At 28.6% G+C, this 69,138-nt stretch overlaps 3 protein-coding genes across 3 annotated transcripts; 2 read left to right on the top strand and 1 right to left on the bottom strand.

Annotated features, from left to right (window-relative positions):
- Positions 1-14,252: 14,252 nt before the first annotated feature.
- On the bottom strand, positions 14,253-31,098 carry unc-119 (unc-119 lipid binding chaperone). The gene is made up of 5 exons (XM_016049065.4): positions 30,651-31,098; positions 29,275-29,391; positions 18,657-18,774; positions 16,832-17,004; positions 14,253-15,286 (listed from the first exon to the last, which is right to left on the bottom strand). Exons 1-5 carry the CDS (start codon positions 30,835-30,837, stop codon positions 15,168-15,170), a joined length of 714 nt encoding a protein of 237 aa, XP_015904551.1. The 5' UTR covers positions 30,838-31,098; the 3' UTR covers positions 14,253-15,167.
- Positions 31,099-31,217: 119 nt separating this feature from the next.
- Fcp1 (RNA polymerase II subunit A C-terminal domain phosphatase Fcp1) lies at positions 31,218-43,670 on the top strand. Its single transcript, XM_016049063.4, has 6 exons — positions 31,218-31,447; positions 33,832-33,915; positions 35,239-35,326; positions 35,417-35,542; positions 39,843-40,087; positions 41,260-43,670. Exons 1-6 carry the CDS (start codon positions 31,218-31,220, stop codon positions 42,863-42,865), a joined length of 2,379 nt encoding a protein of 792 aa, XP_015904549.2. The 3' UTR covers positions 42,866-43,670.
- A 4,439-nt stretch (positions 43,671-48,109) lies between these two features.
- On the top strand, positions 48,110-68,106 carry Vps60 (vacuolar protein sorting 60). The gene is made up of 8 exons (XM_016049067.4): positions 48,110-48,523; positions 51,204-51,308; positions 53,685-53,731; positions 53,822-53,915; positions 55,442-55,513; positions 59,792-59,900; positions 63,429-63,547; positions 65,971-68,106. The coding sequence occupies exons 1-8, from the start codon at positions 48,455-48,457 to the stop codon at positions 66,016-66,018; spliced, it is 663 nt and encodes a 220-aa protein (XP_015904553.2). The 5' UTR covers positions 48,110-48,454; the 3' UTR covers positions 66,019-68,106.
- The last annotated feature ends 1,032 nt before the right edge of the window (positions 68,107-69,138 follow it).

Genomic DNA, 69,138 nt, shown 5'->3' with positions numbered 1-69,138 from the left:
TAAGCTAAATACCAAATATTTATATATTGCATCGCTAATTTAGTAGCTGCAATTGCTGTTTATTTTTTAAAATTAAATTTTTTTAATTATAATTTTACAGTGTTGAACATAATCTTGTATGTCTTTACAATTTAAAAACTCCTTGAAAGAGTTTTTTTGCAATAACGAACCCTATTTGCACAAATTCACAAAACGGACCCTGGTTGAAATAATGTGACTTAACGTTTATTTGATATTCACAAATTACGAATAATTTTTTCTCAATTTTACAAAAACGGACCTTTCACAAAATGTCTGGACAGACCCCTGATTGCATTTCAAATGTGGTAAGTGTAAACAATGTTTCAATTTAAGTTCCTTTTTTTTAATTTTCGAACCTTTTTTTTTTAATTAAAATGAAATGAATGATTATAAATACCCGAATGTCTCTTCCTTGTGTTCATTTCATATTATAATTTTTAAAAAAATTGTGTTAAGTTTAAGAAATCGCCCATTTTTAACGCTTGCAAGGGGCGCACCTAAGTCTTTGTACGCCACTGGTTATTACGTAAAATCTAAAAAACCAACAATTATATGAAAAGATGCCTTTTCCTCTGTTAATTAAATTGTTGGCATTGAATTTGATAATTTTAATCCCAATTCTAATACTATTGTTACTATTTATAGTTATGTATAAGATGAAAAGCCATTGTTTTCTCTTGTTAATTGAATTAATCACTTTAACTCTCTTTTATTATGCTATTGTTACTATGATGTTTACCTAAATTTTGAATAGGCAGCTGACATGTATGATGCCTTCCTATGTTAACTGATTAGGCCACTTGATTCCTATGTTACTTGTCTAATTCTAGCTAAAATGCCATTGTTAATGTTAATGTAGTTACATTTTATTGCATATAGTCTATTTAGTAATCCCTCTAATTGAATATTTTAATAATTATAAAATTAATTCTGTGTAATATTTGTATTCTAATATTTTGTGTATCCTAATATATTTGATCATTATTATATTTTGCACTAATACAATTTAATGCTAACTAATTTTTTGTTGTATGTTTTAAAAAATTTATTGTAAGTCTCAAATAACTCATATTTCAAAATATTATGTTATTACTAATTTATTTAATTAATAGTTTATTATTTAATTAATAATTAATCAAGTATCATATTTGAGAGAAAGTATTATTGTACTATTGATTTTAAATTCATGCGGGTAGAGGTCAATTATTTCTATAAAATTCACACATTTTATTCACTCCTTTATTTTTTTATATAAGATTGCAATTAAATTGTTTTCTAATAGCAATTGTGATCATAATAATGGTAATAATTGCACCTCTATTTAAATACCTCTATTCTCCCATATTCTCAAAGTTATGTGCTTGAATTTTGTAAGGACATTTATTGCATTGCTTCAATTTCAATCAAAATTTAGAATAAAATTTCACCTCAACCGTATGCAAAACATGTAAGGTAGCTACGTAGTGAAGCAGAAAATATGCTGTTAAACGAGAAGCAATTCTCATCTGTTCTTTTCTAGTCCACTTTTATCATTCCTGGTGAGAGTTCGTAAACATCAACTTTTTTTACTGTTCAAATGCCATATTGGTTATACAATTCGAGGACGCATATTATCAACTATGTTAATGCTTTTTGGTGAAAAAGTAGAGGGTTTACGAACTCTTGCTATATTTATCGATATTCTCTGCTTGTGTGTGGTGCTCTGCTGCCGATTGTATTAGCTTTGTAGAATGGAGCCGCCTTCAAAAAATGACCGCTGCTGAGAAGTATGCCAAAAGAAAGAAATGTTTGTATCGAGTCTTTTTTTTTTCAAAACTGGGTCTTTTAAGGCCATAATAAATAATTATTCTATAATATTGTCTCTTTTTATTTCAATTTGCCCGGACACCTTTTTAGGTCAATGTAAACTAAGTCATCGCTTGCATGTTTATTTTATTTTATTACCGCCGTTGAACAGCCGATCCAATTTTTGGATTTACCACTACCAGTGTTCAACTTCGTAGCTTTGCAATTTTGAACCCAATCCAGAAGACAAGGAAACTCCTGGATCGAGTAATGGAAGAAATCTGCCATCATGGAGGACTTTTTAATGAAACTAATCCGCATGTGCGTTACATGGTGAAGAAAACCTCTCACGGCTAGCCCGATCGCAAAGAGACTCTAACCCATGATCCATCTACCACTAATGATATTTTGCGTCAGCAATATGGTCGGTGCAAGCCGGGTGCTGTATTTCTATCAAGCTGCCATCGCTGGGATTCGAACCCGGTTCACCTCATTGAAAGGCGAGCGCTCAATCCCCTGAGCCACCATGGCTCCTGGGATGTTTATTGACAATTATTAAGACACCATATACTAAATAAAAACCAGTACAAGCTTCGAAAGAAGAATGAAGTCTACTTAATGAAGAACGGTCCGTTCTTCCAGGAACGGGTAGTTGTGCAAATAGTGTCTAAAATGCCAATAAATATTCACGTGTTTCCAGTGGCGTACGCAAGGGAGGGGTTTAGGGGTTTAAACACCCCCCTTGAGCTCAGAAAAAAAGGGTAAAAATAAAAAAATTTGCAGAAATTATGCGTGCTATTATTTCTTAAGACTATATATTTTTATATGCCTTTTTTTCTCACGGTATTTCTCAGAATACTGAAAAAACATTTACTATGATAGGGTTGTACTTTTGAAACCAAATTCACGTGATACTGTTACGGACTGGTTCCTTTCTGTCCTGCCAGTATAGTTTTCGAGACTAGCTGTCATTCGCGAGGTCTTTACGCGATGATTCTGGAATCCTAGACGTTCTGTCAATTCGAGAAGTTTGAAGATGTGGTGAAAAATTATATAAAAGGGGGAACGGAGTACAGTGGAGTTAATTAGTCAGACTAAGAGTTATCTCTGCCGCTTGTCTTTCAGAGCTCGTCGCTAAATCTGTTTTGTTTTGTCTTAACAAAAAGTTCATTCAATCGCCGAATCCCGTCGTCGCCAGTATTTCGACTAGTAAAGAAATCGGTAACAATACCATTGGAGATACTGTGCTCCTTGAAGTTATTCATTCCAGCTCGAAGCTTTGAGATCCTAGCATAGCGGATATTTCTGTGCCAATATATGTATAGATATTTGCTGGTCTTGGATCTTTAGGATGTCAAAACGCAAGACCTGAAATTAGTGAGGTGACAGTATCTAGTACCATTGTAAGTTTTTCTGTTGTACAGAAATGTGATACTTCCGTTGAAGAAAACGTTTCTAGCATAACAAAATCTGATAAATGTGAAAGTGGTCCTCAAAGTGTTACTTCCCACCCATATGACATTGGACTTTTTTCAGAAGATATTTTCATTATGTTCCTAAACTTAAAAAAATCAAATCAAAATTTAACTAAACAATATTGTCTAAATAAAAAGTCAAAATTGTCTAGCTGTCTAAATTAGGGAAATAATAGTGCTTTATTACAGACTCGAATTTCTTTTAGTAGTTTCAGAAAATTATGAACACCTCCCTTGAAAAAATTCTGCTTACGCCACTGCGTGTTTCACACACGTTTTTTTTTATCTCATATAAATAATTAAACTTTAGATTTTGAAACAAAGTAAAAGAAATCTTTCTTTTAAAGACTATTTAAATTTATTTTTTCGGGAATAGAGCAAAAGCCTTGATAATTTAAAAAACCATTTAACTTATCGGCCGATATAGCGTGGTCTGTCTATTTAGGCTTGGCTTACAACTTCGTGTTTTTTAACTATTTCTGCTATTAAATCAAATTTTGCAAAATTATTCTGCCTATTAAGGAATTTGATTGCTCACTAGAAGATCAAACTGAAATTTTATGACAGCTAATTGAAGAAAAAAAATATAGGAAATCGAAATTAAATAATTAAAAAAAGTTAATCATAATGACATTTTTTAATTTTGGTAATGACTACATCTAGTTTCATTTCAGCTCAATAATTAGTCGGCAAGTGATCAAAATTTTGATTGACTATAAAATATATTTGGCCATAAAATGACGATGAATTTTATTAGTAACGGTCAGGAAGCGATTGAAACATGCATCACCATCACGGAGTTCCAACAGAGATATGATTGCCCTAGTTTTTTGGAAATTGATCGAATTTTCGATTGCAAGATTCCAACTTCTCGGACACGAAGGGAAGTTCATAAAAACGTGATAAAAGTATAAACAATGTTTGGAATGATGTTAATAAATGCAAAACTAATTTTAATTTTCATGCATCCACTGCGTGATCAATAAAATGCTTCTATCCGATTTCATCAAAAGAATTATTTTATGATCTTAAAGGACGCAGGTAGAAGCAGTAAAATTATTTATTAAAAATAAGTTTTAAAGTTTCGAGGGCAAATTTTTTTACACTCGAGCTTATTTATTTCGAGAAAAAAAAAGATTTATAGTTTTTGTTAGTACCGATAGAGGGCAGAAAAATATTTAAGATTTCCGATAAGTTCCGACCCATTTTTTTTTTTTTTTTTTAAATAATTTTATTAAAATTTCGGTTTCATCTGTCAGCATAGGAAAAAAATTGAAACTTCATTTCGGAGATCGAAATTTTTTAAGGTTTTAGAAAGCTAATCGACTAAATAAAAAAAAAGTCGAAATTACCGATTTTCACCCAGTCGGGATACCTCAAGTTTTAAAAATACGATGTAAAATACATTGTAGTATAAAAGGCAACTTTACTGCACTATTTTTAATCCAATTACAATTAAGTATAATATAGCATCGAGCACATTCTGTGTTTCTTATATAGAAACAAGATATTTCAAGGAGGTAGGTACTTCAATTACGTCGCTCTAGAGCTGCACAGTGGGTTATTAGAGGAAATTTTCACTATAAAAAATAGAAATTCCGTTGATGCTGTTGTTGTTAATTTTACGTCGCACTAGAGCTGCACAATGGGCTATTGGCGACGGTCTGGGAAACATCCCGGAGGATGATCCGAAGACATGCCATCACAATTCTGATCCTCTGCGGAGGGGATGGCACCCCCTCCGTTGATGCATGCGATATAGAGTTTACATTAATTCAAATGCAAGCCTTATTTTCAAAGAAGAAAAAACAATAGGTTACAGTTTTATGTAGAAAATTATTGTGAAAAAACATTACAAAAATTGGTTCTGGCAAAAGACTTATTTCTAGCTTTAAATGCAATGCATTGGCGGCATCAATTTTCTATACTGCCCGTTAAGCTGTCGGACACAGAGTAACCCTTTTCCCACCTCGTGTAACGTAAGTGAAGTAGGACTCCCATCAGCAACTTAGTAGTCCTAAACATTTCTATTAGGTTTCAGGGCAGTGGCGTAATGAGGGGTGGGCAAGGGAGGGCATCATGCCCCGGGCGCTACTCACAAAGGGGCGCCAAATGGTCCGCAAAGCAAAAAATTGCTATATAATTTTTATTTTTATTATAATTGATTTCTGGAAAGCATATTTTAATTTTAGTGCCAGTGTAATATAATAAATGTTAATTTGTTAATAAAAAGGAATATTAATAGTCTAAATCAAACTGTAATAATATATTCATAATAGAAATGGCACGTTTTTCCTACTGGCAGGGCTGACTCAACCTGTATCTGTCAGCACTTTCTTACGGCATCTACGCTGTGTAGTAACATAAATTATCTCCTTTCTTGATTTGTCTGATAAAATAATATGTAATAATAAATATTTGAAGTGTACAAAGTACAAACATTCTTTCTTTCAGGACAATATATATTTTTATTTCCATAAACGCAATGTATCTTACACTTGTTAAAACGATAACAATAACACTTTTATGTACAGTCTAATGCACTTATATGTACACGGAAAAAAAAAGTAGCTGAAAAATAACAACAAAAGGATCGAAAAGAGACACACAACAAATACATCGTTTTGCCGTTTCTAGGAAAGGACACAAACGCCGTATTTGTTGTGTGCCTGAGAAATATCAGTATTAAAAAATAAACGATTCCTTTTTTGTTACCTTCCGGATACTTTTTTCCGTGACTGTACGTATCTTAGACACTTACGACAGGTTGTGGAAGTCGGCAACAAATTAGGGAAATACCCGAAATATTAACGTTTAAGTTATTTTGTGCGTGTATTTTTCAGTTTTGCGTCCTTGTCATCGCGCTCTGCTTAGAATAAAAATGAAATGTTATTAAGTATTATATATTATAAGTTTAATGTTAGCATAAATTCTAATGTATATTTCACTGTGTTACTACCTTTCAAGTTCAAGGCATTCTTGGTAAGTAATAAAACAAATAATGAAGCCATGTTTAAAAGCTAGCACTTCAAGTTGGTACAAAAGTAGGAAACCTATTATCTTTACTTAGACTTGTAGCTCAGTTTGATCCGCTACTAGCAAACCATCTTAAACATGCCATAGAAACTCTAAAAACTGTCTCATATTTGTCAACACAGATCCAAAATAAATTCATTCATCTTCTGGCATCTACAGTTCAAAATCAACTAATAAACGATATCAAAAGAAATAAATATTATGGACTTTTGTTTGATTCAACTCCTGATATCTCTCACCGAGAACAAATGTCCCAAGTCGTTAGGTATGTAGATGTTGATTTTATGAATAAAAAAGTTTCCATCAAAGAATCTTTTTTAGGTTTTATTGAAATACATACTAAATATGCAGTCTCGATCGAAAATACAATTTTAGAGAAATTAAATTCCGATGAAATTTCATTAACAAACTGCAGACCACAATGTTACGATAATACTGCCGTGATGGCGGGTCACACATCTGGCTTTCAACAAAGAATAGTGGGAAAAAAATCATAAAGCATTATCTGTAAATTGTGATAACCATTCATTGAATTTAGTAGGAGTTACTGCAGCTAAACAAGATCAAATCGTTTTGACATGTTTTGGAATAATTGAAAACATTATCTGTTTTTCTCACGTTCAACATTACGATGGGAATTATTAAAAAGTGCTTTAACAAGAAGTGTCAAACGTGAATCTGAAACACGATGGATCGGCGGAATACAAGCTGTTAGCGTTGTCGTCGATGGGCTAGAGAATAGAGTAGAACAATTAGAAAAATTAGCAGAGGCCATTACCACTACAAGTGACACCAGAAGTGAAGCTACAATTCTGTTGCAAAATATACTAACTTTTAGTTTCATAACTTAAGTTCATTTCTGGTATGAAATCCTAAGGAGGATTGATCGTGTGCAGCTCAGATTACAAGATCCTAGAATGAATTTTAGAGAAGTTTTCAATAATCTTGAATCATTAGCAACTGAACTACCCGAAATTTGAAATAAGCTCCGTGAAGAGGCAATAGAAAAAGCGAAGTCTCTTTGTGAAAAATGGGATATTGATACAACAATACGTGTAAGAAGAAGACGCCGCAAAATGCTCGGAGAATTGGCTAGAGATGTTGGTCTTTACACTGAAAATGAAATTTCTCGCGTCATGAAAAGCGTTCTCGATCGCCTCCAACAAGAATTATGTATACGATTAAGTGACCTTAAATTCAGATTTGGAATTCTACTAGACATTGAAAATTTATTAAACAAGGATAATGTTGATAACGACCTTGAAAAAAATTGTACAAATTTGGGTGAATTTTACTATGCAGATTTCAATGGAATAGAACTCTTTATCGAAATATGTGACTGCAAAATGTTACTCCGCAGTAGATAAGAAATTGAACCTAAAACTCCATTAGAATTTCGTACTTTTATAATCTCGTATGGAGAAGATGTTTTTCCAAACCTGAGAGTGGCACTTCAAATACTCCTGACTATCTCAGTATCAACTGCTAGCTGCGAACGTTCATTCAGCAAATTAAAATTAATTTTAACATATCTGCGATAAACGATGGGTCAAGATCGCCTAAGTGGCCTAGCATTAAGTGTAGAAAGAGAAAAATTTGAAATAATCAACTTTGATGATATTATTGATAAAGTTGCTTCATGAAAAGCAAAGGAAAATTTATACATAGTAATTAGTCTTATTAATGTATTATAATCATATTATTAACAAATATATGTATCCCCTTAGAGATAATAAATATTTACTTTTTTATTGTTTTAAAACTGCGTGTTTTTAAAATATTTCTTTATAAATATGTGACATAAATAATAGGTATCTTTTGAACTAGTTCTAGATGATTATATACAATTCAGAATCTAGTCTTGTTTTCTCAACTGCATTTTTTTCTCAAATTAAAAGCCTAGTTTGAGCCTATGACTTTATTTATTTTACTTTACTTATTTATTAATTTGGGAGTATATTTTACATATAATATTATATGGTTTTCGAATGGGGGGGGGACGCTGAAATGGTATTGTGCCCCGGGGGTGAGTTAAGCTCGCTACGCCACTGTTTCAGGGTTGCACATCTGGCTAACGAATCATCCGTCAAATATCTTCAACATTTCAGAAAATCCTCGTCATGATGAGGTCCATGTAGATGCTTGCTGCCGTTCACTAAAATGAAATGAAAACCAACGAATTCCCGAAAAAAAGATAAATAGGGCTCAAAAAATACATATACATTTATAACAATAACAGTGCCTTTTTTCATCATTGAGTTCATGCGGCAATGATTACGCATTGCCTTCACATCGATTTCTCCAATAGTGGAAAGTAAAGTATACAATGTCTTTCCATGCAAGCTTCTCAGACGCTATCTGCACTTCAGTGTTCAAGAAAAACCGGCCGTTATTAAAGATAATTTGATGGTCTGGGAAGCTATTATAGGGAATGGCATCAAGATTCCTTGTATTAAAAAGAGGCCTTGTTACTAGTCTGAGTATAGACAAGCGTTCTTGAAGAACTGTTTTTTTTTTTCTTTTCTATAGGGAGATTCAGTTTTTTCTGATGTCACTTAAAAGATGACAGCACGTGGCATAATGAACCTCACCACGTCGAAGTTTTTCTATAAGGTGAAGATATTTGCTGAACTGATTAGTCAACCAGATCTTCAGACATGAATCCGATCTAGAACGTTTGGAATTACCTATGCAGACAAATTGCTGCTTTGAGTTCTCCACAGGGTCGTTACATAAAGGATTATATTGTGTCAAATCTTTGCTCTTATGTGTCCGATTGGCGGCATGAAACATAGTTACTATCAATCCATGGAAGAATTAATTTATTTGCAATTGGGGCTAGATACATTCCTCCCATTTTGTAATGTCTCCACTAAAGTTGCTAGATAAGTTTGTGATGAAAAAAGGGACTTTCGTTTTAAAATAATGTTTGCATTTGACTTAATGTAAATTTCTAAGTCGCGTTTATCAAAAAGCAACAATTGGTGCAGATTTTCCCCGAATTTCATGTTGCTGTGTTTAGTAACACTGGGGAACAATTTATTTTCTGTCGTATAAGATTTTTTTTAACAGTTCTTAGATACTTCAACTTTGCTTATTTCCAATCTGCAATCATTTTTTCTCTACAAGCTACAGATTTTATACTACAGTAGGGAACTGATTATCCGGAACGATCGGGACCATCGCTATTCCGGATAACTGATTTTTCCGGTTTTCTGAATCGCTACAAAAAGCCGGTATGTTCTAACAGTTGCCTCCTAAGAATATAAAGTATAAGATCACTTTTATCAATATTATTCTACACCAATTAATAAGATGCCAAACTAAAAGCTTTTTATCAAAATTTTTCATTGAAATAGAGTACACGAACACGAGTTAGTACAAAGTGCAAAAAATTAGATAGAAATTTTTTTTAAAATGTCCACAAGAAAACGGCTATCGTTTAAAAAATTTTTAGCCAATCCATGGGATGGGGAAACTTTTTTTCCTCTCTCCCTGTTTATTATTTTGAAATTTTTTCACCAGGTGGCGCTGTAGTCAATGAACCTGTAAATCTAAGAAAAAATAATTAATTGTAATTGTAGTTCAGTTACGTCGCACTAGAGCTATACAATGGGCTATTGGCGACGGTCTGGGAAACATCCCTGAGGATGATCCAGAGACACAACTTAAAAATGACTTTACAAAATCTTTGAAATCTTCAATATCAGCAGAAATAGCATGTTTTATGCAGATGGCGAAATTTGCAGACATTGAAATGCAAAAGGGAAACACGAGAGAAGAGATTTTCAGCGCAATCCTTTGGAAAAACCTAAGAGCTAAAATCTGGAACAGAAGGAGGCAAAACTTAAGTTTTGTTACCTGGACTTGCTGCCACTTTATTATTTGTTTAACATTAACGGTTTTAGTAATCATTTTTGAAAACTGTCTAATTTGGGTCACCCTGAATACTCTTAAACAATAATTGCAAACACCAAAACTATTCAGAAATAAAGTTTTTGTAGTAAAATCATTTGCCTTTAAGGCAATAATAATAAATCAGGTCACAATAAGTCCAAGATCTAATATCACAATTTTTATTCAGATATTAACAACAAGCACAACAACAATATGCAACATTTTTTCCTTTGTTCTACACAAGTAAATTACACTCACTAATGTAATAATATAAAGATTTTGATGAAAAAAAAATTGCATAAATATAAATGTAATAAAAACAGATCTATAAGTTTATAACATTTAGTGAGCAGTATATCTGTGCAAATATTTTGTTCAGAGGTGAACAGTTAGTTACAAGATGACATCTAAACATATGCTTCTTAAACAACATAAAATACATCTTATAAATTATACAAAGTGTTCAGAAATCGCCGCCCTTAATAAATACTTTTAGTATCCTTATCAAAAATGAAGACTAAAAAAGTATACTTTTTAGGGGTCATAACTAATTTATTAATATTTAAGGGAGTTAATCATTAATATTTACAGAAGAAAAACAAAACTGTCTAGTCACTAGCATGGAAGGCGGAATGAAAAACATCAAAATTCTTTTGATAACCCAATGCAACTTACAGGCTTTTCAACTCCTCTTTGTTTCCTGTGGCAAATAAATAGGTTTTGATGTTGTTAGTCATCTCTTCTTCCCTAGAGATACGTTTGATTTTGATAAGTATTTCTGTTCCTTTTTTATTTAGATACCAATTTGCAATACCTACTTCATTTTTGACAAGAATTATTAAAAAAGGGTAGAGGTTATAGAACATTTTATATAATAATCAATTAAGAAAATGAAAAACAACTTCTAAAAAATGTATAATAAAATCCAATTTTATAAATAAATATAACTAGGCAAAATAAACAAAATTAAAAAAAACAAACAATTTGCAAGTTGCCTTTTTTAAATCCTCAACACAAAGTAAAGACATAAAAAGATAAAAATATAAAAAATTAAAATTAATTAATTAATCAATTTAAATTATAGCTTATAATTTTTCTTAAAACTAAAATCAGGATTCTGTATTCAGCATTTTAATTCACAATTATATTTACAAGTTGTTTTACTTACATTTTTAAAAATTTCTTTTATAATAAAAAACTAACAAGAAAATGATTGAACTAACAGAAAAATAACAGTTAATTTTGAGAAGATATAATCTAATTAAACGTAGATGATTAATAAAACATAATTTACAATTGATCACAATAATTTTCATTGCACTAAACATTTTAAAATAAATTTAACGCATCAAAAATAATTTTATTTCCTTTTTCAAATTTTTAAACACATTTAAAAGCTTAAAAACAGAAAATTTAGAATGAGTCTATGTAGTTAGCAACCATATTCAACTATCACAGTTAATTAGAAACAGAAAAGTTAAAAAAAAAACAATAAAAAAACAACATATGGAAAATTAAATAATTAGCATTTATTGTTACAGTTCTGCTTCAAAATTTTATCATCATGCATATGCTATAATATTAATAAAAAAAAGTATTTAATCAAAAACCACCTCAATTATTTTACTTCTAAAAGAGTGCACAAATGGTCCCTGTTAACCAAAAATAAAGAATCAGCACCTTTTACAACTCAAACTTTAATTTATTAACTTACATGGGCATTATAGTTGAAAAAAATTGAAGGTATTAAACTTGGCTTATTGCTATCAAAGGAAATTTTCTTCAACTATTAATGAAAAAAAAAAATCAGTTTTTAAAACATTCCAAACCACCAGCTTCCTTATTTTTAAATTATGAATTAACACTTTAAATTAAGCACAAACAATTAAAAAAAAAATTTCGTACAAATAATACTTTCGAATAATAACTACTGACAAATCTTATAACTTTTATTTTAAGAAAAAAAGAAATTTAATGTACTAGTAAGCATGCATATACATAGTACAGTGGCATACCCAGGAAAAGAGGCTCAACAGAATTTGTACAAAAAATTTAGGTAATAAATACATTTTCGATTGACATTAATTATTATCGTTGTTAATCAAAATTATCAATTATGTATAAATATGAACATATAAAATCCATAAAAAAATCTATGCTGATATAAGAAAATTCTGCAGGCACCAGTGAAACTTAGTACCAAGAGAAGAAATATAAATGCAACGTTAATGAAATAATAAAACTGGAATATAAGATAAATATATTACATTCAACTACTTTAGTTACCCACAAAAGCTTTCTTTAAGAACTATTTGCGATTAATTTCACACAAAATGTTAAGTTTTTTTCATTTATTTATTTAATTCCTCTCAAATAGCTCACACAAAAACTATTTTTACCTAAAAATAATAAATTTTTTGATTGATACATCACTAAAAAGGATATACAGTACACTCTCGATATCTCGAAAACCTTGTGGTGTCAAAAAAATATTTTCCCCCTTGACATTATATATCCACATTATGTTAATTTGAATTCCTATGTCAAAGAGTTTCTTCTAAAAACCTTGTTATGTCAAATTTTTTTCAAAATAAAAATTGAATTTTTTCAAAAAATCATAAAGTAAATTTATTGTAAACCAATTCTTTTCTATTTAATGCATAATTATTTTTGTCTTACTTTTAAAAATAAAATAATCATTGTTGTATTTAGACTTATAGTCAACTATCATTATATACATATTTAATAGTAGTTAGTCTTATGTTTCATGATTCTACTTTTCAGAGCAATATTTTAGAATATATATATTTTTATTTTTAGTGCATATTTAGTTCTGAACTTCTTATTTTGAAAACTCGCTATCCCGAAATTCTTTTAGAGTCCCTTCAACTTTAAGATATCCAAAGTCTACCGTAAATTAAAAAAATTTATAAACTATTTAACAACAAAACAAACACTTCCCAAAACTAGATATCAACCACAATCAAGAAATAGAATTTCACTCAAAACTAATAAAAACAAAATTTAAAAAAGCATTTTATAAAATAAAACTTGAACACTTAATTTGATTGCACTGCTTTTGATACAGATGTGAAGAAAAAAAAATGCAAACCAATAACAACAGATCTTTAAATTCAAATTAAGTATTTTCTATATCTTTTCACGGTTTAATTGCATAAATGCAAACCTCTTCATTTTTATCACACGACTAGAAAATTATGCATACAAAAGTCTTTGAGTCACAAGCCTATAACTTTCACATTTTCAGAGAATTTACTGCACCATGTAATTAAAACCTCGCCAAAAAGCCAGTTGTCATCCTTCTTAATTTAGAAGATACATAATGACTAGTTTAAAACGTTAAATATATATTGGGGAAACACCACAACAATTAAGAAACAATTACGCAAGAAAGGCAACTAATGCAAAGCAATGACCAGTGGTTAAATCAAGATATTTTGTGCACAGCATAACTGTCAATTATGTTGCCTTTTCAAAATACCATCATTTAAATTCTTTTTTTTTCCCATAAATAAATAGAGTGATATGCTAGAACATTGAACATTTTCTCAATACAGTTCAAATTTCTGAAGAAAAAAAATTTCTGACAACAGTGGCTAGAGTAAATAGCGCTTTTTTGTTCACAAGGTTCAAGGTAACAAAATAATTGTTATAGAACATTAATTATAAATAGTAGGTTTATTCCAAACATCTAAAAATAGTCTTAATTAAAATCATCAACACTCATTATGCTAAGACTTACCATCAGACCATAGCATAATTTTTTTTTTCAGACTAAGGCAAATTTAAAGTAGAACAAATTTAGAATTAAAAGACATCTTTGCCTTTTTTCTTAAATAATTGGACTCAGAGTAAGTACAATAGTTGAATTAGCATTGTAGATAGAATTAAAATATAAGTTCACCAAAATCAAATTACACTTATTCAAGAATTATAATATGTTTTCAATAATAAAAAGATGTTTATTACTTTTTTAACAACAAGTTTAGAACATAAGAATTTTAAAGTTGCACTGCATTTTATATTTTTTTGGACAAAAATTTTCCTACACAATTAATAAAAACCGCACAAGGCAGTTTATACTCTTGTAAAAAAGGAATATAATATAAAAAATGAAAAGAATTTGAATAAAAATAGCATTGGCTTTTATAAGAATCATAAAAAAATGTAGATTTAACTAACATAAAAAATAAAATAAAATTATACAATTAAATCAATTAGGCAACAGAAATAATTTTAATAATCGTAATGCCAAGAAAAAAAATTATAATAAGTTTTTATCTTCAAATTTTTAATATAAACTGTTCACACCAAATGAAAGAGGATTGACATTGAGATAGAGAAAATTGTCCGCTTTTTATGAACAAGATTTGAAAAATGCACTATTTTTTCTAGCCACTGTAGTTATATGCTCAAGTCGAATTTAATGTTTGTCAAATGTTAATTCACGAGTTAAAAATCCGTGTCTGTCTAAGCAATTAGTTAAAAAAAAAATTTTTTTTCCACACACAATCTTATTTTTTAAATCAAGTTAGTTGCCTAAGTACAAAAAAATCTCAGTTTCACCAAACTATGAATATTTGATACACCTGTTTCACATCTTGCTACTACGGCAACCACAACACGAACATTCCAAGTTTGTCCCTTACATATCCACAATGACTTCTACAATTAGATTGTGTTTCTTGCAGTTTTTCAATTTAACCTGAAAACAACATAAGTATAAAATAGATAGCATTTTTCAATTAGTTTGCTACCATGAAAACCAAAAATTGTGTACTCTAAAACTAGTATGTTTTATAAATAGAAAGAAAGGCAAATATTTCTGACACTCTTATTCAACCACTGGTTCGGGCAGATGCCCGTAGTGCTGCATGTGATGCTCTTTCCTCGAGGTGTGCCGTGTGCAATAATAGGCCCAAATGTGTTCTCTCATTGCTGCAGTCCACCGTTGTAGGCATAATCGGCTTTATTGTGCATTATTAGCCTATCATCCACAAAATAAAAGCTGTCTGATCTCGTATCAAAGGGGTGTGCAATCATTTCAGCACCTGAAATGCACAATTTAACAATAAAAGAAAATAACTGAGAGGCATTTTAATAGAGAATTGAAAGCATAATAGTTTTAATTTTAAACCCAATTTTATTGAACAACTTTTCTTCTTAAATATATACAGGGGGTCCTGAAACGACCGCATAAATTCTGCACAGCTAGATTCCTCGTTGGGAGTACATAAAAACTGCCCAAAGAAGCATTCCTGTACGATCCATAGTTTACGAGAAAAATATGAAAAACAAAGTATGACGTCACTGCCGGTGCAAGAAAAAAACACTTTATTGGACATATCCACGGCATGCTCAAACCTGCCTCGACATGCACAGCGGACACTTTGAACATCTGCTTTAAATTGTGCATAATGTACTGCTGTTGATAATTTCAATAAAGTGTTTTTCTTGCACGCAATTGACGAAAGCTTACTGCTAACTAATGCTCTTGCGCGGGTCCTCTTGAAATGAAATTATAATTTTATTAAACTTTTATAACGTTTATACAAAAATTGTAAAGCAGTTTGAAGCAAAGGAAACAAGAACTAGAGCAGACGCAAATCGCAAAGCTTTTTGGTTGTGATTGGTCAATTCATTATCATGTGACGTCACAGTACCCTCCTCTTTGGATATTCATGGGCAAAATTCTGCATTCATGAAATTAAAATAGTTCTTCAATATTTTGATAACTGTCAATTAATGGCCGATTATATTTTGGAGAACTTCGTGAATTTATATTTCCCACGCAAGATTGAATTATATTTTGGAAGATTAAAATTGCCACTCGAGTGTAGGAACGAAAATCAGTTCAGAACTGCTCTTGAGTCTTCGGCCCACGGACTATTGAGGCAGTGGGAGTTTCGGGGATTACACAAACCATTACTCGAGTCGCAGCGGGTCGTTGCAGATGACTGACTAAGTCGCTAACTAACTGATCTTCGGGCGGCCTCGCTTGTAATTATACCTACCTGCAAGGATTGTTCGGGAATTGGATTTTTCCGGTTCTTTCGAGAAAACAGAATAATGAATCGAAAATGCGAGAGTGTCTGGAAGTTTCGAGCGAAGATGAGTAATCTGTTTAGGTCGCATGGATTTGTCCAGAATACTATTGTGTTTTGAATATCGCCGCAGGTAGTTTTTATGCGGGTCGTCACATTACGAACTAAGAACGTGTTCAAACATTCTCACGACGCCACTCTTAAACGGGCCGGATTAAACCTCTCCGCAGGCCAGACTTGGCCTGCGGGCCGTAATTTCCCCATCACTGATTTAAACCTTGGTTAAGTATACAAACATAATAGTACACCATCATGTCATGCTTACATATTACGTGCATTAAATAACTATTATGTTATAATGTATAGAAATATAGAAGTATTTATCTAATAGGTAAAAAATAAAATGTCCATAAAAAAATATATAAGCTTATAGTGATTAAACAATTTGCCATCAATTTTCTAGAATAATATAAAATGAAAGTTTCAAAGTTTTAAGCTATTTTAAGGGAAAGATTTATAAATAAGAAGTAAAACTAAAAAGTTGTTACTTACAAGTATCGGTGTCTAATACAGGGAATTCATAAATATGTTCACAAGTATTTTTACTGTTGGGAATGCAGAAACCAAATTCAAAGTCAAAGGTCTTCAGCAACTTTTCACGAAAATAATGACGTTCTATCATTCGGAATTTGTTTACCGCCTTTTCACCAACAGTGAATTCAACCCTGCAATAAAAAATTGAACACTACAGTTCATCAAGTAAAAAAGCTAGAAAACAGAGAACTAGCATAAAATAATAAAAAAAAAACTTATATGTTTAATGATACTATTGATTGTATAAAAAATAATTCAATTTAGTTACTTTCATACAAACATTATACTTTATTAGAAACTATTTAAAATCCCATTAAATAATCATTGCCAGCTGTTGAAATCTGAACACCTCATAATGCATGTTTAAGAAATGGACAAAGCTCAAAATGCGAATTTACAAAAATAAACACAGTTTAAAATGAGTGTTTTTTTTAAAAAAAAAAAAGAAAAAGGATAGAGCTTGTAATGCGCCTCTTCTGTTTTCGATTCAAATTTAACTACTAAACAAGAAATTACATTCCTTAATTATTTAAACACTATGCATAATCATTACATTACAGGTCAAAGTTCAGAGCTTCAGGGTCAGGATGGCTATATATTGTCGCTTTAAAACTAAACCGTTGTAACTCAAAAAAGTCGAAAAATGAGATTTTTGGGTCATTTTGTGTAAAAAAAGTCACCCTTTTAGAAAAACAACCTGTTATCTTTATAGTTCCATAAAATTAATTTAGAGAGCAGATAAATCGTCATCGCATTGCCGCGATTAGCATTAGCGGGGAAAGTTTGAAATCGCTCTCCTGAAGAACTTGCTTTTTTGAGTTACCACGGTTTAGTTTCAAAGCGACGATATAATAAAGATGTAACTTTTCAGGCCATGTCTTCTCTTAAAACTCTAAATATTAAAGTGAGTTTTAAAACTCTAAATTCAGGCAACAAAAATTTACTACCATTATTAAAATTTTATACAACCGGTAGTAACCTTTTAAAAACAACTGTTATAAACAAATGTTTAAAAACAACTGCTAAAAACAATAAAATGTACCAAGACAAAGTGACATTTGCAAATGGCCGTTATCGCATTATAAATTTATTTGAATTCATTAGTTTATTCATTAAAAAAGAACAATATTCATAGAAAAAAGCTTATAAAATTGAATAAAATGCTATCAGGGTTGCCCCTCAAGACTAGAAAATAAATTCCCTGTTAATCCTTATATGCAGTATATAAGGATTAACAAGCAACCACTATGGTTACAGATTGCTCTTAAAATTACAATAATCCCTTAGTTTAAATCACTGAAAAAAACAAGGGGCAGTAACAATTCAAGAATATTTGGAAGGAAAAAAATATGATAACAGATTGGCGTTTATATTTAGATACTGTAATACAGCTAGGCCTGAAAATGCACAACATAAGTTAAGAGAGAATGAAAATATTTTTAAGTTCTAAAAAAAAAAAATTGAATATAGTCTATATTCATTTTCTTTTAAATAGCTATGTCCATTTTCGTAAACACAATTTAAGCAATGGCTATTTCAAGCATGCATTTCGAACCTAGTCAATATTAAAAAACTCATTCTTATCTTTTGTATACCAATTTGTTTGACAGTTATTATAATACTTTTGGAACATTCTGTAATACTTTTTTTCCCTTTAAAAAATAACTAAAACATTTGACACTGATTTTCAAAATGTGCAACAAGAATATTTTTCTAATAATTCATTTAAAAAATACATAGGCTATTTAAAATATAAATCCTAAAAAAGTAAATTGATACATACGTAGCTCCTACAGTTTTAAGCTTCAAGAATTGAGGAGTGAATTGGTATCTGACAAAGCGACCAGCATTAGGATCTGAATCTTCCTGATCAGGATCACGATCATCAGAGTCATCATCTTCTATAATGGGAAATAAGAATACACATTAACTTTACTTATAAAAATTCATAAATGCTTTGTTAAGTATACTAATTTTAAAAGCATGTGTTTCTTGTTTATTCAGAGTGCATTTTGAGTATAAATTAAATTAATGATCTGAAAGGGAATATTATTACCTTTTAGAAAGAAAAAAAACGAACATTAAAGATAAAAAAAAATCTTTGAAATAAAAGATTTAGAATTTATTTCTTTACAGTATTATTACATGAAATCTCAGCATATTCATCAATTATTGATATTGCTGTAAAATTCTAATTTAACTTACTGATCTGGAAAATTAATTTAACATACCTAAAAATGCATATTATAGATCAGGGGTTTCCAACTTACATTAGGCCGGGGGCCGCAATTAAAAACAACAGTCAAATGGCGGGCCACAATTTTATCAAAATTTTATATAGGTCTCTTTTATGTTTGAAGGAACATTAAATATTGCTGTCAGATTTTTATAAAAGTTTTTTTAATATTAAAAGAAAAAAAAAACAAGCATTACAAATAATGCTTGTTACATATCATTTTGAATCTTCTCTTAATCTGGAACTTAGTGACAAGATTTTTTTCGACTTATTAGGAATTATAGCAACAACTAAAAAATTCTCGAGCATCTGAAATAAAATTTTTTTTTCCTTTCCGCTCATGCGATATTCAATTCAAGGAATTTAGATAAAACATGATATTCATTCCCTCTTTTATGCACTTTAAAATTTACAAATGTAAATAATTTCATCCAAAATAAGTGGTTTCAAAAAGCTAAATTGGAGAATTTCTGATACGCACATGCTAAATTATATTCACAAAATAAAAATATAAAAAGAGAGCAACATACACGATTATTTTTGTATTTGAATAAATATTTTCTTGGATGCAAAAATCGAGAAATAAATTTTTTGCACCGTTGGTATGTTAAATTTCACAGATAACAAAAAAAATTAAGTTTTTTTTTTTTCACGAGAAAAGTATTTTAAGCCCTTATAGATTTTTTACGAAAATTGTCCTTTATGAAAACATATATTTTTAAGTTCGCGGGCCACAAAAAAAGGCTTCGCGGGCCGGATGCGGCCCGCCAGTTGGAAACCCCTGTTATAGATGATCAGTGATACAGCTGAATTGATAATTAGAAAAAAAAAAAAAATTTCCCATATAGAGTGTTCTGTAATTATTGCTAAAACTGAAGACAAAAGAGGTCTCAAGTTAATATTAAATCTGTTAAATCCCTAGTTTCAAAAAGGGATGAAAAATATCAAAATTTGTTTCATTGCTTGTGGAAACTTGGGGATGTATCTAATAACAACCTTTTAAATAGACAATGTTTCACTGTGTAATGCTCAGCAAACAAGCACTTGTAATCCCTCAACAAAAGATTATTATATTTCAATAAAATTTTTGTTTTTCATTGGATAAAACCCTAAATTTATAATCCCTAATGCAGTATTTCTCAACCAGATTTAGCTAAAGGACTGGTAAAATATTCTAGCGTTGCATTGCAAACTGGTGAAGTTCTAATATGGGCTAATTTTAGCTGCACATAAACAATTTTTTAAGCAGCTTGTTTCCAATCATTCATATATTCTCTCAAATGAAAGATATTTTAAGCCTGGATCTATTTAAATATAAATAAAATTTAAGTTAATTCTAAAACAAAATTAATCTGCAGATCAGCAACAGTCTGCAGACTGACAGTTGAGAAACAATGCTCTAATGCATATGCTTTATTTTTGAAAAGTGAAAGAACAAACAATGTATTATGATTGAATAATTTCTTTTACAACAATTAATACAATTAAAAAAAGCTATATATGTATGCACAAGGTGTGCTAGAATGCTGCATACAAACTTGGAGACAAGGTAGAGAACATCGTTAGGAGTAATAATTATATAGGAAAGCAGGGCGTCACCCTCATGTAATAAATAGACACAAAGACTACAACACATAATGTAGTGTAAAACACTTTATTACACTACAAAAGAGTTCAGTGTATGACTTAAAAGGATGCACGCACAACACCTACGCGACATGGACTGGCGAATATTTTCGAAAAATACCTGGCATTTCATTGATCATAGAAGCAGCGGTGGAGAATTATGGTACCAGGTCTACCTTACAATTTACAAGCGTGTCAGACACATGAAAAGGTTGCTTTATTGCTAAACAAAAGAGAGCTGGAAAATTGCACATTTGCCATACATTGGTGTAGAAATAACTTAGCGAACACAACATAAAGTGGGTGATCATCCAGCCATAATAACTGAACTCTCTGAATATGAAAGAGATGCAAGGCTCTGCTCTGCAGTTCGTGAGGGACAGTCGATCGAGATGCTCCGATGAAAACGGCAAGTGCCCATACACTACTACCATAATTTCGGTCCACAGCATGTAAGAGATTTTCTTCGAATTTGAATGTTCCTGTTTTTCGCCTGAGCCCAGTACCTTCAATTCAGACTAATGAAGGATCCACATTTCGCAAGGTGACGATACACTCCAGGGAACAATTGATGATTTGGTTGGTGTCGCGTTAGATATCTTTCCCAACCCAAACAGCAGCACGTCCATTTCTGTTGGCTAGGCTGCAGATGAAGTGGATGTCCGCCATTCCTGCGTTTGTAAAACGATTCATGTTGAGCCCAGACAGTCTGTAATGAAGAAGCTACACACAAGGGCCTTGAGAGCTCCCATACAGCTCCACCTATCAATTTCCGACCTTGCTTTCCCCCGTAATTATTTCTCTTAACAAATGTTCTCTAACTCCCCTCCAAGTTTGTACACAGCATTCTGGGATACTCTGTATATAATGTAAAGAAAAGCAGCCTATAACCATGATACATAAATGAAGACATAATTAGAAAAATAAATAATATAAATTATTTCTCTTTAATTAATATAGTGACAGAAAAGAAAGTAAAAATAGAAGAAATGTAAGAATGCTATTTTCAAAAAAATTTGCATAATACGATTTCCATAGGAATAATAGTATACTTAATACAATTTTAACTCAATTTTTATACTGAGACCAGAAGACACTAGCCACAAATGATTTACAAAACTTCTTTTTTCCCTTGATGATAAATAGACCAAAATGTTTTTGAGCATTAATACAGATTTGGTTATGCACATTTATTTCTGGATTTTATTGCGATAAAATTTAAACCAAATCATTTTACTCAGTTGTCGTTAAAACTATTTATCTTCTGTTTTTTAAATTCCTATTTAAGTTTTGGCTACTATACAAACTTGTTAAATTTTTAGCCAAAATGATTACTTAATAAAAGGGTGAAAATTGTTATAGTTTCTAATAATGTCTCACAATTTTTTAATTATTATTATAATTGCATATGTTGACAGGACCTAAGCTTAAACAAATCTTGTCATAAAAATAAATGCATATTATTTTTATTAATAATTGTAAAATGGTACATAAATTTAGATAACAATATAAATATTTTTATCATAAAATGTTGCATGACAAAGTAATACTATAAGATTACTTCATAATTAAGAAATGCAACGTTCAATTTCAAGCATTTGGAATTATAATTAAAATCAAAAATGTAATAAGAAGGGATTATAAACAAATATTACAGGCAAATACCAATGAAATAGGAAAAAAAAATTATTTTACAGGTAATTTTATGCTATAATAACCAAAGAATTTTTGATCTTCAAGTGAGAAAACTACATCATACCAAGTAATTTTTTTCTCAAATAAAGTATACACAATCCAGTCATTATTTTCACCTGATTTTAATGTATATGGATTGTGATATGATATATAATTTGTATATTATTCAATTTACATGTTCCAATTTCCATTTAAACAATAATAGAGAATAATATGAATTTTTTAAAACATGTTTAAATTTATGAATAAAGAAAATGTACGAAGCATATATTATTTTAAAATTTAAGTTACTTTTTAAGAAGGAAATTTTATTAGGCAACAATAACAAATTTTAGGAATTACATATAACTGTACAGAATTCTAAGCAATACTTCAATTTTTCTTTTCTAACTCACTGTTTTTGAATCACTTTTAGAGCTTTTAAAAACACTATTTCAGGTCAGAATTAATTGAATTTTGCATGAAGTTTTATTGCTCAACTTTTTTTTTTTTCTAAATTTCTGTAAAACTATAAACAGGTGCATACAAAAATGCTGAATTTCAATGAACTAAAAATAATTTTTAAAAGCTTACAGAATTCAAAGTAATTTAACAGTTTTTTGCTTTTATGTTAAATATTACTAACATTTCATGAACCAGATATGAGTATACCCCATGATTTGTAACATTCTGTAGTAAAATTAATAAATGAATATAATTACATAAAAATCTTTCAGTTATCTAGATTGATATTTATTTCATTTGCAAATCCAAATTGGACAAATCTGTTACTAAAAATTTTAAAACTGATCAACAGCCTCTTGCAATATTATTCATTAAATGTTAATTTAAAAATCATAGAATTAAAATGTTGCATTGAAAATTCAATCTCTTATTAATTAAAAACATTGAATTATCCAGTATATAGCTATCCCTTTATATAACAGTATATAACTATCATATTATTGCCTTGTGCAAATTTAGTTTTTGAGTCAATCCAAGGTAACAGACAAATCAAATGTGGTTCTTGAACGCACCTTAAAAGTATATCCTACTACCCTCTATTTATGCTTTAATTTCACATTTTGAAAGCTTGCAACTTATTTACGAAAATATTTCTAAATCATTTTTGAAATATATTATTATGCACATGACAACCCTTCTGCTTTCTTTCTTTATATGTTCTTGCATATTCCTATATGTGTTTAGTTTTGTATTTTTCTGCAATTTTTTTTATTTTAACTTTATTATTTTACTTTGGCCTTTTTTGATATTTATTTTGTATTTTGAATCAATTTATCCCCCCCCCCCTTTTGTGCTATTCAAACTATCTTATTAATATATTTTGCTTTTCATATGTTAATACAGTCAAACCCCGCTATAGTGAACACGGTTTATAGTGAATTCCCGGATATAGTGAACGAAATGTTTGGTCCCGTGCCTTGCTATACACGAATAATGTCATTTTTTGTGGATATAGTGAACCAAAAAAGTGAGGAAGTTGGATATAATGAACCTTTTTCTGTCTTCAACTGATTTTTTAAAAAAAACAATTTTGTAATAATTTTGAAATTTCTACTTCAAGAAAATCTATAGAGAGGAATGTAGCGATAAGCATTTTTATTAGTTTGCTTCTTTAATCTCACTTTCCCATCCCTAAACAAACCAAGCAAATGTTTCCAACCCAGGCAGACGATGCACCTGTAAGGTGTCAGTGGGATCAAAATGCATTTCCTGTCAGAGGGAATGAGTAATTATTCATGATTGGTCAAAGGGTTGAACACTAATATGTGTTGATAAGGCCCTCATTTCAACTCCTTTTTGCTCTCAGTTCAGTTTAAAAAAAATCCAGCAAACAAGTGCCTCAAATTTAACTATGGCGAGCAGTAAACGTAAAAAGTTCTCCATTGATGATAAAATGGGTATAATCAGAAAAATTGAAAATGGATGCAATCATGCAGATATTTGCAGGAAATATAAATTATCCAAATCTGCAGTTTGTAACATATGGAAAAATAGGCAATTAATAATTTCTGTTCATGAAAAAAATTTAGATGGCAGAAAAAAGTTGAGAAGCGCAGGTCACAAGGATGTTGAAGAAGCATTACGGAAGTTGTTCACCAATCGAAGAAGTCGCAATCTTCCAGTATCTGAACAAATGTCGATGAATTTGCTAAGCAATTTTATGAGACTACTTTTATGTGCTCGAATGGCAGGTGAGACAGGTTCAAAAAGCGGAATAACATAAATTCAGGAAAAATTATCTGCTAGTCTGGAAGTGTTTCCACATCTGCTGTTGAGGATTGCTCATCAGCTAAAGATTAATATTTTCTTTTTGTACACGAGACGAAGAGTATTGAAAAAAACATTTTTTTTCTGCTACTATTACATAATATTTTTCAGTCATTTATTTGAATGATGTGTAATAAAAGGGAGGAGTTTGGGAACCATTAGTTAAATTGCCTGCGTAACGGATATAGTGAACTCCCGGTTACAGTGAACCAAAATTTAGGTCCCTTGAAGGTTCATTATAGCGGGGTTTGACTGTATAGTACTAAAAAGCACATTTTTGCAGATATAATGGACAGTTGCAGCATCTCTTAAAATTTCATACTTCCAGTCCTAATTTATTAAACATTTAAATTCCCCTAAGAAACCTTCATAAGTGATGCAATCAAAAACGATCCCAGATAGGCTATGAAGTCACATGTGCTAATGGGAAACACACATCTCACGTCTGCTAAGTCTATTTCCATGCTCTTTTAGTTTTGCTATATCTTATAATGCATTATCGTTCCTTATTATATTACCAATAACAATTTCGTGAATTAAATTTAGGCTTTTGAGAGTGTGAACAAAATGGAAGATTTTTAAACTTCAGACTGTTTATTTATCTCTAAAATTGCCAAAGAAATGATTACGTAGCTCTCACCATTCTTTTAAATTAGATGTTTGAAAGTTCAAGGCAAATATTATATTATTCCACTTATTTTTAAGTTAAAATGCTTTTCAATTAAAGCTTCATTACATTATTCAGTAACAGATAGGACAGAAATTAAAATAAGTAACAAATTGGACAGAAATAGTACACATTTAGTTATAGGGTTGATGATTTAAGTATATGGTATTGCATTAAAACGAATCAATGCTTTCATAACACAAATCCACTAAAAAATATATATCTATCATCCTTAGAATCTATGGGCTAGTGTTCAAAAATTCAATTTGAATGTAATCTAATTTTGCCATACAACTTCAGTGAATCATTTTCGTTTCCAGCCTTTACTAGACCTGTAGGATTTCTTTTTATTTACTAATGCCTTTTTTTTATTATTTCTTACTATATAATAAATATTTAAATACAAAATAAAGTTCATATATATTTGCAATATTATTCTTTGAGTAAATAAGAATTTTGCTATGATTAGAAAATATTTTTATTTAAATAGTTTAATTCCATTTTCTGCAATATAGCATTTACAAAATATCATTATTGTTAACTTATCACCTATTTCTGTACATAAAAAATTATCTTAGTTCTTCTAAGTTGAATTTTAAAATAGTAAAATTAATGTATTAAACATTTTCAATAAAAAAAAAATTATTGAAATAAATCGAAAAAAATCACAGGTTTAGCATATGGCATCACCAAAAAGCTAATACTCCCTTTCAAGAATCTAGTCTCTTGAAAAATAATCTAAGTGCTTATGCCCAGAATTTCACTTGATACAATTATACCCTATAATTTCAGTGAATCATTAAGTTAGACATTTTTGTTTAACTAAAGCTGATGAATCAAAAATCCTCATGCGAAACAAAATTGATCTTTAATGCATTTTTTTTAAAAAAAATTTCTATTATTTAATCTATAATCAAATTGGCAGCAATGTTGATATCTATTCTCAACATTTTCATTCTTTGGATGAATAGCAATTTTGCTATAGCAAAAAATTATTTTTTTAGGATTTTATAAAATTCAATTCCTGTTTCTGTAATGTAGAATTAAATAAATGCATATTCGTGATTTTAATACTCTTATTATATAAATTAATGCAAGTAAAATAAAGTTAATAAATTTTACTGAAATATATTAATTTCTTCTTTTTTTTTAAATTTAAAACAATATTTCAATAAAAAAATATTTTTGCTGCCATTCTTTATAATGTTGATTGTAATTTTGGGCTTTATAATGTTGAATGTAATTAAATTCATCATTATCAGTAAAATCAATATTTGTTTTTCTGATTTTTTTTTTTTTTTTTTTTTTGAAGAATGAATTAAAAATTTTGTTGGAATCACAACTTTTTTAAAAGGTCTTTGTACTGTTATACTAAAAATAATTACCAGCAACAAATTCATACTGGAATAGACAAGAAAATATAATAACTTAAAATTTAAAACTATTCCGTGTAAAAAATTAATACAACATTTCTTTCACTTAAAATTAGAATTATAAGACATAAAATCTGAAATATTTTTTAAAATTAAAATGGTTAAAAAAAAAAGAGAGAATAAAATTATTTTGTATTTATAAAGCATTATATGAATAGGTAATATGTGTAACTCAATCTTACACCTTTTTTACAGAACTTCAAATATTCAGAGCTATAAAATTTTGTCAACTATTAATACCGTTTAGTTAATAATATTATAAGAATTTATTATATTAAGTCCTCATTTTTATTAAGCTTCATTAAGATATAATTATATTAACGTAGAATTAAATCTTTGTTCTGAAATATTTAGTATTTACAATCCAAAACAGTAAGAATTTGTCCGAAAAATTAAAACAATAGCTGAAACATAATGGCTTTCAATGGACGGCGATTGTAAATAGGCATCAGATGAGCACTGGTGACGTCAATATGTGAATAATCATGTGGTTTCCCATTTCAGACAAAAAGGTAAGTAAAGAGTTTTTAAAATAAAAATAACTTAATAATTAGCACTCTTTGCGAAATAATAAAATATTTTTTGGGCGTTTTGAGTAATTCCGAATGCATTCAGATTTTTAAAAAAATTGACTGTAGTTATCCATTGAGTGAGACGATGACAAGATTATATCTCTTCATTGATCTTTTCTTTCTGGTTTATTTTTGTTTTGTTTTTTCTTTCTTAATTTTAGTATTTTAAAATTTTTTTCCTTCTCTTCAATTTCCCCCCCTTTTTTTCATTTCTTTATTGTGTACTTTTCATTTTTATCTCATATTCGGTTCTATTTACTTGCAGTTTAACCATAGTTAATAAAACTTATTTAATTATTAATTTTTATTTACATTTTTCTGTTTCATTCGATTTTTTACAACAACTCTTGATACCCCATGATAACAAGGTTTGACTGAAATAATGAATGCATTAATAATAAAATATATATTTTTCAAGAGTTGAGAACCATTAACATACTTTCATTCTTTAAAGTTTCTGTTCAAGTGAATAAAACTAACATAAAAAAAGTTAGACAACTATTAAACATAAATCAGTAAAAGAAATTAAAGTACAGCAAATATTTCATGCATATTAGAGGTAAACAAAAAATTCAATGAGTTTGTTCTGTGACATAATGCTTTTGAAGATGCTTCAAATTTTTTCAACTTTTGAGAAGTTTATCGTTTAAGTTAACAATTGCTAATCAATCAACTGTTTGATTTTTTGAATAATTCAATTCATAATTAGAAGATGCCATTATTCTTTATTTAAATCAGGACTCGAAAAACGGCCCGTCGGCGGCAGTAAAAAATTCCCAGCGAACAACAAATTTCTCGAATCCGACGTTGGTGCAGACGGCCATTTTCCCGTTGATGTTCGTGATACATTTTTCATTTTTGTCATCTTACAAGAGTCTAGCACCTCACTTCTAAAATGACCCTCCGATCTAGAAATCCTGTTAATTCCTTCGTCAGACCAAATGCGTATGCTCACGTAATCGGTAAACAAAAGAAAAGTTGCTCTGTGCATTTGGACTTCTAACGTTGTGGAACTGGCAAACATCATATTTGGTTCATTTAAAAAAAGCAGCACCCTCAGATAAATTGACATTCCAGATAACTTGATCTTTGTCATTTAAATTATTTCATAAAAGAAATACTAGGTTACTATTAGTAACCTAGTATTTCTTTTATTACTGCATAATGTAATCCAAGTATTTGTAATCCTAGTAACTACTAATTCATTATGCAATTTATATAAATGTTTGTAATAAATAAGAGAAATTATATTTTTATTTATTTAGAAGCTAAGGGTTAGTTTAAAAGGAGGACGGGTACATTGTTGGACACGCCGTCCTTGGCAACGGGTAAAATTTCTGAGTTTCTTCGAGCCCTGATTTAAATACAATTCTTTTAACAATATTTTAAGTACTACTTCTTTCAGAAAGTTAAACTTCAGTAAGAAAAATAAACCTTTAAGAAATAGAAAACTAAAATACAACTCATGACTTTCACAAACTTAGGGAACATTCCAACTGAATGTGGTTTGACTTTAAATGCACTAATCAAATTCTGAATTTCTAAATGCATAATTTATAAAAATTTTTAGTTTGATGAAAAAGTTTTTTAAAAAAAAAAAAAAAAAAAATACTGTCGGTGCAGTGTTGGAAAATATTTTGTATTAAAATAGTAGGTTTGTTTTCAAAACATCTGAATTCTAAAAAATTTTTTTTATTGATAACAAAAAGAGAAGGAAACTCAACTCTTCTCTTAAGATTCAAACCGATTAAACTTTTTAATGTTTTCGAATGGCATCATCGAAACAGTTTGAAGCAGATTCCAAAAGCTTCGTGTCAAAGTCACCTAATATACAAAATGCTCAATTTTATAAATTAGTTCTAACAAAAATATCCAGTTTTAAATAAGAAAAGATAGTTAACCTGCAGGTGGAGGTGGTTTAGCTATTTCAAAAAGTATAGTTCCAGTTTCCATATCTCTGATCTTGAAACGGATAAAATCGATATCGAATACATTAGCCTCAGGTGAACATAGATAATCTAAAGAAATAATAATGAAATAAGTCAGTCAATTTAAAATTATATATAAACACATAAACTATCTCCTTATAAGGAATATTGATGCATAAAAATGCTTCTAAAAAAAGGTTACCTAAGATTTAAAAGATATTCTTATAACAAATAAGAAGATCTGTCTTTTTAGAGCATTTTTCAATGTATTTTAAGGATTTTAGTATACATTAAAATTTTTATAAGATTTCCCAAGTGATAATATAAATTAAAACTAATATTTTTGGAGCAAAAAACACTAAAATCATATTTCTTGTTATGAATTGTCCTTTTAAAGGTAGCAATCAATATTGCAACATGCAATATTCTTCTGCAATATTAGTATTTTTGCAAAATCATTTAAACATAAATGTGCTTTAACATACTCTTGCATAAAAAAAATATACAATAAAATAAACTTGCATAAAAAAGTGCTTAATTTCTAATTTTTCTAGCTAGAACTGACTTAATAAGAAGAATCTGATATAAACGCACTTTTCAAAACAGTTTTTTCTTTTTAAGTCATGCAATACTCCTTTTAAGGTTTTTTAATTTTGTAAAATTTGGAAACACAAATTGAATGCTTTAATAAGAAAATACCATCATCAATAACTTTTTCATAGCATAATTTGTCAATAACTTAAAAATTTTTTAATTTTAAATTTTAAGGTTTAAATTTTATTTTATGAATGGGGAGAAAAATCACCTTCATGATTCAAGTCAATGTTTTTATTATTAATTAATATGAATAAAATCATGATTTTGATTGCTTTCACTCAATTATTTAAATCATTCACCTCTTGCACTTTGTAAATGGGAATTAATATTTATATAAAAACCAATAAACTTCAATTTGCATGAAAATTAATCAAAAACTAGATTGCAGTACAGTTTTAATGTCAAAATTTTTTTCCACATATTTTTGCAGCACAATTTGATCAACCAATTGATATATATACCAATAATTAAATACCAATTTTGACAACTATTGTTGTACATTAATCAGTTCAAAAATCAACTGAAATTCACTTTAATTATAAATCTTTCAAAACAAATTTAAACACTTTTCAGTTAAATTTCCTAGGGAAAAGATACCCTTACATTTAAAAAAAGGCAGTCATGCATACAATACTAACATTCGAATTTAAGTCTAGCGAAAGAATACGTGGTGCAAAAAAAAAAGAAGACTGAATAAAAATAATTTATAGATAATCTAGGTGCAAAAATATCCATAGATTTGCATTTCTCACTTTCGGTAACTTTATTTAACCTTAGTACATCATCAGGTGTCACAACATCTTTTTGCAGCAATTCCTCTTCTGTCACAGTATCTGCGTCTGCAGATGGATCTTTCCGAGATTTCGTTTGACGCAAAATACCGCTGCTTTTCTTTTTCGAACCTGAATTCAATACATTAGCATTTTTAACTACACTCATTTTCACTATAGAATTTAAATTTCTAGCTCGGAAAGTTTAATTAAAACATTATGTAATACACTTCGCAAATACGGTTGATAGCGAAAAAGGAAGTAAACAATTTCAGACTAATTTCAATCGATGAAGATTATCCAATAATACTATTATCGAAATTTTTTTCTAATGATTTTTGTATGCAAATAAATATATAACTTCAAATAATGCATTTATATATTTAAATATAACATTACGCAAACTTTACTTTTGTTTTTGTTTCGATAGTTGTCTATGAATTTAGAAAAATATTTTTTCATTCGAACCAGTTATTTACTTTTTGCCATTTGGCCACAAGTACAGACAAGCGATTGTTTTAAAAACAAAAGTGAAAACAAGCAACAAGCATGGCTACCTCTTTGCATGTTTACAAATATGATGGAATGAAATCATTTCATTTATCTAAATGGAAAATAAGAGTAGGACATCAATTGTATTACAATTCTACAATATTAAGTTACAAACAAAATGAAGGCGTGAAATCCGATATAACAGAACCACTTCTTAAGTACAAATCCAATATTGGTGGAACTGTGACTGAACTTCTAGTTTCTGAAGGAGATATTGTGGAATCAGGGTAAAATAAATGAAATTTTTATATTTAACTGATCACTTAATTATTGCAATAATTCTATGATTGGCAGAGTAGCATTTAATGTTTTTTTGGAAGCACTTAAGAAGTTTAATTAAAAAGATACATTTGAATGAAGTGTCATATTTCGATGTTTTTTCCGGATACATCTTTTTGAAACTCGAGTATTTCCTTTGGGGGTGATATAACATTTAATTTTTTTAAGTGGTTTCACCATTTATGAGTGATTCTTATCTCCAGCTGATTACCGAACTTAGTTTACTTCTTTTTTTTTTCGTGATATATGTTTCGAAAACAAAATCTGAATAGTACTGAGTTCGTTCAATTGTATGAGCCAGGGTTGGATAAATTTAATATTAGTATATTGTATGCGTAAGAACACTATACTTTTCCTCGTTTATTGGTCCTTTCAATATAGTATTTTCTGGATATGGCTAGTGTGTAGGGTAAAATCCTAGAATAGCCCACCTCTTGCGAATTTTTGAAATCTTGCCAAGTTAGAAATTATTACACTGGGATCAACGTTGATTTTCGATTATTAAACAAAACAATTAAAATTATTTCAAATTTATTACCTCACACAAGAATTAAAACATGAAGTAATAATGATAATAATAAATGAAATAACGGATAAAAAATGAAATAATAACGATGATTTTAACAGCAAGAGGAGAGAAGAATAAATGGCGAAAAAATAAACCCTTTTACCTTTTTTCTAACAAAATCCAAATTTTGCGTAAGTATACATATCAAATAACCAAATAGGTTTAAGAATTTTGGTTGGGTGGTTGTGGTCTGATACGACGTTCAAAATAATCTCTTCGAAATATCATCCATATACCTAGTTTGGCGAGATTTTAAATTAATGCCACGGGGATCCACCCGAGTGTAGTATTGAGTGCCCCTTGGACATTTCTAAATAGGTACCTGAAACCATTTCCTTACCAGGTTTTGGCACCTTTTAGTCAGATTTCTGAAATTTTTGATTTTTAAAGAACTTGTTGGCGCTTTATCGTAGGTTCGCATAGCTCAAATAGTTACCGATATAAAAATAACCCAATATTTAAAAACATAATTATGGGTTGGTTATTTCTGTATTGATACTTGTTTGTGCCAACTACAATTGTTATGATGCTAAAGCAATTTTAAACTTTCTAAAAAGAAATATTTACTGGCTTGCTCGATGGTGACTGCGAAATATACCCTTTAAATTGATCCACTTTTGTGATTTTTTTTATTTCTACTTGGTGGTAATTTTGGTGCAAGTTCTAGTATGATGATCTTCCCTTAACTTGCATTTTCATTTGGTAATTTAACATCAATACTAAATATTTTAGTGGTTTTAAAAAGATTTTTAAAAAACTATTAGAAATATCTTGTTTTTTAGTGCTGATCTTGTCATAAAATAAAGCGTTAAAAACTACAGGGATGCCAAATGGTAAATCTTTACTTTATGTTGTGCTGATTCAAAAATTTTATGAATCTAAAGCAATGTTCTAAGGCATAAAAAAAGCAAATAAAAAAGAAAATAAAAGAAAAAAATAAAAAGAAAAAAATAGCAAATAATGAAACATTTTTTAAAATAAATAAATATTGAAATTATGACAATTTTTAAAAATTATTTATTAAATTTTGTTATGACTCTGCTACAACATTAGGTATTTTAAGAAATTTTTTTTTAGAGCACCGCTTTTAATTTTTTAATTATTTTTGATTTTGTTTCATGACAAAATTTATCTTGTTTAATTTAAGAAAGGTTAAAAAAAAATTGTTAGTTAAAAGATTCTGATTGAAAAGATTCTCATTTAAAGTTGGTTATATTATTAGTTTAAATAAGAGAAGAAAAATTCTCCATATTAAATCCTGTCCCAAAATTTTTTTGTGAGCTGGTAATGATATGCACGAAACTAGAAGAAAACTGACATCAACACTTTGATAATCAAAAACTGAAGAACAGTTGGAGGAAACTCTTAGAAAAGACCAGGGCTCCACCAAGGGCTGTGGTGCCAGTTAAGAAGAAAAAAGCTCAATAGATGGCAAAATACTTGCCACCTTAAGGAACACCTTTCAATAATTTTTTTAAATTATATTCTTGTTCCCAAGTTTAAGAACCAGGTGGTGGTTTCTGCAGTCAAGATCCAATATGCTAATGTCCTCATTAACTGAAGAAATTAGGTTGGTTTCATTGAAGTGCAATATCAAGCAAGCTATTAGTTTCTGCAAAACCATTACAATCTTAATTATTTATCTGCTACATGAAAGAATTTCTGTCATTGAAGATTTCACCGAATAGTATTTTAGATTTATGATGTTAATGCTCTCGTTGTGTATTATGAAATTACCTATGTAATCTTTGCTTATATTTTTAGGATGCCTCTTTTGAAAGTAAAGCCATGTTCTCATCCTGTAATTATGAAAGATTTATGTGCTGAATGTGGAACTGACTTAAGGAAGTGAGGTTTTACTTAGAATTTAATAATATTGTTAATTTAATATTAATACATATCGATTTTCTTTTTTTAAGATTTCTGTTAAATATGGAAAAAATGTTAATGATGCTGTGAAACAGGGTTGGCAAGATTTTGCCGCAGGTGGAAAAAACCATGGTAAATACCGGTAAAAACCGTCCTGGCAAAAACAGGTTTTTGCCAAGCAAAATGGCAAAAACCTATATTTTCCAAGATGAGAGGACAAAAACACATTTTTGATACAAAATTATTCTTAAAATTGAAATATATACTATGAATTTAAATAATTACAAAAAAATTAACAAAACTATTATTCCATAATTAAATGATAATGTATCATTTTAGTAGTTTAAAACATTATTGATTGGAAAAATTGTGATTATTCTCTTTTTTCCAGTGAAATGAACTTATTTTAAATTAATACAAATATAATTTAAAGCATAAAATATCTATCAACATGTGTAGTTAATTATTGTACAAATAATAATTTTTTATAATAAATAATAGTATTATACAAATAATAATATTTATTTGTAAAAAAACATTTATTTTAGGATTCTAAAATGAAAAGAGATCAAAAACTTTCAATCTTTTAAAAATTATTACCCTTAGGTATATTAATTTAAACTAACTAAAAATAATTTTTTTCATGTAATGTATCAAAATTATTATTCCTTATGATTGATTTAAATTTGTTTCAAGTATTTTGTAATAATATTTAATCAGCAATTTAGATAATTTGGTTTTTGCCAGTTTTTACCAGGTTTTTGCCACTGTCCTGGCAAAAACCCTTTTTTGCCGGCAAAAACTTCAACCCTGCTGTGAAACTTTGATATCTTTTAAGGGCAAGTAAATTGTTAAGAAGAGTGTTCAAGTAAAGAGTTTCCTAATTATGAAATCTGAATATTGTTTGAGTTATTAGGAACATGGTTAGAAATGATAAATATTAAATGTTTGACTAACCTTAAAATTATTAATATAAACTTCATCTACAACACTGACAAGATGTCCTAGCCAGAACTGAAAAATGGTCAGCAACTTTCTTCCTCAATCAGATTCATATTTTAATGACATGATGCCTCGATTAAATTTTTCTTTTATTAAGAATCATATTTTGCTTATTGTTGGATATATTTATGAATTAGTTAAGTCCTATATTCACAATAACTCAATTATTACTTAGAAGCATAATAATAACAATGTTATAATTGTGTTACTATGTCAATAACAATAATAACTAAGAAAGAATAACTTTATCTTTATTATGTTTTTATGCTGCTATAATTATTTTTACTCATTTTTATTTAGTCTTGATCGAGACAACTTTGAGAATGTAACTGCTGCTGCAACATTTAGCATGGTTCATGTTGTACCTGAATTAAAAGTTTCTTACGAGGTATGGAAGATTCTTTATATATCTGGATTTATTATTTAGAATGGAGAAAAAATATTGTAGTTATACTTGAAAATATGTTTTTTTTTTTAGCAAGCAGAAAAACTTTCTCAAGATGATGAAGATAGGTTGTTGAAAAATGAAAAACTTGTACTCTTAGTAGATCTGGATCAGACATTAATTCACACAACTAATGATAATATTCCAGAAACAATGGAGGTGATAATTTAATAATTTCTTTGCTTGCTTGTTGTATATAAATCTTGTGAATTGTTTTTTTTAAACATTTGTCATTTTGTATATTTTATTTTCATGTGGAATGTTCTTGTATGCTTCTGATTACATTTTTCAAATATACTTGATGAAATAGCGAATTTTCTGGGTTAAAATTTCTTGTTTGTTCGTTAATTGCACTTTAATTTATAAAATTTATGATACATAAAGAAAAGGATATAATTTTTTTTTATGAATTTATTTCTAATAATATATTTATATAAATATTTTATTCATGATTTAAAACACACTTTATCAATTATTTTGTTGTACCTTTTAATGTGTTAAATGATTGTTAACTTTTCTAATCAAGTTTTCTAAAGAAATTATTGAAAGTGCAAAATTTTTTTACTCAATGGTTCCAATTAATTTCTAGTTGGTGAGTTGCTCACAGCATTGTTTTAGCATAGACAGCATTGCTGTAATGAGCTACTACTATTGTAACTTTAAAATTTCAGTGTTTTAATAGATATATTTGAGTAGTTTAAACTCTAAATATGCAAAATACCTAAACACATTCGAAGAAGTTTTTAATTTTCTGTGCAGGACTGTGGAAAATTACTAATAAATTTAAAAGACCTATGATAGGTTTTACATTCAAACAGAAGATATTTTCTTCAACTTTTCCAGTTTTGTTCACGTAAAATTACAGGTTTAACAATAATAAAAAAAATTTAAAAAAAAACTTTCTCCAGTTTTAACAATGTTTGTGTATGTGCGCGACCATCCGTCTAGAGATAGTGGGTCAAAGTATTAGTGTAACAGTATTTTAATGTTAAAAGGTTAAGTTACACACAAAATTACAAACAGATACTATAATTACAAAGGGAATACGGAATGTTTACAGAATCCATTAAGAGTTCAAAAGCTTAACTGACTATTTCTATTCATGCCTTCCAGATGGAGGCATTTAGACCAGTTCACTAGGGATAAAGTGTGTGTGTCACAATATATAATTATTTTTAATAAAAAATATATAATCATAAAATTATGCAATTGAATTACATTTTAGAGTTATGGAAAATATATTTAAACTGGGTGTTTATGTACAATATATTTAATTGTTGTTAACATGAACAGTGACTCAAATTGTTTAATTTTCTAAAAAAAAATTATCAATTTAAAAACATGAAGTAAAACCAATGATTAAAATAATTTATCATGCTTTAGATTTTAAATTTGGGAACAAAATTTGTGTAATTGTTAAAAAGTAATAAAAAAAAATTTCGACAAAATTATAGCATTTTTATATATGTATTGACTATAATAAAGGCATGGCTATCCAAAATGCTCAGAAATCAGAATTTAATCAAATATGAAATGTAATTCCATATATAAGCCATATATAGTATTATCCTGAAACATTTATCTAATACTCAGTATTTAAACCAATTTTTAAAAAATTCCTGCAGTGTTAATTGAAAAAACTTGTTTTTTACTGTGTATGCTGGTTTGGAACTCATTTTATGCTCATTCCTCAGATAAAATATATTACAAGTGTGGTTAAATTAAAAATTGCTGTAACATATGAAAAAATAATGCGAATTGCACCTAAGCTACAACCACTGCATGTTTGCATAAATTCAATTTAAGAATTTTCTATTATTATTTCTATTGTAGGTTTGGTACTTGTCCTCTGGTAGGGAAGATCCGTATATAAACTGACTCCTACTTTATTTTATCAAAAGAGTTCCCTAATTTCTCAGTTTATGCATGGGATCATGCCTATGACTTATTCAACATTTTTTGTCTCCAAAATTTTACTTGCTTCTAGAAACACAAAGAAATTAATTTAACCATTATCTTCTTTGAACCTACTTTCTACTAGAAGTTGTTTGATCTAGAGAACTGATCAATTTAAATCAAAATAAGATTAATTCCTATTGAATATAAGTATATTTAAATTATTTTTTTGCCTTTTAAATAGTACCAAATTAATTTTTAGCTGAGTAACTAAATAATTATTTCAAATGGTTAGTTACTCTAGTACAGTGATTCTCAACCTTTTTTTTGCGGCGGCACACTTTTAACGATTACGAAATTTGACGGCACACAATGAAAAAAATTAGTTTAAAAGTTGTTTACTTACCTATAATAACACTGTGTTAAATAGTTTGTGATAATAATTTTGAATGTGGAATAATATTATATGTACTACAAAAGCACGTTTATTAAGGAATTAATTATTTCTTTCCACTAATTTTTTATTACTTAGCAACAGTTCTTTATTTATTTTTGCTAGTTATTAATTGCTAGCTTGTTTTCTATTGTTATTAACTGTTAGTTTTTTACATTAATTATTATTTTTTTGCGATTTCTTGTTAATTAGTTTTATTGCTAATTATTAATTTTTTATCTTGTTTTCTATTGTTATTAACAGTTAGTTTTTTACATTAATTATTATTTTTTTGTGATTTTTTGTTAATTAGTTTTATTGCTAATTATTAATTGTTAAGCTTATTTTTTGTTAGTTATCCTTTGTTAATTTTTTTTTTAGAATTATAAATTGCATAGCTTACTTTAATGATTACGTTTGAAAGTTAATACTCAGCTTACCTGCTTTTGTTAATTAATAATTTTAATAGTCATTAAGTTTTCTACTTATTTCAAAATTTTTTGTAAAGGCCAATTTAAACTCTTCCTTCTTATTTTAAGATTGTCAGAGACAAGACAGTCGCCGACAAAGATGTTCACGTAGTTAAGGCGTAGAAAAATTATAAAAAAATATATATATAATAGTATTATATATACACTTTTCGTAAATTTAAACTTTACTCGCAATAAAAAAAAAGCATTATAATTTTTAATGTATCATTTCTAATATTTGGCGGCACATTTTAAGAATTTGGCGGCACAGTGGTTGAGAATCACTGCTCTAGTAGTTTAGGTAATAGAATAATTCTTTCATTCAAAACAAAAAATAATAATAAGTTTCCATTGCATATATTTCTGTTTCCTTATTAAGAAAATTTTTAATAATCAAAAAATAAAATAAATAATCAAATCAAATCTTGAAATTTTATAATTTTAAAAACAACTAGATCTGATGAGATAAATCATTTTAGATAGATATTTAAATAGAGTATTGATCATAAAACTTAAAAATTAAATCCCTTTGTCAATTTCCAAAATTAATGAAAAGTATTACTTAACCCCTTAACTGCCGAGTAAAAGTTACGTGATTCACTCCCCAGTGCCACCGTTTTTCGCTCAAGTGCACTTTCTTACGCGGTGTTTTGGTGGGGGGAAATGATGCACGCGTGGCAATTTAAAAACAGTTTACTTTTACAAGACAAGAAAAAGGAAAGAAAGAAAATACAAAATTTAAATTAAATAATAAAAATACAATATAAAAGATGTTAAAACTTAGCTGTTCTATGATAAATCCTGAAACATGGTTGGAAACATAAACCAACATCACATTCATTGCACTGATAGCGGGATTCACGAAGAATTTTTTTCTTGAACAAACAGCACATTTTCGCGATGTATTTGAAGACGTTGATGGAAAGAATAAAAAGCACCAATTACACACGGGAAACGAAAGCGAAAAAAGAATAAACCCGACCTTACTCAAAAAGAGACAAGCAAACGAATTATACGATATCACTTTTCCATAACATCCTTTTCCCATTCCCCCTCCTCCGAAATTAGTAATATATTTGCAAACCAAACACTTTCAAGGTCATTTTACTGCATTCTGAAGTAGGGGTGTAGTTCTATTTCTAGCAGCGCAATGCAAAGCATCATACTTCGGGAAAGGGCATATATACACCTGGGGCAGTTAACACATCGTCTGGCCGAGACGTATATATACGCCCGCGGCAGTTAAGGGGTTAATTCCAAAAAAATTTTATTTTCTGGTGAGTTTATTGTAATGTTATTAAAATAGCTTTAGTCTGTTGAATTTTTAGTTGGTGCATTTTACTTTACTTATGTGATTGGTCATTGAAACTAATAATCTTACACTTCGTAAATTCCAAAACTTCACAATTTTTACTAAGCTGAGTCTCAATCAGCAACATGTATTTCTGTTTCCTAATCAAAAAAATTTTGAATTAAAAACCTTTTGCTTAACTTCTAATTTTAAAAAATTTGTTTTCTTGTGAATTGATTATAATAATGGCTTTAATTTCTTGGTTTCTGATAGGCCATTTTTGTTACTTATTATATGATAGGTTGTTTAAATTAAAAATTATTTTTATATGAATTTATTTATCTTTTAAATTTAAAATTAACATTATAGGTTGATGCACACTTTCAACTTTATGGCCAGCATTCCCCATGGTACCACACAAAATTACGCCCTGGAACACAAAGTTTCCTTGAAAAGATCTCAAGATTTTATGAACTTCACATCTGTACTTTTGGTGCTAGGTTATATGCTCATAGAATTGCTCAAATACTTGATCCAAAAGGAAAATATTTCTCCCACCGTATTCTTTCTAGAGATGAGTGTTTTGATCCTACATCCAAAACAGCTAACTTAAAGTGAGTAATAGAAAGTTATGAATTGGAATAAAAATTAAATGCATCTTATATTTTTAGATTCGGTAGCATGTTTGTACAATTGTTTTAATATGATTATAAAAGGTTTTTTTGACAGCCCAAAATTATTAATTTTAAAATGACCCATAAATTCTTCAGCAAGGCAGAAGATGCTGTAGAGTGTTCTTCATTTAAGTTTTTTATTTTTAAAAAGCAAGCCAACAAACGGAGAAAATTGCTGAGACTCCTTATTAGAACATCTTTAAACATGTTCCTAATGAAAATTAAAAAGCAGAATTGAGAGAACATTACAAAAAAAATAGAAAATAAGGAATTTTATTTTTCTGTTACTTGATTACAGGCTTAATTATGTAATTCCATTTTTTTTTTCAATATCATTGTATAAACTTCAATTTGAGCATTACAAAATCTTTATGTATAATTTTGATGGACCTTGTGTCTGTAAATTTTGCTATATGTATGTTAGATTAGAAGCCTGGTGGCTGAGTGGTAGCACTCCACGATCTTGTGCCTCAGGTTCTGGGTTTGATCCTCGAACCGAGCAAGGTTCATTTAGCCTTTCATCTCTTCAATGGGTTGCTAAAATGAGTACCAAGCATGCTTGGTGACTAAACACTGGGTGTTCCACGTTCGACTGACCACCCAATCCGAAACATCTGCTCCTGCACCCTGGAGCCCAAGGAAAAGAAAACTGAGATGGGCACAGTAGGCCTTCTATAGGCTGTTCTTATAAAAGTCTTTTAAAATGCATAAAATTTATGCATTTTTCACTTTCGTGTAAATCTACTTATTTATTATTTTGCATCTAAGTGTAATAATCCCCTATTTTCGTTCAGTTGTAGCCAACTGATTATACACCTGAAATAAGGACCTTGCACATTTAGTTTGTAGGGATAAATACTTACTGAACAAAACTATAAATTTGAATAAGTAAAATTCTTTAACAAATAATATTTGTTTTTAAGAAATTGGTTTTAATTGCAAAACTACAGTAGGAGTATTTAATTCTCCTTTTAGAAAGATTATTTGATTTATTCTTAATTTAACAAATACAAAGAAAGAAAACTTTAAACTTCCTCTCTTTAGTTTTGTATGATATACTGTTTAATAGCATTCTTTTTACAATCTTATATTTATTATTATTCTTTTTTTAGAGCATTGTTTCCAAAAGGAGATCACATGGTTTGTATCATTGATGATAGAGAAGATGTATGGAATTTTGCACCCAATGTAATTCGCGTTAAACCTTATACTTTTTTCAGAAACACTGGTGATATCAATGCTCCTCCAATTCCTTTAGATCCCAAAGAGGCTTCAAGTCCAAATTTAAATGAAACTAATGCAGTTTTAGTAGAGAAATCAGTAAAACCAGATCCGACAGAGGCTTCAAGTGCAAATTTAAATGAAACTAATGCAGTTTTAGTAGAGAAATCAGTAAAGCCAGATCCCACAGAGGCTTCAAATACAAATTTAAATGAAACTAATGCAGTTTTAGTAGAGAAATCAGTAAAGTCAGAAGAAGCAAATGTCTCATCGGATAACAAACCTGTGACATCAAAAGAAACATCAGAAACTAATGATTCGGGTTTAAAAGAAACGAATAATTCAGAAAGCATTTCAAACAAAATTGAAAATCCCGAAACGTCATGTAATAAAGAGAGTAGTGCTGAAACTCTTAAAGAAGTCAAAGAAGTAGTCTTGGCAGAAACACAAGATTCTAAAGAAAACTCATGTGCAGAAAATAAAAAGGATGATATTGCTCAAAAAGAAAATAGTTCAAATATACAAAAGGATAATAATGTGCCTAGTGCTACTAATGTAAACAATTGTGACTCTAATTCAGAAAAGAAGACAGATGGTAGTGAAGGAAAAGAGGAGACACCTTTGAACATTGTTGAGACTGATGATTATTTGTTGTATTTGGAAGAAATTCTGATCTCTGTACATAAATCTTATTACAATCTTTATAAGAAGCGAAAAGAAATCAAAGACAACTCCATTCCAGACTTAAAAAAAGTTGTCCCGGATGTCCGCAAAAAAATTCTCAGGAAAGTAAATATTGTGTTTAGTAGTATTGTGCCCACAAACTGTGACGCCGAACGTCATCATTTTTGGCTGTTGGCGGAATCGTTAGGTGCCACTGTTTCCAGGAACTTAGTCCTAGACTCGTCACACAAACGAACTACTCATCTCATCGCCCTTAAATCTAATACATCCAAAGTAAATACTGCCAGACAACACAAAGACATTTGGGTTTTGACTCTTGATTGGCTTCTGTGCTGCGAAGAAAGATGGGAGCGTGCTGACGAAAGACTTTTTATTCTCCCGAAGGATGCTACCGAAAGCGAAAACAGCGAAATCCTGCTCCGCAAACATAATCGTCTGAAAAGACCTTTCAGTTCTGAAAAAAAGCAAGGAAAGTCTGAAGAAGATAAATTTTCTGAAAGAGTATTTGCGGAAGCCGGTTTAGCATTATCGCAAGATGAAATCGACGACATGGATCGAGAGATTGAGCAAGCTTGTAGTGAGGAATCAGAAGACAGTCAAGACTCCAAAGCATCTTCAGAATCTTCCTCGTCCGTTGAATCTCTTTCTTCTGGAGATTACCCTAAGGGATGGAAAAGGCGGCGTAAGTGTGACGCAATAGACGAACAAATTATGCTTAATGCTGTTAATAGTGAAAGCAGTGATGTAGATACCATAGGATCTGTTGATGAAGAAATGGCGGAAGCTGTTAAGCGAGAATTTCAAGATTTCTAGTCAAAAGTGTTTAACTGCATTTTTAAATCTATGAATTGGAATTTTGAACTTACTTATGTTCGATTTATATTATAAAAAAAATTTTAAATACTGTTTTTAGAAATTCAAATATTTTCAACTTAGCTAATGTTTTTAGATATTATGGTTTATTTAAGAATGTAAAAAGCTTACAAGTTGATAACAGGTTCAAGAAGATTTATTTACAAATTTAAAGTTACTAAAAAGTACTTTATTCTTAAAGTTTTGTAATTTCATTCATTAATAAAAATTTAAACTATTAAAGGAGAGCTTCAAATTTTATAAAAATATCTATATTATTAATGTTTTTGTCTGGTATAATGTGTTTGACATTGTGGTTCCTGATGGTAATATGATATTAAAATTATATCAAAGAGTCTTTTTAAAGAGATTTGCAAGTTAATAACTAGTTAATGAGAATAGATTGTTTTCAAATTTAAAGTTATTAAAAATTAATGCATTCTTATAAGTTATGTAACTATATTCAATTTTTAAATTAAATTATATGGGAGCTTCTAATTTAATAAAGATTATGATATATTTATGCTTTTTCCTCTAAAATGAGTTAGATTTAAATATATTCTTCAGTATGAATGTCTATGATGTAAATGTTGAAACAAATTTATCAATGCGATTTTATTTAAAAAGTAGAACAAATACAACTGTATTTATAATTTTCTTACAATGATTATTGCATATTCAATACAGATTTTTTCTTTCTTTCTGTAAACCCGATATTTCTAAAATTATACATACCCATAATAAAATTAATTAAAAATGTTGTGAATATATGTTTCTTTTATGTAAGAAATATTAGCACACTTGGTTTACATTAGTTAATTTTTTAATAGTATTTTCAGTTTTAAAAGAAAATTGTGATAGCTTATGATGAGCTATTTAGATTAAGCATTGTAAATTCTGTATGTGAATGCCAGTTTTGGTGGCACTTTTGTTGGGATATGTTATTCACTTAAAAATTTTCAAAATAACTTGTTAACTCTTAATAATATTGAAATAATAATTTATCAACAGTCTATAAATATATGTAATTAGCATGGGGGCATGTATGTATAAGTTAAAAAACTGTAATTAAAGATGAGTCATTTTCTTTTTCCTTTGGTAATTTTGAATCCTACTTATTTCCTAAGTAGGATTCAAAATTACCAAAGGAAAAAATTGAACTTTATTATGTCATGGGTAACAGAAAAAATTAATATAAAATGGGTTAAGTTTTGTTCTTCAAAAAAAAAAATTCTGTTTCTCAACACGAAACAAAGATGTCTGCAAAGAAATTGGGAGGTAGGGGAAAATTCCTCATAATGTTATTTATATATTCGGTTTAATTCATTTATAGGACCTTAGGTAATTTGTTAGTTAATTAAGAATTGGCCTAAACTATGCACAAAAATGAACTAAAAATGTAATGTTTGCCCAATCCAAAGTTGCAGATGTGACATTTTCACGAACTAAATTGGCCGTTGATTTAAATTTTTACGTATTTCAACATTGACCATTTACATCTATATTAATACAAATCTGCATCCCTGTTTTCTATTTATTTTTTTGAAAAACTAATTTCCTCAAGTTATGGGTGTAACATGTATTTTCATGTCTCGGTATAAAAATTCAAAATTCTTCGAATTATAGCAAATGTGTGAACTACTTTTATTATCTTAGACAATTGTGTTTAAATTAGTATTCTATGAAAAAATTAAATTACTCTCCAATTCTTGCCTATGTAGGAAATATTCTACGTTTTTGTTGTGGTTGTAACTTATATAATCAATGAAATAATAACATACACAAGTATTTACAAAGCAGTTTTTTTTAATTAAGATATTAATGAATTATACAGTAATAACATAAAAATGTAAAAATATTAATTTTCTTTGCCTCTTATTCCGCTTTTGTCGCTTTAATTATTTTTCCTTTTTTAGCTGCTGCTGATGTTTTTTTTCTCTTCATTTTCTCCTTATTTCATCTGTGCTATTCCTTCTTCTCAAAAAGAAATTAATGTATAGATTTAGCACTTTAAGTCCGAAAATACATATTTAACAAATTGTAAATATTTTTATTGAAATGATTTAAAATGTTTAATCTTAGAAAAAAGTTAGTTGTTAAATTTTGTTTAATTTCAAACTCAGTATCTTCATTTTATACTAACTTTATAAACATTTAAGAAACAGTATCATTGATTTTTTTCTTATTCTTTCTTTTTATTTAAGGTAAGTAAAAAGTAACCAGATATCTGCTCCTGATATACTTATTTAAAAGAAAAAATATGCTATAAAATATAAATAAGAAAATCATATACAGTAGGGAACCGATTATCCGGAATGATCAGGACCATCGCTATTCCGGACAACTGATTTTTCCGGTTTTCTGCATCGCTACAAAAAGCCATTTTTTAAATTGTTAAACCAGACTGAAAAAAAAAAAAATTTTGGATATAATCTTAAAAAGAAGAAAAAACGATGAAATGATGGTAAGGTAAACATCTTTCAAAAAAGAAAGGAAAATCCTAAAATCTTATGAGGAGAAAAAATATTTTTTTTAAAAAATGGCGGGAAAATTTATCGAATTTCGTTCCGGTTTTCTGATTTCCGGATAACGGGTTCTGTACTGTATATTTATATTAAAAAAAGTTTCTATAATAATTTTTTTTCTTCTTAATCTTGATAGAATACTTACCTTTTAATTAATTTTTGTAATCACCTGTCATTTGAATAAATATTTCCATGAAGAAGCAGCAACTTATCAATCTAAATTGAATTAATAAACAATTGTATGCAATGCCACATGCTCAAATGAGGCTAATTTTGCTAAATCAAAGGATATGGGTACCCTTGTCATTTACATATTTCCAATCATTATTTTTACATGAATTTGTTTAACAGTCTTTTTAAAAAAATTCGTCGACCTTTGTTTTGAATTTTAAATGATGTTGCAAGTGTGTCTTTAAATAAATGTCGCATCCGTACCAGGAACATGTCACACTGCAATGTTTAACAACTTTAATTAAAATATTTACTAGTTTTTTTTTGTTTCTGTAATTCAAAATATCTTTATAAATTTTTTTTGAACACAAAGTATCAAAACTTACCCTCAATGAAGTTTTTCTGTGAATATATAAATGTAACTTTCTGTTGCGGGTATGTCAATAGTTACGAGTAAAATTAAATATGCTTATCTTTTACAATAAAGATAAATGAACACTTTTCTGTGGACATAAACTACCAATAATAGTTGTCAAATAAAACAATAGTTTAAAATAAGCAAGTTAATGACAAAAATTTCATTATTTTTCATTAAAATATGAAATAGTAAATTTACAGCTAATATTCAAAATTTCAAACATTCTTAAGGAAGTTAAAATTTTCAGCTGAATGTCATGAAAAATTTTTTTTTTTCTTTCACACATGTAATTTGATACAATGCATGATAAAAATGGAACACCTGAATAACTTTTGATCTACTCAGATAAATTTTGATATAAATGTTAAGATTTAAATCTGTCACATCTGATCTCTCTCTTATTATTATTATTAACAATTATAATTTTTTTTTGAATGGGAGGGCACTTTAGACATGAAGCTAAACCTGAGCTTACAAGATGAAGATCTTGAAAGAGAGAAATAAATTTTTCTTCAGCTATGGATAAATAGTAAATTATTTAACACTAAAGAGAGGGAAAAAATCACTCAAGAGATACTTGAAATTATACAAATTTCAAACAAATTGAAATTTCTAAAAAGCTTCATTATGCTCATAAATGAAATTCGTCTTTTCAACGTGTCAAATTTGAGCTGCATAGCCGCATTTCCTATGGCTATAGATAGGCTCCGATGGTATTATTTTACATTCAGTTTAATAGCAGATAATTCCCAAATTAATAATGGAATTTAATTTTTTTTAATTGCCCCGCACTCAATGTACATTTTTCTACACACTTTCGTAATTTTAGGTTTTGTATTGCAAAACAAAGTGTAATATTAAGTTGAACACCCAAAATAGCGATTGACTTTGTAGGTTAAAAAAAAGACTGAAAAGTTCAAAAGAAATATTTAGTTTTTCATACATCTACTGAATACACTATAATTAAAGTATAATAAATAAATAAATTATTTATTAGTACTATTTTCAGCAGAATAAAATTGATTCGGTTCCAAACAGCTTTTTATTGCATTTGAATATTTTTCTAATTCGGTAAAACTAAATGCCAATCAAGCACAGAAATGGTCATTTAGTTTCGGTGGTATGAATATGAATCATCTTTAATGTTGAAACACAAAATGACAATATCATGCACTCAGAGCCCGATTATACCTTTCGTAGGCCCTAGGCATAGAAGTTTTTGGGCCCTCCCTTCCTCCCCTCTTTTCAAAATATATGCTAAAATTTTCTTGCATATTTTTTTAAACATTTTTATTAATATGGATTTTAATTTACAAATTTGTTTATCGAACTTTATCTGCAATACCGACATACTGCCGATATTGCAGTTGATATCGATAATATCATTATGATTATACCATCAACAGAAATCTGCACAAGAAATGTTGAAGGCTCAAATTAAAGATAAACTTGTGAATATTTTTCCTAACGTTCACATTGCATTAAGAATATGTCGATTCTTGGATCAAATGCAGAAAGAGATAGATCTTTCTCCAGATTAAAATTGATAAAAAATTATTTGCGTTCAACAATGAATCAAGATCGTTTGGCATCGCTCGCACTTATGTCTATTGAATACGACATTTTGCGTAGTTTGGAATTCGACAGCATAATACAAGGTTTCGTTGAATCCAAAAATCGCAAAAAAGTAATATATTAAATCTTAAGATTCTGCAAAATAATTTATCACCGAAAAATATTATATTTTTATTTGTATCTTCATAATTTTGTGCAAAATACACTTGTTGTTTTTAAAGCTAAATTATTTTTGTCAAAAATTTTTTTCTCCCAAGTTTTTCGTAGGCCCTAGGCACGTGCCTATAGGTTAATCCGGCCCAGCATGCACTGGATAAAACATGCTGCAATAAGGAAGTTGTTAAACCAACAAGATAATATGTAAAGTACTATAATAGGAAACCTTCGGATGATAAAAAATAAGAGGGGGAGTAGGGTGTGCAAGTAAAGAATGGCGTATTAGAAAGAACATTAACTGAAGGTTCATTTGAATGAGAGCCGGGTGGATTAAATACTTTTACCAGCGCAAAACAGAGACCAGAAAAAAGTTGAGTCCTCTGTAAATGGTCTGTAATTTACTACCGAATGTGTGAGTGCGAAAGAGAATTTGATTGGACAAATATTTTCAGACCTGAAGAACTTGCCAATCAGATTCTCGCTTGTGTGCAGGCAGTAAAAATGCTGCGTAAGAGCAAAAAAAAAAAAAAAAAAAAAATGAATAGAGGGCTCTTCTACTAGAAGATCTCAGGGGCGCTACGGAATGGATAGAATTTCTCTCAACTTCAACTTACATTTTGTGTTATGGTTTCGGTCTGCTGTTGCAACACTTGAAAATCAATCGAATTATTTTACCAAATCGTTAATTTCATTAAATTAAAAAATATGAATAGATTATTTGGACGAGCTAAACCAAAGGAGCCAGCTCCGAATTTGACGGATTGCATTGCTAATGTGAGTTAAAAGTTTATATTAACCGTTTTGTACCTTGTCATTTGTATCTTTAGCGCCTTTAAATAACAAAGAGTAACTGTAATTTTTCAAACCTTCCTTTCAAAAGTAAAGGGTGCTTATTTAAATAGATTCATTTAATTTTCATTACGAGCAAACTTCTAACTAAAACTCAATATTGCCTTTCATCTCAAACCTGATGTCAATCAATTAGAATTGCATAGGTCCAACTTTATTGTGAAATTTTAGCACGATTTGATTTAATTTATAGAAATGAAATGAAGTTCGTATGAAGAATAATGTGAAATGTGGTTTGAATAAATCGGATTAGATAATTTTGTGTAATTTTTAAGTTGGTTGAAATTGTCATTGATTCCATTTCGAACAGTGGAAAACTTTCGAATTCGGAACTTATTAACATCACTTTTTCTTATACTTTTTTCAAATATGAAATTTGTTTTTTCTTTGTTATGATACGAATTATTTCTAAATTTACCTAATATGAGTTGCTTCAAATCTATAAACATGTAATTTCTGTTATTTTTTATTTCTAACGAATTTCAGTTAACTCAAATTTGTAAATACTATTTATGCAAATATCTGTTTTTATAAATTGCATAAAATTTTCATATTTTTTTATTGTACTTTATAACTTTTTTTGCTTACTACTTTTTATAATTTATTGTATACTCTATATTGAACTTTTACAAATTTAATATATGTATTGAAATCAGGGTTCGTGATTTTTTTAAAAAAAATCAAAAAAATCGGATTATTTTGATTTAAATCAGAGTTTTTTGATTTAAATCAGATTTTTTTGATTTTTATTCAAATACACTATAAGAGCTTTAATTTATGATTAAAAAAACTTTATAAATGTTTAATCAAAATTAAATTAATATTAAAACTATATTATAACAATATTTTAGAAGCTCTAACTTATTAAAATAATTTTTCATTATAATGCATAGCGACCATTTAAATACAAAGGCATGATTGAAATTAAAAGACAAGATAAAAAAGATAATTTAAGGAATACTACTTTAACTAGTAACACAAAGTTTCAATTAGCACACCATAATTTTAATTTAAAATTGTGATCTCTTTTTTTTTCTCTTGATTTATAAAATGGCAAAATAAATGCAACAGATTGTGTTTATAAATGTTGTCATTCATCAAAAAAAAATATTCAATCTATATATTTTTATGTTAAAATATTCATTTTTAATCCTATATCAAAATACATAAGTTAAGCTAAATAACATTTTTAAAAAATCTATGTACTCATTGGAAATTTTTTTCACAAAAGAAAATCTGATAATTTCAAAGATACCGTGAACATATTTTGAGAAAAAAAATACCAGTGAATAACCCTTCTGCTTCAAATAGACTTTGAAAGGGAAGAATGACACTATATCAGGAAAAAAATTTCTGAACTCAGCTTTTTTTTTCTTTCTATTTTTGGCATATTAAGGTAATTTCTTTTTAATATAGCCTCAAGCTTTAGAAATATAGAAATAAACTATAATGTAGATTAGAATTCCATGCTTTTTTAATCAAAAGGTAGAATTTTAATTAACATTTGCTTTTTTTCTTTTTGAAAAAAAATCATGTTTATTTACTTTCTATAGCTATGCAAGTCTATATTAAGACAGCATTAAATATTTACTTTAATCTGTACTTTCAATGTTAAGAATCAAAAGATTTTTAAACATGTAATTTCAAATGTGTTTAACACACACCAAGAAAGAAAGTAATTTCGTTAACCAAAATTAATTAATGCAGCAATTTATTTAAAGTAAATTTTAAAACTAAGAAAAGAAAATAATAAAAGTATCAATAATTTAAAGCACTGTTTTTTAACTTTTAAAATCAATATAATATATATATAAAAATCAATTGATTTAAATCAATGATTTTTTTAAAAAAATCATTTGATTTTAATCATGATTTAAATCGTGATTTAAATCAACGAACCCTGATAGAAATATCTATATATTTAATTAGGATAAGGAAATTTTTATTACAAGTAATTCTTTCTTAGAAACTATTCTGCCATGATGACAAATTTTCCACGAGCAGAGTTCTCACGTTTGTGTATATCTGATAGTAAGATGAGGGACTCAGTAGTCCAGGTTTTAAGTGATTCTTCCACATTGGTTTTTCCTCGCAGCTAACTGATTTTACTGTAGTATAAAATACAACAAAAATGGGTACTTATCCATTTAGCTTGCACAGGCAATACAGTCGTCTATGAAGAAGGCAAAAAGGACACAGTAAATTCAAATGTTTTTTTATAAAAAAATATTTTCTTTTAAGAAATTTTATTTGTATAACTAAAAAAATAAAACTATTTAAACAAACTAGCTGAATTTTTTTTTAAAATTAAATTTTGCAATTGGGTAAATTGTTCATTTTTTCTAAGCATTTTATATTTCTTTTTCGTTTTGCTTTCTTGTAATACTTATATTTTATAATAAGTTTATTTTTCTTTTTATTTTAAAATTAGTAGATCTTTATTTTTATTGTTCTTGACTTACTTACTTAATTAGTTTGTTTAGTTGAAAAATGAGTATTTTGAATGGTTAAACAGAGTTCAGAACTGTTTTTAATGATTTTTGTTTAATTTGACTTCTAATTAATTGAAATAGAGATAACTAAATTAGCTTTTTATTTAATCTAGGTCGATGCAAGAGGGGAGTCAATTGATAAGAAAATAGCTCGACTAGATGCAGAGTTGGTCAAGTATAAGGATCAAATGAAAAAAATGAGAGAAGGACCATCTAAGGTTAGTATTTGTTCTTAGTATTAATTCTGATAAGTTCAGTTATTGACTTTAGTGTAACTTTAATGGTATTAATCGGAGTGTTTTATACATTATGATTTAAATACTTAATAAAGAAGGTATTTCGTCAGTATCCTACCTTTTAGTAAAGTAATTATCTAAACAATTTTTGCTCCTTTTATCATAGTTGTGAAGATATTTGAAAGTAATTTACACCATTGCTATTTTATAATTATCACTAATTTATTGCTTATAATAAGTCTTTATTTATTGGGATATAATTATATTTATTGGGTCATAATTATAATTATTGGAACATAATTATATTTATTGTAACATAATTATATATTTATTGGAACATGTCTATATTTATTGGAACATGTGCATAAATTGGTTATTTACATTTGTTTTTATATTATTTAACATAGGTGAAAAATTATTCTTTCGCTAAATAAATCATAAAAATTTTGCAATTTTAAATGTATAGTTGTTTAAATGTATAGTTTTAAATTTATAGTTGACATGAGGTTCAATCCCTCTTAAAATAATTTGTTATGTTGAACTTGATTTTTCCTAAATCTTAGATCATACATAACAGAACATAATGTAAAGAGTGTGTAAATTCTGTTCCAGATTAGAAATAGAATAATTTATGAATAGAGAAAGAATAATTTATGACAAAATTACATCATAATGAACAAAATATTTCTGTTATGTATAGATTTGAATTTTATTTAAATACAAGTATTAAAACAATGGAAAAAAAATTTGTTTGCAACGAAAATTGTCCTGATTATGTACAAATCACAAATTAAAAAATAAAATGTGTCAAATTATTTCATATAATTAACTAATAATACCAAAATTAGCTCATTTATGAAACATTTTAAATATCAGAATTATAAGTACTAAGTAGCATTAAGGCTCCTTTAGGTAGTCTTAAATAGTTAGGCAATTAGTATAGATGATATTTTGTGTGAGGGATACTGACACCAAAGCATTATTTCTTTGTGTAATCATACTTTTCAGGTTTTGACCCCTAAAATATAGGAAGTAGTTCTAATCTAAGAAATATGGTTTCACAAATTTATAAAGTTGAGCAATTGAAAATTTGAGATGCTTGATGCACTCAGTGACCTTCATTCATCTATGCTAGTATGCTCAAGCTATTTGAATCAAGTTTATTTTATTTATCTATTTGATTTTAAATTTGTAAAATAAATTGTTTTCATTATTACAATAAAGATGACTTTGTCAAGTATTCAATGTTAAGACTATTTCGTAATGTTAGATATGTAGGCATTTAAATGTTTCATGTCACTTTCATAAGTGATTGAAATAACAAGATTTTTATCTGTAATCTCTAAATGTTAGTAATTTACAAATTGTTAATTTCGTGTTCATTCATTTTCTTTAATTTCAATGTTTATTTTATTTTATCATTCTATTACATTTCAATAAAGATGACATTAATTTTTTATTCACGATAATGGGTTCTGCGTCGTTTGGCTGACCATTTAATCTCAACATCTGCTCCTGCGTCCCAGAGCCAAAGGTCCAGAATGCTGAGATGGGACAGTAGGCCTAGGCCCTCCATGGGCTTTCTTGTCACTGTGTTTAGTTTTAGTTTAATTTTTTATTTAGTTTATGAATTTCATTGAGATATATATTATTGTAATTATTTTCAGATTGTTCGGACAAAAATGAATTCTTTCATCTAAGTATTTTATAGTGTAACACTATAAAGTACTATAGTATATATACTATAGTATATCAGGGGTGATTGTGCTCCGGAAAAAATCCGGATTTCCGGAATTTTCGCTAGCAGTGATCTGGAAGTTTCCGGAGATCAAAGGTCCAGACGTTTCAAAATATCGTTTATCGCAGAAGTTTCCGGAAATCAAATTTTCAAAGGTGGAACTTAAAAACACAGTTTATTTTATTTGTTTGTAAGGGAGAGCCAGAGAGATACTTTATAAGCTTATATTCATGATTAATATTCATTTTTTATCAGTAAATAGTTGTTATAATCATAAACTCAAGAAAGAAAGACATATTTGTAAATTTTAATTACTTCTCCAGGTCATAATAGCTATGTGTATATGGTATAGGTATGTGTAAAATTTTAAATATATTTTAAGTAAACTAAGAAATATAGGAAAAAAACCTTGTTTAAATTTTTTTTCAATTTAAACTGTTTTTTTTTTTTAACTCAAGAAATTTTCCGGAATTTTGACTTGGGCTCACAATCACCCCTGGTATATATACTATAGTATAATTTTATAGTATTTTATAGTGTTTTAGAAATCTTGAAAAACTTTAATAAATTACCTGTATTAAATAAAAAAAATTTTCTGAATTTATTGATTTTTCTTTTAGAATATGGTGAAACAAAAGGCTATGAGAGTTCTGAAGCAAAAGAAAATGTATGTACTTAGACTTTATATTTAGAAAATGTTGCATGTTTTTCTAACCTTTGCAGAATATGACAAATTACTCTATTACTTTTTTTTAAGGTATGAATCACAACGAGACAATCTTGCTCAGCAATCATTTAATATGGAGCAAACCAACTTTGCTACTCAGCAATTAAAGGATACAAAAGTTACTGTAAGTATATCTGTATTTATAAATAATAATAAAAAAATGATTTAATGTATAAAAGAATTAGAGTTAGGTTTTCTTACACAAGTGATATGCGATTTTGTTAATTATTTTGTCAAAGGGAAACCTAGGAAGTGGTTTGTTATGTTCTTGTATCCATTTTTTGAGAATTTTTTTTACCACCAACATCTGCGATAATAACTGCCATTGTGGTGTTTGGATTGTACTTGTGTTCATACAGATAAATGCGATCTAATGATTGGAAAGGGGGGAGGACAAAAGAGTTCGAGTTAATAACTGTTTTTCTTTTTTTTTTTTCTAAGTTCAAGTTAGATTGCTCGCAATACAATATACTGGTTTTTGATGTTTTTTGGTTTAGGAATTGCTTGCTTGTTTTGATTAGTAGTGCATTTTGGCACAATTTTGACACGATGTGCATACACAAAATCTTTATCACGTTAAGTATAAGTGTGATTGTTTAGTATAAATTTGCCTAGAATCCACTGTACATATTATTTTTTTTAAGGTTAAAGAATTGACCAGATGTTTTTTTTTTAATCTATCTACACAGTTCAGATAAATTAAGAATTTTCATCTTAATTTTGATGTGATGTTTAGAATCTTAGTACATCAGATGTGAAACTATCATTAAGCATTTTATTTTGATTAGCACCAAAATGTTGTCAAAATGGCTTAACTGCTTTTTGCGTTGAGTATATTTGCTGTAATTGAAAGGAATCTTTTTTTGAAAGATATGCATGTTTAACATTATTAAAGAATAGTTTTGTGTGTTTATATTGCTATATTTTTATTAATTTTGCTTCAAAGTCATACCAAAACTGTTGCCTGGGGATAACATCTGATACTGATCTGTTGTTTTTTTTATTTCTGAAATGTATGTTTTGTGTTGTAAAGAAGGACAGTAAGACAAGTGAATCTCGAATTTAATATGATTGCAATATTTTTGTTTTTGGCATGTGTTGAAAGTTGCACCAATAAAAATGAGCCAAAAGTGGTTGGCAAGAAAATAAAATAAAAATATGGGTGTATACTGATAACAAATCAGTTTCAAAATCCAGCATTGGAAAGACATAGTAAAGAGTGAATTAGTAGCATTTGCAAGTTAGAACAAAATTTAAAATTAAGATTTCACTATAATTTTGAAAGCCTATATTTATAAAAAACTTTTTTCCAAATTTTTTGTTTCAAAATATTGTCCTTATTTTCTTCAGTTGTATTTGAATATTCCTTGGATTTAATTAAAATAAATATTACTTCAAAAAATTTATTAAAAAATGAAAAAAAATTGTGCTTTGTGAAATTAGTTTTTTCATTACTGTAATGTAAACAGTTACATTACAAATTTTGTTTATCATTAATTTTGAAAATAGAACTGTTTTGATATTTCTGATTAAACTTTATAAATGTGTCAGATAATTTTTAAATAAAACATAATCTTGGAAGATTCAGATTTTTTTATTATTGTTAACTCAAATTTATGTAAGAAAAATTGTAATTTTTTTTTAATGTAGATTGATGCAATGAAGATGGGTGTCAAAGAGATGAAACAGCATTATAAAAAAGTTAACATTGATGAAATTGAAGTAAGTTTTTAAAGTTTCTATATTTATAAGACTGTTACGTAATTATATCTTATAGATTGGACATTGTTTAATTGAATACCAGGAGTTTCTACGCTCTTTACTAAAAAGTTTTTGTGTTCAAAGTAAACTGACAATCCGCATCACATATTTTAGCTTTTCATATACAGTGAATTCGGGATAACTCGGGGACTGACGAAAAACTTCGACATATCGGAAGTTCGACTTACCGTTTGTTGTCGGATTATTTAGTTAATGCTTATTAATTACAAATCTTCTAAATGCTTACAATATTTAAGATCATTTTTTTGACAAGCCATTTACGATAAGACTGTTTGAAACACTTTATGATATCCTGGTTCATCGGCTGCAACTTTGCTGTTGTGTTTGGCGGGAGAAACTGCTTTCAAATTAGGTAGATCACTATGCGCTGTGCATTTATCCTTTTCTTTCTTAGCGAAGAATTTCCGATCCAATTTTCTTACATAGTCTTCAAATAAAACTGATGTCATCGAAAACTTTTTGTTAGACTTGTAATCCAAAGGATACGTTTTTACATTCTTGAAACATCGGGAATTTCGGTATTTTCCGATAACAAGTAAGGGCAATTTCTCTGTCCCAGACACATTTCCTTCAACTAGGACAGTCAAACGTTCCTTGCTCATTTTACCCCCTGAGCAGTTTTCCTCCTTAAACATCTTAGTCTTATTTGGAAGACATTTTAAAAATAAACCCATTTCATCAATATTGAAAACATCATTTTAACTGTACCCTTGAAGTAAATTTGGTAACGTTTCATTTAACCACTGCTCACATACTTCAAAAGGGACAGCTTTAGCTCCTCAATGAAGAGTGCGAAAGACATAGTGCAAAGGAAGGGGCAAGATATCAGCTCCTAGGTTTCTTTTCTTGCTTTAAAAGATCAAAAAAAAATCGAGTTAAAGGAAGTAAAATTGGAGTAATCGAGAATAATTATCATGAACTTGAAGATAAAAGGGTCGGGACCCCTTACAAAAATCGAGTTATAGTAATATTCGAGTTATCGTACTTCGAGTTATAGCAGGGTTCCCACGGTCCTTGAGAGTCCTTGAAATTTTTTTTGCTAAATTTAGGTCCTTGAAAGTGCTTGAAAAACGTCTTAGGTCTTTGAAAAACTTGATAGGTCCTTGAATTTGTCCAATACTGCCGGCTGCCCTTTTTATAAAACACCCGCGGGTATTTCTCGTTCTTTCTGTTTTGTTCCCGAGCTCTCTCGTGATTTTTAACGCCACTGTTTCTAACCGGGCCTAGCGTCTTGGTGTCTGCCAAGCGCGCGGAGCACAGCAGACAATCAATGCGTTCGGGGCGAGACTCCACTTCATCTTCTGTCGCATATGCTTAGATCTTTTTTCTTATCGAAACTGGAATACTCTCGAATTTCGTACCTTGTAGTTTTCAATAAATTTGCCGTTTTACCATCCGCACTTGTCCTTACGTTTGCGTCATTTCAAAACTTTATTGTAAAGCGTATTCGCAAAGGCACGACTTAGTATTTGTGTTATGTAGTTTAGACTAGATATGCCTGGGAAGTGCTATTTTAATCCCCAATGGATGGATAATCAAGCTTATAAAGAATGGGTTTTATCGATGCCCGAAAAGAAGTTCAGAGCCAAGTGCTGATTATACATGATGGAGATCGATATTGCGAAAATGGAGGAATCTGCCCTGAAATCACACATGAAAGAAAGGTAAAACAAAAAAGCAGTCTCATGCCCTGAGTTCTCTTTTTCCAAAGACATCAACATCTAATTCATCTGGTGTAAATACTCCTTCAACATCGTGTGCCCCATGTGAAACAGAAACTTTAGTGGCCGAGGTAACATTGTCTTCTTATCTGGTCAAAAGGAATGTGCTTGATGCTGAAATTCTCTGGAGTCTGAAGTGCATCACTAGTAATTATTCATGTAACTCTTGTGAAGGGATTAGTAAATTGTTCTCCAAAATGTTTGCTGATAGCTGTATAGCGAGACAATTTTTTTGTAGTGCCACAAAGTGAGCCTATTTGGGCTCCTTTGGATTGGCACTATACTTCAAAGGGATTCTTATAAATGAGCTGAAGAATGTTGATTGCTACACTGTACTCTTTGATGAGACGTTAAATCAGTCTCTACAATCTAAGCAGATGGACATTATGGTAAGGAATCGATAATAAAGTTTGCACTAAGTATCTTACCTCCCAATTTATAGGTCATGGAACTGCAGAAAATATTTTGTCCTCTTTTTACAAATGCATGGATGATGGTTAAAAGCTCTCTAAAATACTTCAATTATCCATGGATGGACCCTATGTCAATTGGAAATTCTATTAGAAGCTTCAGTGTGAATTAAAAGAGAAATATTCCCACCAGGTCATATTCATTGGCAATTGTGGATTACACATAACGAATAATGCTTTTAAACATGGTGAAAATGGGATATGTTCCTTCTAATTTTTATTTTCAGAAAGAATTGTTGCTGCATAACATTTAGAGAAGGTTGTGTAAATTATGGATGAATAATTTCAGAAACGATGTTTAATAGAGGAGAGGAGGGGATTATAGAATAGTCATGGAATATGGAATACCTAAGATTTAGCTCTGTCTTTCATGCAGCCTTCACATGGAAATACACAGGATTAAAGGATTTCACCATTAACACCTCATTACCATTAGTTATAGATTGTGCTGAAAATGATTTTGTGAATTAATATGTAAAACCAGTAGGGTTGTTTTTAAAAAAATATAAATTTTAGTCCATAATACATATACTCTCTTCTCTCTATATAGGCAAAGCATTCTGGTATTATATTTAAAATTAATTATTGCCACAACAAGCATTGTTGCTTCTAGTAAAATAGAAGAGAATAATTTTTTAACTTGGTCTTAGATTAAGGTCCTTGAAAATTTTGTTGAGGTCCTTGAAAAGTCCTGGAAAGTCCTTGAATTTCAATCTCATCATAGAGTGGGAACCCTGTATAGCGAATTGACTGTATTTCAGTTTTTATTTACTGAACTTTGTAACCTCAGAAATTTGAACCTATTGCATAAAGTTAAATGATTGATGATTTAAATTATCCTGTTTTTCTTTCTTCTATATACTGTTATATATTCTATATGCTATTTATCTTTATAGTTTATCTTCTTTCTGAATGCACTTATTTTTTAAGAAGGGATGGAAAACCAAGATCCTGTGGCATAACTAACTACTACTACAAATATTAAATACCAAATCGCTAGTATATAAGACATGTTAACTCGATTCTATGTCGAGGTACCTTTTGATAGATGAAGGTTGACACAATCAAAAATTAAATCCCCTCAATGGCGACCTGCGGATGTGATAAGAACTTGCCAATATTGATGAATCATCCACATTAAACAGTTGATTTGCTTAAAAATAAACTACTAAAAAAAAAAAATCCAGTGAAGTAAATTAAAGTCTCCCGGTCATTAAACAAAAATTAAGAATAATAACAGCAAAATAAAATGCTGTTATCACAAAAATGAAGGAAAAAATAATGAGCGAAATGCTATGAAGTAAAAATATAATGAGCAAAATATGACATAAATTAAAAAAATAGTATGAATCAACTAGTGGTATCCGTTCATATCACAGATAAAATTCTGGAAGGGGAGTAATGTGTCATAACTAACTACCACTACAAATATTAAATACCAAATTGCTAGTATATAAGGCATGTTAACTCGATTCTATCTCGAGGTACCTTTTGATAGATGAAGGTTGACACAGTCAAAAATTTAATCTCCACTATCCTAACATAAGTATCCCAAGATCCTAACATAAGTTCGTGGATAATCTTCTTTATATTTTTGAATATAAGATTTGGTATATAAGACTTGGTAGACCCTTTTAGCTGTATGGTTTTAAAAATTTATTTATTATTACTTAAAATACTTTTGTGTAGTTACACATTTAAAAATGCTTTAAAATTTTTTTATTAACTAACATAATTAGACATTACTTAGCTTGCCAAATACAAGAACATTAAAATATATTCTAAGTTATCTCACCAAAACTTTATATTCCATGTAATAAGAACAGCTGCAACAAGTAAGTTATACAGTATGCATTATTCTTGAATCATTGATTAAGTGTTTCAATTTTTTGAAAAATGTATGAATTTTTTTTTTTTTTTTCAAAATTAGGTTCTTTTTATTATAAATTATGATAATTTGTTTTAGAATGTTAAATTCTGAATTTAAATTTTGGAATAATTTTGTTTTGGACATTTAACAATTTCAGAATGTTCAAGATGATTTAGAGGATATGTTAGATCAAGCTAGTGAAGTGCAAGAAGCTCTTGGTAGGAGTTATGGTATGCCAGAAGTTGACGATGAGGAACTTGAAGCAGGTATAGTCATAACTTAAATTACAAATAACAAATATAACTTTATTGAGAACAAAAACAAACACATAAATACAAAGAATATATATTTGTTGCCAAGAGGAAAATCCTGTCCAGGTGACAAAGAAAGGTAATACAATAAATTTCAAATAGAAATTTTAAAGAAAAGAAGGGGGAGGGGATATTACAATCATAAATTATTTTGCACATCGTAAGACATCATATATTGTTGAACACTGTAATAATAGAAAAAAATACATGAAACTATGTACACAGTTTAATTAGAATATAAATACATGAGATTAATTAGAATAATATAATTTTTTTTAAAATTATCAAAACTAGTTTTACTAACTTATCTAATTTTACTAAATTCATATTCTTACTTATGTAAGTATTTCTGTTATATACAGGGTGTTATTAAAATCCCGGACCCATTTTGATGTTTAATAACTCATAAAATAATAAAGGTAGATTAAAATTAATAACATAAATGGTTAGATAGACTCAAAAAGTTTCATGACCTTTGTCAATGAACTTCCACATGTGCCCCCTTCGTCGCACCGAGTGCACAAGTGATTTTGACGTTGAGCGTGTCAGACAGACATTTTTAGACAATCATAGAAGATCTGTGAGATCAGCGGCAAGAGAATTGGATCTGCTCATTTCGACGGTGTACAAGGTTATTAAGAAACAATTAAGATTGCATGCATACAAAGTTCAAATTGTTCAAGGTTTGGAACCGGACGATAGGCCTAGGAGGATGACGTTTGCAGCAGATATGATAGGAAGGATAGAAGATGCTGCTGATTTTCTGAAGCGCATAATGTTCTCCGACGAAGCATCCTTTCATGTTTCTGGCATTGTTAATCCCCATAATGTGCTCATATGGGAATCTGAAAACCCCCATGAATACCGTGAGACACAAAGGGATTCCCCAAAGGTTAATGTGTGGTGTTGACTAATGCACGACCGAGTCATTGGGCCTTTCTTTCTTACAGGAAAGACTGTCTCATCAGTCGTACACTTAGACATGTTGGAAAACTTTGTATTTCCACAATTAGAAGAGCTTCTGCCACATTTCTTTTTGCAACAAAATGGTGCACCACCTCATTGGGGTATTATCGTTCGTAGTTCTTTGAATGACCATTTTCCAGGAAGATGGATTGGGCGAGGAGGTCCAATTCCTTGGCCACCCAGACCACCTGATATAACGCCGCTGGACTTTTTTCTTTGGGATTTATAAAAGACAATGCTTACAGGGGATCGTGTCGAACATTGATGACCTAAAAGCCAGAATTACAACCGCAATAGCCTCTGTGGATGCCGACATGCTTGCCGCTACCTGGCGTGAAATTGACTATCGACTTGATATTCTCCGTGCGACGAAGGGGGCACAAGTGGAAGTTTATTGACAAGGTTCATGAAACTTTTTGAGTCTGTCTAACCATTTATGTTATTAATTTTATTCTATCTCTATTATTTTATGAGTTATTAAACATCAAAATGGGTCCGGGACTTTATAAACACCCTGTATTATATATTCTTTTTAATACATCTTTTGTGTGTGAAGTTATGTTAAAATATCTTCTCTATAATACATAAACCATATCAATTTAAGCAATATTTTATACAAAAAAAATTTTTTCTGTGATTTCTATAAATTTTTCGAGGGTATGTTTGAATAGTGAACTTAAAAATTTTTTTACCAAATACAGAAATTTATAATTGTGCTTAAATGTATAAGTGAAATTCTATGGATAGTTTTCAATTTAAAAAAGATTTTTTTTAAAGAATTATTTTAACTTTTCTTCAGCGTTTTTAGAAAAAAATATTTTATATTGTTTGCCAATATTCTTTTATTTAATATTGTTTAACTGTATGTTCTCATATTTTAAGAAGAATTTTAGTTTAAATTTTTCAAATTTAAGCTATAGTTGAAAACCAACATTTTATCTAATTAAATTTGTAGACACGTGTTTTCAAATACAATTTATACTTTATAGTACAAAGTAATTTTTAAAAAAAGTATTTTGAAAATACTGTATTCACCTTTATTTTACCCAGAACAATTATTTCATGAAACTCATAATTGATAACAGCTATTGTTCAATTATTGAAACTTTGAACTTCTTGTTTTACATGTAAGACTTTTGTCTGAACTTGAGATTTCAAAACTCACACTTTTGTCAGAATTAGAAAATTCCAAGTCGAATGTAATATTGTCAGATCTATTTATATTTTTCTTAATGTAAAAGAAGCTTAATTTGTTTTAGAAATTTTGCAAGCATTTGAAGAAAAAAGTTATGGTGAAGTAAATTAGAAAAAAGTACAAAAGTTCAGAATAAAGTACACAAATTAATTTATAATTTTTTTTGTGAAAAGCTAATAGAATAAGTGAGAAATTTGATTAAATTTAATTACTGACTTTTGAAGGTAAACATTGTTTTGAAACAGGATCACAAAATTTTAATAGTTAGCAAGTATCTTTGAAGACATTAAAAATTTATGTATATGTAGGTTTTTTTCAACAAGTACCGGACCCATTTTTTGTTAATTGTATAAATCTTTTTAGTTTTAATTCTTTGTTTTAATCTTGTACACCATAATAAAAAGATTTTTTAAATAGAGACAATAAGACTTACTATAAACAATTTAAATTAAAAAAGAATATGACGAATTATTGCATAACAGACACACAGAAGGCCTTTTTATTTAAGAAATTTAGGAAAAGTTCCTAATTCTAAGTGTAAAAACAAGAAAACATTAATACAAATTTTATTTTAAAAAAATATTTTTTTTTATTCGAACTGCTCTGAATGTCTATAGTTGTACCTACTAACTACCTAGTTACAAATGGTGATAAAATTATAATTGAATAGAATGTTTTGAAACAAGTGTAAATACAGTATACTCTCGATATCCCGAAATTCTAACACCTTGTTGTATCAAAAAAAATTTTTTTCTCCTTGGTATTACATATCCACTTAATATTAATTTGAATTCCTATGTCTAAGACTTTTTTTCTTAAAACCTTGTTATGTCGAATATTTTTCGAAATGGAAAATTAATTTTTTTCAAAAAGTCACTATGTTAGTTTGTTGTTAATCAATTCTTTTCTATGTAATGCATAATTATTTTTGTCTTACTTTTAAAAATAAAATTATCATTGCTGTATTTAGGATTATAGTCAACTATCGTTGTATACATAATTATTAGTAGTTATTTTTATGTTTCATTACTTTTTAGAGAACTATTTTACAATATATTTTTTTACTTTTTAAAACATATTTAATTCTGAACTTATCTGAAAAACTCGCTATCTTGAAATTTTTTTAGCGTCCCTTCAATTTTAAGATATATAAAACCAAAATTTATATTTAAAAATATATTATTATATAAAAGTATATAAAATCAAAATTTAAATTTTTTTGATTAGAAAAGTTTTGAAATCACTGAAACCAAATGTTTCTTAGTTCATTTGAACTTATTGTATACTTTGTTCATTGGGACTTTTTTTTTCTCCTGTTACAGAATTGGATGCATTGGGTGATGAGATAGCTTTAGATGAAGATACTTCCTATTTAGATGATGCAGTAAAAACACCATCTGTTCCTTCTAAAGAACCTGGAGCTGACAGTGTTCCACCTGGTGTAAGTGTAAAAATGTCACTGTTATTGAATTCTTTAGTATGTATTCTAATCTACCCTAGCAAAAATTTTACTTTGACCTCAGTCATGCTCAAAATCTGCTCAGTATGGTTTCTATAAGAACATGCACCGAGGGACCAATATTGGGATGTCTGAAATTTTTTAATACTGGTCATAGAATGACCTATATTGGCCAACATAAAGCCTTTACTGGCTAAATAATGAATATGAAATATCTGGTTAATCTGACAATTCTATATAGGGCCGATATTGATTGTAAAGTGGCTGTAAAATATTGGATGAATCGGACAATTCTACATAAGGCTGATATCAGAAAAATAACCGCCCTTTGAACCCTTATTGAGCTAAATTTCACGAATATTGGTCCAATGAAGACTAAGGTATTTTTCTGCTACGGTAATCAGTCTAATATCTATGATATATTGAATTTTAATAGTATACTGTTTATCTTTGATAAATATTTAAAAGCTGCCAAAGAAAAAGCAAAGACTGGGATAGCCTGGCTCGTAGGGCCCCCGGTCGTAAGTTTGATAACTTAATCCGATTCAGGTGAAAATTACGATCTGCGGATGGATAATGTGCGAATGTGTCCTCCCTGTAAATACGGGATGTGACGTATGCTTGTTGTCTCCGGATCATTCTCAGGGATGCTTCCTAGACTTTCGCCATTACCACATTGGGCAGCTCTAGTGCAGCAAAAATAAAAGTATTCTGTATCAATGGAAAAACAAAATAAGATTGATTTAAAAATACATTTTAGATAAAATCTTTGTCCGAAATACTACTTGTTTAGTAGTAGAGCAAAAAACTTATTTTGGTATGAACTTAGAGATTGTAATAAACCCAAAACTCTGAATTATTCAAAGGTTTGGAAGATCAAGATTTCAGAAATTTCTGAGTTTTAGAGATGTCTTAAAAACATTTGAATGTTTAAAAAAAATTGAAATAAAAGGGTAAGCTGGTATAACATATTTGGGAACCAAACTGAGTGAGCAAATTAAAGTAAAATTTAGCAGAGCCTTAATAAAGTTTTATTTTCAAGTATTTTAAAAAATTTCAATTACAGTATAGTTTATGGTCAAAGCATAAATTAAAGCTGTAAGATATAAAATTGTGCTAAATGAGTACTGAATCGTATAAATTTCATACAATTACATTGAATCGCAGGACAGTACTAGATAATAAAGTACTTAGAATAAATACATGACTAGAACTGATATCCAGAATACAATAAAAATGTTTTCTGTTTTTGGGTCATCTAATCTCAATCTCTAGTTTTATTCATATCTTAGTCAATGTTTATAAATTAAAACAATTCAATTTCATCATTCCTAAACAATGTAAACAGTTTTAATATGATTGTATGTTTACATAGGAGGCTCACCACTCTGCTTTTTGCTCTCATATCTATTAGGATAAAAGTTCAGTCGAATAATGTTGCTCGATTGAAGTCGTAACTTCATCAACAATTATAATTTTAAATTGCTATTGAGATTTTGATTGCTATAAAAACACCTTAATGTTTTTCACCCAAGAGATTAATTAGTAATAGTGTGAAAAGTTAATTCATAATGATGCTTTGCAGTTTTGTATATATTATTTTAACTTCTTATGTTGACTGGACGCAGTTTTTATTAAAGCTTACGACAAAAGTAAATAAATCTAACTTATTTTTTAGTAATTTTGAAATGGATAATAAGTTATATCAGATTTGAATTATTTTTTTCTAAAATTGTTGTGTAATGTTGTGTCTAAAATTGTTTTTTTTCTAAAATTTAATACCGTAGGATTAATTTACAATAAAACGAAACACTTCTATAAGTACACAACTCTGAAAAAAAAATCAAAATTTTAAATGTAATCGCATAAAAATTTAATTACAATGAAAAAAAGGTTTTTAAGGAAATATTTCGTATGGATCAAAAATATATTCGTAACTCCTATCAGTATCATGCAGAAGATAAGCAAAGAAATCTTTTTTTTCTTTGTGAATTAAGGGTTCTACCGTAAGATATTCTGACCAATATGAATCCATAGACAGTAACAAAAAGAGTTTTAGATTTTTCTCTTTATGTTATATAGAGATATTCATAGACATTTAGTAACATGTCTTTGTTATGGTTGTTTTAATTATTTAATACATAGTAATAATGGAATACTTGCAGTATGGTCATGTATTATAACATTTACAGACAATGACTAAATTTAATTAAAAAAAAATATTAACAATTTTGAATTATATGTAAATTCCGTTAAGTTTGTTTTACTTTATTCATTTATTTTTTTACTGACATTATAAGAATTCAATGCAGATTATTAATCACAGTTTATTATTTAAAAAAAAAATTTTTGTAAGTGCAGTATAAAATTTTCAGAGATTGATTTGTATGTTTTTTTTATTTCAGGGTGTATTGGTTGACGAATTTGGATTGCCAAAAATTCCAGCCAGTTAATGTTTCTTAACTCCAAAATATTGTATATTTTATCTTAAATTGCTTTGTAAATATATGGGTATCTAGTAATGTGATATTCAAAAAATTGCTCTACATTTGTATATTCAGTTGATGAAAACTTTCAAAATCTTAAGTAGCGTATGAAGTATTACTTTATCTTTCAATGAAGCAGTTTTGTTTTCTTAAGGGATTAAAATAATTGCAATTTTATTCAATGATTTAGATATATATATATTCATTTTCTTTAATGCTTTAATATGGTTTTGTTGATTAAGAAAAAGTTAGTTGCATACATTGAGTTGAAGACGTTAATTTTTTTAAAATCAATAATTATTTAGCTTGCACTTTTTCTGTAACTGTTTACCCTACATTATTTCAATATTTTTTTAAAAAATATCGACAACTTTTAATTTTCAGTTTTTGTTAAAATAGTATATATATTAAAAAAGATTCATTCATGTGATAAGTAATAGTTCAAAAATTTATTTTTAAAAACATGTCATCAAAGTATTACTGATGTTTGCTGTTTGAAATGATGGGTTTCATTAAAGACAAATAGTAACAGTAAATGTTTTCCAAACAAAAATAGTCTATTCTTAAATTATTTCACAAAATACAGACATTGCTGGTTGTCCTGATATTCTTGATTTTCCGGATGAAAAATATTTTGTCTATATTTATCCTGCTTTTTATCCTGCTATTCTTGATTTCACTGTGTGAAGAACATCCCATTTTCTAAGAATACAAAAGCAGATTTTTGAAATTAGTTATGAAGAATTGAGAAATTTCAATTTTAGATCCAACACTTTTTTATTTCAATTAATAATGCTAATAGCAATCTCAAAATTTGATAGTTCATATTTAGGGACCATTTACTAATTTTATACAGGGTTCAGGTATGCCCACAGGTTTGTTAGAACTTTTTTTTGGAATTCAGTCATTCTCTTATAATTTTATATTATCAAATATTTATGTATTCAGTGTCCTTTACTTATTTATTATTTTAAGCAAATATAATGGCGAATCTTGTAGGCTGCACTTTTTTAGGTTCACATTTATGTATTCACCTTTTTCATGTGATTTTAAAAATGATAGATTTCAATCAACTATACAGTAATCATAATTTTTAAATAATAATTTGAGAGATCATTCACTAAATTTACTTTTCCCCAAAAATATTATGCGGCATATTCACTGTATTTTTGTTTTGAGATTATGGAAACCCTACTTTAAAGTTATTTGAGTAAGAAAATCTTGAAATCAATTAAAATTTTCAATTATATATTGGAATGAGGGAATAATAACTAATTGAAACTATTTTTTTTAATGCAACTGTACTATAAAAATTTTCTATGCCTTGATTTGAAATTTTTATGCGTTGTTCACTACAAATAAAATTATGCTGAAAACTTTTTGTTCTAAACAAAATAATTCTGAAATTAAAAAAAGTATATTTTTATTATTCTTTTGTGATTTTCCTTTTATAATCCTGTTTGCTTTTTTTTAAAAAAAGAAGTTAGGTATATGTAAATGTTCTGTCTTTTTTTAAAAACGTTCTGATATTTTCTTTGGTCCTCCGCAATGTCTGCCTAGACCTTGAAATTATTTTTAAAAAAAGAAAGATATTATAAAAAAAGATCAGTATAATTTTTTATTTATTACTTTGAACAAATAATACTAATTTGAAGTTTAAATATATTGAGAGAAATAAAACTTTTTACCTTGACTTTTTTCAAGGAAAAAGGAAAATTTTGGAAATTCCTCAAAAGGTTTAAAAATTCTAAACCCTGCATTTCCCTTGGATGAATATAAAATATTAGTGTGCTTTATTAAGTGAAACCAATGTGTTGTAGTGGTATGTCTTTTATTTTTATATACAATAGCATGTGAATTAAATTAGGTAATGTTGCTTGTTGGTTGAAAATTGCTCACAGCATGCTTTAATTGCAAATTTCATAGATGTAGTATAATTGTCCCAATGTCCTTTTTTATTTTTCAGTAAATAAACCATTGCTTATAATTCTACCTATTTAACCACTTGCAACTAGTTATAAATTTAAAGTTCTAAATAAAGTTGATTGTTACCAATATACTGTATTTGTTTACTTATTTCTATCGTTTTGCATGCTCAAAAGGAGATTGATTAAGACTTAGTATCTTTGATGAATGAAAACAATTAGTATGTATAGATTCCCCCCTTCCTTAAAAAAAAAAAAAAAAAACAATTTTGAACAAGTGTATAGACTATCTTGATTATCTTTATGTTATTTTATCAAAATTTTAATTATTTAAAATATTTTATTTTATTTATTTTAACTGAGAATAAAAAATGAAAGTGAAAAAGAAATAATTGAGAATTTTTTATTGATGATTCACTCTTTGTTTTTTGCTATACATAAATTTTTTCTCTTATACAGCCAAAACAGACGGAAAACAAAAGCCAAATATTTAAAAAAAAGAAATTTAAGGCAAACTAAGTACCCTTTTATTACTAAGCAGTAAAGAGTTGCAATATGTATTAAGTGGGGAGAAAGGAGAGGAGGAAAATCTCTTTATCACTGTATGGTATATCGATGTAAATAATAAGTATTTTACGAATAAAAGAAACTCTTAACCTCTAAATTTTTTATCCTTTCCACTTGTGTTTAGCCTAATTCAATTAATCTTAAACAAATATGCACATAAACATATAATATAAATATGCACATGGTAAAAGTAACATAAGAGTATTCCTCTTACAGTAGGTGTACCTACCTCTTATAGTAAAAAAACTGACCTATTTCTATTTAGACTACTGAAGCATTGTTTTCTGTGTAATTTTTTTTCTCACGCTGAAGCGAGTGTGATTGATGATGCACGAGTCAATAAGATGAATAGCTCAAAGTAAGCCAGGTTTTATAGGTATGAATCGTACATCTTTTGACATGTACTTATGTATACTTTTTACCTTGTTATCTAGTAGTGATGTGGTCATATAAAATAATTTTTTATCGTATATTTTTTCACGTTGAATTCGAGTTGATAGGATAAATAGTGTTGAGGTTATAAAGATTTTTTCTACTAAGTATTGATAGCAAAAAAAAAGGGGGCCACTCTGAATAGCTTTTGATCTAATGATAG

This window comes from Parasteatoda tepidariorum, chromosome 6 (assembly GCF_982258835.1).
Source record: "Parasteatoda tepidariorum strain Cologne lab strain chromosome 6, Ptep-v5.0, whole genome shotgun sequence".
Lineage (NCBI taxonomy): Eukaryota > Metazoa > Arthropoda > Arachnida > Araneae > Theridiidae > Parasteatoda > Parasteatoda tepidariorum.
This window is presented reverse-complemented; position numbering and strand designations above follow the sequence as displayed.

Excerpts from the sequence above, each read along its gene's own strand:
- unc-119 (XM_016049065.4), bottom strand. The coding sequence starts at position 30,837 with ATGAGTGTAGTTAAAAATGCTAATGTATTGAATTCAGGTTCGAAAAAG. Across the intron at positions 18,775-29,274 it reads TAAACCACCTCCACCTGCAG|AAGATGATGACTCTGATGAT; the intron begins GTTAACTATCTT and ends TTCCCATTATAG. Across the intron at positions 17,005-18,656 it reads CTTAAAACTGTAGGAGCTAC|GGTTGAATTCACTGTTGGTG; the intron begins GTATGTATCAAT and ends TTTTTATTGCAG.
- Fcp1 (XM_016049063.4), top strand. The coding sequence starts at position 31,218 with ATGGCTACCTCTTTGCATGTTTACAAATATGATGGAATGAAATCATTT. Across the intron at positions 33,916-35,238 it reads TGTGGAACTGACTTAAGGAA|TCTTGATCGAGACAACTTTG; the intron begins GTGAGGTTTTAC and ends ATTTTTATTTAG. Across the intron at positions 35,543-39,842 it reads ATATTCCAGAAACAATGGAG|GTTGATGCACACTTTCAACT; the intron begins GTGATAATTTAA and ends TTAACATTATAG.
- Vps60 (XM_016049067.4), top strand. The coding sequence starts at position 48,455 with ATGAATAGATTATTTGGACGAGCTAAACCAAAGGAGCCAGCTCCGAAT. Across the intron at positions 55,514-59,791 it reads TTAACATTGATGAAATTGAA|AATGTTCAAGATGATTTAGA; the intron begins GTAAGTTTTTAA and ends TAACAATTTCAG. Across the intron at positions 59,901-63,428 it reads CGATGAGGAACTTGAAGCAG|AATTGGATGCATTGGGTGAT; the intron begins GTATAGTCATAA and ends CTCCTGTTACAG.